Source organism: Anomaloglossus baeobatrachus, chromosome 12 (genome assembly GCF_048569485.1).
Source record: "Anomaloglossus baeobatrachus isolate aAnoBae1 chromosome 12, aAnoBae1.hap1, whole genome shotgun sequence".
Lineage (NCBI taxonomy): Eukaryota > Metazoa > Chordata > Amphibia > Anura > Aromobatidae > Anomaloglossus > Anomaloglossus baeobatrachus.
Window position 1 is genome coordinate 48,463,934 of NC_134364.1, and position 65,340 is coordinate 48,529,273.

The window sequence follows — 65,340 nt, forward strand, 5'->3', positions numbered from 1 at the left end:
GTAGCCATGCGCTACGCAATGAAACCACCTATAGCGCCACCTGGTGGAAAACAACGGAGTTAGCATTTTTATCTCGAAAACGGAACGAGATAGAGAAAAAGTGAATTACAAAGTTGTAGGGCATCATCAATTCAATACGAATCGACACCTTGCATACAGAAATGCTATGATATGAAACCCATGATCCCCCAAAATATTGAATGCTGGTCACGCATATGGCGCTCATTTAACTTTGATGCTCAAAGTGGCCACCGTCAACTGCAATGCACATCTGGGCTCTGGACAGCATACTGTATCTTGCTGCACGTTGTGGAATATGGTAGGTGACACATTTGCACAAGCATCTACATCATCGTAGGTCCTGCAATGTTGGTGGAGGGGTCGCATACTCCTGCTGTCTGATGTGACCTCACAGAAAAAAAGTCCAATGGGGTCAGGTCAGGTGAGCGTGGAGGCCACTCCACACAGCCACCATACCCAATAACTTGTAGGAAGGTCTCCATGAGATATCGCTTCACGTCCGCAGCCTTGTGAGTTTTACCAGTTCTAATCATAGCATTTCTGTATGCAAGGTGTCAATTCATATTGAATTGATGATGCCCTACAATATTGCCATTCACTTTTTTTCCTCTATCTCGTACCGTTTTCGAGATAAAAATGCTAACTCCGTTGTTTTCCACCAGGTGGCGCTATAGGTGCTTACATTGCGTAGCGCATGGCTACTTTACTATACCTAGACACCACTTCTATGCCTATAGCTGCTGTCGTTCTCAAGTTAATGGTGGTGGACAGGATATGGGTGGACACACTGTATGTCCACAGTACAAATGCACGCTTGCTGCTTCCTTAAAGGGATCCTGTCATTAGAGTCATGCTGCCCGACCTACGGGCTTCATTAATCAGATTGCAGACAGTTATGTTGTATGCTGACATACTGTGGTATTTTCAGAGAAAACAGTTTAAAAACTGTCCAGGAACTAAAGGGAGAAACTTGACTAGTCAGGTGCTTGGCGGCTGGCCTTTGCCAGGCCCACTACATTTGATTGATAAAACTTTGCCTATTTACATATTTGAGGTCCAGGAAAATAGTGTGTTGATAAATGCGCTGCTGGGAAGTATGGCTGTGTGCACACGCTGCGGTATTTTTGCATTTTTTTTCTTGCAGATTTTAGTTAATCTGCAATGGAAAACACATCCCAGCAAAGTGAATCCTGAAGTGCTGTTCACTCTTTGCAGATTTTGGTGCAGAAAAAACTGCACCAAACAATTACCATGTCAGTTGCTTTTTCCAGCGTTTTTCCTATCATAATGCATAAAAAAACTCATTAAGGCCTCTGCCACACTTGTGTGACAAAACGTAATGTTTTTGTCACGTACGTGTTAAAGGGGTGGTTTTGTCCCTGTGTGCCGTGTTTATGGACGTACGTGTTTTCCGTGTGTTATACGTAATATCACATGGAGAATGGAAAGCCCCGCCTTACCTGCATCATCCGGTGCTGTCTGTGGTGCTGAATGACAGCGTCCGGCCAAAGCCACGCGCCGCTGACGCTGCTTCCCGCCCCCAGCTGACGCTGCTTCCCACCCCCAGTGAAGGAGAAGCGTTGTTCAAATTCACTGGGGGACAGATGCAGGGGACAGCCGCGGCAGAGAATGCAGGTATGGTGGAGATGAGTATGTGTTTTTATTATTTTTACACTGACACGTGTCTTTCTCCGGCGCGTGTCACGTGAGCCCGCATCCACACTACATCCGTGTGGTACGGGTGCGGGCCGTGTGACAACCGTGCTGCCGGAGCAACACGGACATGTCAGCGTTTTTAAAAAACGGACACACGTAAGTACGGAACGGACACACGTTCCGTTCCTGAATACTTACGTGTGTCTAAAACAATAACAATACATAGGACCACGTGGGCCCGTGTCTCCGGTACGTGAAAAAAAAGGCACACACGTACCGGAGGCACGGATGTGTGTCGCAGGCCTAAAAATGCATAAAATAACCCATAAAAAACTGTGGCAAAAAAAGCGTTTTGTTTTTTTTCTGCCAAGAGATGCAGTTTTAGGTGCAGAAAATCTGAAATGTGGGAACATACCCTAACAAAGACCAGTGCACTTTGTCCAGAAGAACGGCTGTTTCGAAAGAAGTGGTCACACTTCTTCCCCAGGAGAAGCGCAATGGACATCATCTGACTAGTCAGGTTACTCCCTATAGTCCCTAGCTATGTTTTCTTTGTACATCGCAGTGAATCAGGGTAAAACATAAATGGCTGTAATCATACAAGCCAGTCACTGATTCATGCCGCCCGTGGGTCAGGCAGTATGAATCAGGTTATGGGTTCTATAGAACAAAAGATGATTTTCCCTATGACAAGGACGTCATCTATGTAATGTATCTGGCACTGTTCTCTTATGACCACCTTTGGTGTTTCCCATGCAAGGTGTCAATCATACCAACTAGGTAAAGCAGCCTTCCTCTATACTGTTCCTGTTCATGACAAGTATCCAGCTATATATTACAAAATGGAGACATGGAATAACAGAGGGTTTTTTTTACTTGTCCTTCTATTTTATATTGTTTCTGTGCCATATGCAGAACTTTCTTTTCACTTTTTGTCTTCCATCCAGTTATTGACCTGCTCAAGCATGAAGTGATTTTCAGCGTTGTAAGACTGGGGGCGACTATTATCATCTGCATTGGGTTTTTGCTTATGCTGCTTCCCGAAGAATGGGACGAGATTACCCTGCGATTCATCAACAGCTTAAAAGAGAAGAAGACGGAGGAGCATGCAGAAGATGTGGCAGATGCTGGCGTCCACCTGAGGAGCCGGAGCAGGGCTAATGGCACAGTGTCTATACCACTGTCTTAAAACTATCATCATTTGAATGCACGTGAATGTATATTCTGTGAATATAATTTAATTATTTCACTAATTGTAATGTAATATCACAGTATTTATCTGCAAATAATTCTAAGTTACAGACATAAAGTTTACATTTATACACCTACATGTAAATAACACAATAAAGTTCTTTTTTTATTGATGATCTTCTATGCCTATGAATTGCATTAACAAGTATTTTTTAAAGGGACTTGTCAGATGAATCATGATGCCTGTGATTCTGAATGCATGGAGTGTGCGAGAAACTGGAAATTAATCTAGTGCATTCCAGAGAACTGGTGCAGCACAAGAAAAGCTTTGGCAACAGGAGTGCCGAATGAGGTCTTCTTTATATTACACCTAAGGTTTTTTTTGTCTTATACAGAGCTCCAAATCATCAGAATAGATATGGAGTAAAAAAATTGGTTGCCTATCATCACTTACAACATACTGGTAATACAATGAATTAAACATGTTTTTTCAGGTTTGGCACAAAAGTCTACAGTCACTTTATGTAATCCTCACAGAGCGCCTGGCATGTGGCATCAGGATTCTCTGGTGTTGGTGTCAAGACCAGGTGGTCATTTGACCACAGGTATGATATATGCGTAGCTCTGGCCACATTCACACTCAACTAACTGGTATTGAGCAAAGGCGCGCACATCTAGATGGATTGTGACCATAATAATAAAGTATGCAGTAATATCCTAAATATTGGTTTAGGGAGGGACCAAGCCCTTCCTTGCATAATCATAGTGGACGGGAGGAAATATCGACACCCACCAACCAAGCCAGTCATGCCCACTAACCTGGATGCAGCCCATGCATTATAGGCTCAACCCTGCCCTAAGCAGGCCAGATCAAGGTGTGCCTGCACAGGGCCGCAATGCTGACCTGTGTGGATGACGTAGGACGCGTTATCTACACAGGGCTGAGAAGAAAAAGGATGACGATCGCAGCAGAGAGGAGGTGCCATACCGGAGAGCAGCGACACCCTTTGGACCAGACTTCAACCTAGGTGAGTATATTGAAGGTCTTTTTTATGTTATACAGAGCGGCCTGGGCTCTTATATAAAGTATACTGGAATGCTGTATATAAGGGCTCACTAGTGGTGGCTGCAGCCTATAAGGGAAAAACCTGGTGACAGGTTCTCTTTAAATGTAGGGGTGGCACAGTGGCTCAGTGGTTATCACTACAGTCTTGCAGTGCTGGGGTCCTGGGTTCAAATCCCATCAAGGACACCCTCTGCAAGGAGTTTGTAAGTTCTCCCCGTGTTTGCGTGGGTTTCCTCCGGGCTCTCTGGTTTCCTCCCACACTCCAAAGACATACAGATAGGGAATTTAGATTGTGAGCCCCAATAGGGACAGTGTTCCTGATGTATGTAAAGCGCTGAGGAATATGTTAGAGCTAAATAAAGATTTATTTTTATTTTATCTAAATGTAGCACATAGACTCAAATAGCTAACTTTCTATGTAAATTATATATTAAAAGACAGTAAAAAGACAAATGCAATAGGGTCTTATCTGGAGGACATGCAATGCTGAGAATTAGAAAAACGCTCACTTGGCTGAGGTTGTGCACCCACAACCACAGAGATTGCTAAGATAAGGCTGCTGCAGACTCATGATGTGAAAGGTAAAGTATTGGCGAGAGAATGGGTTATATTCTGCACTGCATCTATTTAGAACCATGGAAAGATGGAGGTTGATAAACGATGAATTTCAAAGTAGTTTATTAGTCAATGCGTTTCAAAGTCTTATCATAGCTTCTTCTTCAGGACAAAGCAGAAATAATAGGTAAAAGATAGATCAGGTTTAAATAGACAATATGTTCAAAAATGTACACAAACCACTGTGATATCATATGACAAACCAACTGTACAGTTACAAACAAAGCTGGTTATTAAAACAAGAAAAGAAAAACAGTTGGTAAAAAAGAAAACAAAAATGGTTCCTAAAATCATTTTCTTTTCTTTGTTTTAACCAGCTTTATTTATCTCTATATTAAATGTGTTTTATGACATCACAGTGGTTTGAGCCCATTTTTTAACATAATGTCCATTTAAACCTGCACGTCTTACCTGTTCCCTGTAGCTTGTCCTGAAGAAGTTATAGGACTTGAAACGCTTGGACTAAAACTACTTTGGAATTCATCGTTTGTCAAGCTTCATCTTTCCACAACTGTAAATATTGACAGCGCAGAATTTATCCCATTCCTTTTCCATCACTTGACATTGTATAGTTACAGTGAGATGCTTATCAGAGGAGGGAGTGTGGTCAGGCTAGATGGTTGTGAGCTGTAGACGAGGCAGTGCTAATCTCCTGTTGATATAACACTCATTGTATGAAAACAACAGCACATAGCCTAGTAAGTGACACATCACTGAAATTAGTGACTTAAGGTCCAGTCACACTAAGCAACTTACCAGCGATCCCAACAACGATAGGGATCGCTGGTAAGTTGCTAGGAGGTTGCTGGTGAGATGTCACACTGCGACGCTCCAGCGATCCCACCAGCAACCTGACCTGGCAGGGATCGCTGGAGCGTCGCTACACAAGTTGCTGGTGAGCTCACCAGCAACCAGTGACCAGCCCCCAGCGCCGCGTGGAAGATGCTGCGCTTGGTAACTAAGGTAAATATCTGGTAACCAACCCGATATTTACCTTGGTTACCACCGCACGGAGCTACACGTGCAGAGAGCAGGGAGCAGCGCACACTGAGCGCTGGCTCCTTGCTCTCCTAGTTACAGCACACATCGGGTTAATTACCCGATGTGTGCTGCAGCTAAATGTGCACAGAGCAGGGAGCAGCGCACAATGCTTAGCGCTGGCTCCTTGCTCTCCTAGCTACAGCACACATCGGGTTAATTAACCCGATGTGTGCTGCAGCTACATGTGCACACAGCAGGGAGCAGCGCACAATGCTTAGCGCTGGCTCCTTGCTCTCCTAGCTACAGCACACATCGGGTTAATTAACCCGATGTGTGCTGCAGCTACATGTGCACAGAGCAGGAGCCGGCACTGACAGTGAGAGCGGAGGAGGCTGGTAACAAAGGTAAATATCGGGTAACCAAGGACAGGGCTTCTTGGTTACCCGATGTTTACATTGGTTACCAGCGTCCACAGAAGCCGGCTCCTGCTGCCTGCACATTTAGTTGTTGCTGTCTCGCTGTCACACACAGCGATCTGTGCTTCACAGCGGGACAGCAACAACTAAAAAATGGCCCAGGACATTCAGCAACAACCAACGACCTCACAGCAGGGGCCAGGTTGTTGCTGGATGTCACACACAGCAACATCGCTAGCAACGTCACAAAAGTTGTTCGTTAGCAGCGATGTTGCTAGCGATGTTGCTTAGTGTGACGGGGCCTTAAGGGTACCGTGACACTTTAGCGACGCTCCAGCAATCCCACCAGCGATCTGACCTGATCAGGATCGCTGGTACATCTCTACATGGTCGCTGGGGAGCTGTCAATCAGGCAGATCTCACCAGTGACCAGCCCCCAGCCAGCAGCGAGGGGTAGAAGCGATGCTGCGTTTGCTAACTAAGGTAAATATCGGGTAACCAAGTGCTTGGTTACCCGATATTTACCTTGGTTACCAGCCACACCGCTTAGCGCTGGCTACCTGCACTCCTAGCCAGAGTACACATCGGGTTAAGAAGCAAACCGCTTTGCATATTAACCCGATGTGTACTCCGGCTACATGTGCAGGGAGCCGGCACTGGCAGCCTGAGAGCGACGGACGCTAGTAACCAAGGTAAATATCGGGTAACCAAGCAAAGGGCTTCGCTTGGTTACCCGATATTTACCTTGGTTACAGCTTACCGCAGGCTGCCAGAAGCCGGCTCCTGCTCCCTGCACATTCAGATCGTTGCTCTCTCGCTGTCAAACACAGCGATGTGTGATTCACAGCGGGAGAGCGACGACCAAAAAATGAACCAGCACTGTGTGTAACGAGCAGCGATTTCACAGCAGCAGCCAGATCGCTGCTCAGTGTCACACACAGCGAGATCGCTAATGAGGTCACTGGTGCGTCACAAAAACCGTGACTCAGCAGCGATCTCGCTATGTGAGAAGTACCCCTTAGCCTATATCTGCTATTGCTTCCAGATTACATAGCAAAAACTTGCTTACAGATTCCCTTAAAGACTCTCCCCCAATCCAACTTGGAAAATCCATGAGTAAAGATGAGCAGATTTATTCTGGTTGATTTAATTTTGCTATAAATTTAATTTAAATCTACATTTTTTTGGCATTTGATTTGATCGAATCTAGGAAAAATGGCGGCCAGCTGACCACTATTTTGTTGGATTCTGAGAACCAGTTAAAGAACCCAATAAACTACTGTACACACCTCTTCTTGGCCCTCTACATTTCTGTCCTCTATATGGTCACTTGGGGCATGACACATATCATTGATTTGCCTTGTATCCCATATGACCGTGAGATGCTTAGCAAGCAGCAGGACACATATGGGCAATGCTGAGGAGAGATGAGTTTTATTTATTGTTATCCTCCTACCCAGAAGATTAAATTTGCACATCATTTAATATGTGATACAAATTAACTATCACCCTCCTCCAGCCGGATTGCGCTAAACAGCCCAAATCAAATTTTCAGAGATTTTTTTGAGCTGTACTCAAGACCAACCTGGGCATACCTACTTTTGGGCAAAGTTTATACAAGCCCCATCACTTTTTCAGGTGATGGCAGAAACAAATTTCTCAGCATTGTATCTGAAGGTCCAAATTTGGGACTGTTAGCAGCTATGTCAGGGTATACCTACCAACAAATTAAACAAAGTAACAGTAGTTTGGTGCTCAATGCATGGCTACCTATGAATATCTTTGATCCTAAGGAGACTTGCACTATGCCGGTATGGAATATGGAGGGGGAACTTCATGAATATATTGGTTAGTTAGACCAATATTATTTTCAATGCTTTTCACTGAAGACAGATGTAATTTCATTGATAACTGTGCCCCACGTGCAAATACATCAAAGTGATCTATAATATCACTGGAAATACTTCAAAAGACGAAAGGTCTAAAGGGGGCTTTACACGCTACGATATCGCTAGCGATCACACCTGCCCCCGTTGTTTGTGCGTCATGGACAAATCGCTGCCCGTCGCGCACAATATCGCTAACACCCATCACACGTACTTACCTTCCTAGCGACGTCGCTGTGGGCGGCGAACAACCTCTTTGTTAAGGGGGAGGTTCGTGCGCCGTCACAGCGATGTCACACAGCGGCCAACCAATAGAAACGGAGGGGCGGAAAGCAGCCGCATTATCGACATGCCCACCTCGTTGCCGGAGGAAGCAGGTAAGCTACCGAACAACCTACGTCCACAACGACCAACGAGATTTTGAAAATGAACGACGTGTCAACGATCAACGATTAGGTGAGTATTTTTGATCGTTAACACTCGCTCCTAGCTGCTACACACAACGACGTCGCTAACGACGCCGGATGTGCGTCTGTGTCGCCCAGGGATAGGGGGTACTCAGATCCAGGCCAATGGGTCGCTTCTGAAGGTATCACGGTGGCGTGACCCGGTCTGTGATCCCAGGCACCACAACAAAAGGGGCATTATATACAGGGGAGATTTGGTAGTCTATGTTCCGTGATGCCACCCGCGGTGTGCGGTGAGGAAATGGAGCACCGCCGTTGCCGGTCACAGGATCCCAGGGATGGTAATGGGCAGCAAGGTGGTGATTTTCCCTCCACGGGTAGGGTGTTGATGTCCCGGGACCCCGGTGTGATGGATTGGGGAGTAACGGGTGCAGTCCACGGCTTGGACCGGGTGGTGCAGGAGTACTCGCAGTATAAGCAATAACTGACACGAGTCCAGAATTTAACCAAGTTGCTGGTAACTGGTGCCCACGGCCGGCTGCTGTGAGGACGGGTCCCACACCCGTGTGTGTAATCCAGGTGTTTTTCTCCCAGCTCCCCACGGGAGCTGCTCCCTGACTTCTCCCCTCCAGCAGACTGACTGAAATTCCACTCTGCTCTCCTCAAGCTCCTCTCTCCCCCTCCCCTTTTCCTGAGGAGGGGACGAGTGGGCCTGATTGTCTGGTATGTATTGGTGTGCGAAACTCCCCAAGTGAGAGTGAGATCTGCACCAAAAAGATGGATGCAAACCTCTGTGACACCCTGGTTTTGCCAGGGCGGCACACGTCACGAATTCTGTGACCCCATTGAGTGTAGCGGGGCCTCAAGAAGCGTAAAATTTGTGGTACAAGCATGGGAATATAAATGTCTATACACAACTTGATCCATTGTAGAGGTTTCACCATTTTTCTCAGGTAGCAGTTGGGCATAGTTTGGCATCAATAACACGGAGGAGAAAACATATATCATATACTGTATATTCTGCATGGTGAGGTTCTCTTCCATTCATCTCTATCCCCTTTTATTATAAAAATGGTATATAGCCTGAGTCACCTTCGTTATGAATGTAACGAGACAGGGCCAAATACAAAGGGTTGCTTGGCTGCTACAAGACAAGAAATCATGGCAGATTGACACCCAACAACTTGCTCCAGGCTCTGAAAGGACACAATTGTGTCACACTTAATATACCAACAGAAAACCATTCTATTAATACATTTCACACACATAAGTAATTTGTTTTCATGGCATCCAACAAGCCCCAGAGGTTTGTGTGTGTGTGCTGTATCAGCCACCGGATGCTCGGTCCAATCCCTTTGATTGGAGAGGATTTTAGCCGGGAGGATGAAATCCCAGCTGGTTTCCCATTTCAACATAAAATGCCTTTGGTGCTCTCAGACAATGCTGCCAGCCTCTGTGATTAAATAGAAAGACTACACGCTTGTATAAATGGTACGCGTTGATTTCTATAAATACAAGACGCTTTCGGTTGAGCAAGCTATTAATTGTGTAGTGCGAAAATAGCTTGGCCAAATAGGATTTTGGGTCTAGTAAAATGCTTACATCATACAACGCTAGGCTGGCAGCATAAACATAATGATCAAGAGTGAAAGAATTCCCTAGGAAAAAAAATATCAAAATATATAGAATTCTACTTTTAGTATCTGGTTTAGAGAACCCATTTTTTAACTACCCTGCTACATGGTCAGGAGGACACCTGCCACCAGAGCCGAGAGTGGCTACAAACATGGTCCGGAGGACCCCTGGCACCAGAGCAGGGAATAATTACAAAGATGTTTAGGAGGACACCTGACTCCAGAGTAGAAAATGGCTACAAAGATGCTGAGGAGGACACCTGGCAGCAGAGGAGAGTAGCTAAAAAGATGGTCAGGAGGACACCTGGCACCAGAGCAGAGAGTGGCTACAAAGATGGTCAGGAGGACACCTGGCATCAGAGCAGAGAGTGGCTAAAACATTGGTCAGGAGGACACCTGGCATCAGAGCAGAGAGTGGCTAAAACATTGGTCAGGAGGACACCTGGCACCAGAGCAGAGAGTGGCTAAAAAATTGGTCAGGAGGATACCTGGCACCAGAGCAGAGAGAGGCTACAAAAATGGTCAGGGGGTACCTGGCACAAAGCAAAGGCTTCAAAGATGGTCAGGAGGAAACCTAGCACCAGAGCAGAGAGTGGCTACAAAGATGGTCAGGAGAACACCTGACAGATCAAAGAGGTGCTATAAAGATGTTCAGGAGGACACTTGGCACAGAGTAGAGAGTGGCTACAAATATGGTCAGGAGGACACCTGACACCAGAACAGAGAGTGACTACAAATATGGTCAGGAGGACACCTGACACCAGAGCAGAGAGTGACTACAAATATGGTCAGGAGGACACCTGACAGATCAAAGAGGGGCTATAAAGATGTTCAGGAGGACACTTTGCACAGAGTAGTGAGTGGCTACAAATATAGTCAGGAGGACACCTGACACCAGAACAGAGAGTGACTACAAATATGGTCAGGAGGACACCTGGCACCAGAGCAGAGAGTGACTACAAATATGGTCAGGAGGACACCTGGCACCAGAGCAGAGAGTGGCTAAAAAATTGGTCAGGAGGATACCTGGCACCAGAGCAGAGAGAGGCTACAAAAATGGTCAGGGGGTACCTGGCACAAAGCAAAGGCTTCAAAGATGGTCAGGAGGAAACCTAGCACCAGAGCAGAGAGTGGCTACAAAGATGGTCAGGAGAACACCTGACAGATCAAAGAGGTGCTATAAAGATGTTCAGGAGGACACTTGGCACAGAGTAGAGAGTGGCTACAAATATGGTCAGGAGGACACCTGACACCAGAACAGAGAGTGACTACAAATATGGTCAGGAGGACACCTGACACCAGAGCAGAGAGTGACTACAAATATGGTCAGGAGGACACCTGACAGATCAAAGAGGGGCTATAAAGATGTTCAGGAGGACACTTTGCACAGAGTAGTGAGTGGCTACAAATATAGTCAGGAGGACACCTGACACCAGAACAGAGAGTGACTACAAATATGGTCAGGAGGACACCTGGCACCAGAGCAGAGAGTGACTACAAATATGGTCAGGAGGACACCTGGCACCAGAGCAGAGAGTGACTACAAATATGGTCAGGAGGACACCTGGCACCAGAGCAGAGAGTGACTACAAATATGGTCAGGAGGACACCTGACAGATCAAAGAGGGGCTATAAAGATGTTCAGGAGGACACTTTGCACAGAGTAGTGAGTGGCTACAAATATAGTCAGGAGGACACCTGACACCAGAACAGAGAGTGACTACAAATATGGTCAGGAGGACACCTGGCACCAGAGCAGAGAGTGACTACAAATATGGTCAGGAGGACACCTGGCACCAGAGCAGAGAGTGACTACAAATATGGTCAGGAGGACACCTGGCACCAGAGCAGAGAGTGACTACAAATATGGTCAGGAGGACACCTGGCACCAGAGCAGAGAGTGACTACAAATATGGTCAGGAGGACACCTGGCACCAGAGCAGAGAGTGGCTACAAAGATGGTCACTAGAACACCTGACATCAGAACATAGAGTGGCTACAAAGATGGTCAGGAGAACACCTGACATCAGAACAAAGAGTATTTACAAAGATGGTCAGGACGTTTGTTGATGGTTATAGGAAGTGATTGATTTCAGTTATTTATCCCAAAGGGTGTGCAACCAAATATTAGGTTGAGGGTGCCAACAATTTTGACCAGTCCATTTTTGGGGTGTTCTATGAAATTATGTCCAATTTGCCTTTTTTCCCCTCAATTTTTTGTGTTATTCCAATACACACGAAGGAAATAAACATGTGTATAACAAAATATATGTGTAATTGAAATAATTTTCTGAAAGAAAAATACTTTCTGGAACAATTCCAAGGGTTCCAATCTATTTACCTTTGGTGACGCCCGGACCATGACCACTCTAGATCTCTATTCAGGATTCCATTTACTTTCCACCTGCGGGTGTGATTGGAGATGCCAGACCAGTAGCCTTGTAACAATCCTTTGCACATCACAAAGTTGTGCCGTCACAACTCAATCAGGTGAGTGGTAACCAGCAACCATTAGTCCTTTGTTTATAATTCCTATAAACACACAAATTGAAAAACTATATTTAAAACAATAATTTTTATTTAATATTATTTGATAACCTCAATTTACAACATGATACATTTTATTAAAATGTAAATCGGGAATATTGCACATTACGAAAACTAGTCACATATGGTTGGTATATGTATAAGTAATATAATATAGTGAGAAAGAGAATATCTAGCTCCAAGCCAAATTGGTTCATACACTTCTGTCAGTACAGGGATTCCCGGTTGTAATAATTACATATACGGAACACCAAGTGGCAGTAGAACTGCAACATAGTTATAAGTTATAATATATAATAGTCATACCTTAAAAGATAATACTTATGGACACAAAGAAATAATAAATGGCAATTGTGATTCAGGATTACAATATAACAGAGTATTGGACTAATTGTACCCGTGTAAAAAATTAGCAGTTACAACATAGTAACAAGTGCATTGGATGTTTGAAATGTTCACACAGTGTCAAAAATTGGTAAGATAATATAAATAAAATACAATATCACAGGGAATTAAAAGGGGGGGGGAGTTAGCACTGCTTGAAAAATGGCATGCGAAAGATTAAAAGTGTAAATTCACAAATAATTCCAACAGTACTACAATGCAAAAATGAGATTTTTAGCAAAAAATTGATCAACCTTTTGAGCTACCCCTGCCACGTCATGGCAAATCTCAATAGCGGGGTCCTACTCTAGAATTTAATATTTCCATTGTGCCATGCGGCCTCAAAAATGAATTAAAAGTAGAACAATATTAAAGCAACACATTTACCTGTAACATTTCAGAAACAGCTTCCATGTTTACAAGGAGAGGCAACTGCAATTGGTAAGATAATGTATAGAATAGAATATAGAATGTATATTTATAAATGCATACAGCAATAATAAATTAGCCATATCCAAATAGTATAGAGATACTGTAATATACAGTGCCTACAAGTAGTATTCAACCCCCTGCAGATTTAGCAGGTTTACACATTCGGAATTAACTTGGCATTGTGACATTTGGACTGTAGATCAGCCTGGAAGTGTGAAATGCACTGCAGCAAAAAAGAATGTTATTTCTTTTTTTATTTTTTTTTTTAAATTGTGAAAAGCTTATTCAGAGGGTCATTTATTATTCAACCCCTCAAACCACAAGAATTCTGTTTGGTTCCCCTAAAGTATTAAGAAGTATTTCAGGCACAAAGAACAATGAGCTTCACATGTTTGGATTAATTATCTCTTTTTCCAGCCTTTTCTGACTAATTAAGACCCTCCCCAAACTTGTGAACAGCACTCATACTTAGTCAACATGGGAAAGACAAAGGAGCATTCCAAGGCCATCAGAGACAAGATCGTGGAGGGTCACAAGGCTGGCAAGGGGTACAAAACCCTTTCCAAGGAGTTGGGCCTACCTGTCTCCACTGTTGGGAGCATCATCCGGAAGTGGAAGGCTTATGGAACTACTGTTAGCCTTCCACGGCCTGGACAGCCTTTGAAAGTTTCCACCCGTGCCGAGGCCAGGCTTGTCCGAAGAGTCAAGGCTAATCCAAGGACAACAAGGAAGGAGCTCCGGGAAGATCTCATGGCAGTGGGGACATTGGTTTCAGTCAATACCATAAGTAACGTACTCCACCGCAATGGTCTCCATTCCAGATGAGCCCGTAAGATACCTTTACTTTCAAAGCGTCATGTCAAGGCTCATCTACAGTTTGCTCATGATCACTTGGAGGACTCTGAGACAGACTGGTTCAAGGTTCTCTGGTCTGATGAGACCAAGATCGAGATCTTTGGTGCCAACCACACACGTGACGTTTGGAGACTGGATGGCACTGCATACGACCCCAAGAATACCATCCCTACAGTCAAGCATGGTGGTGGCAGCATGATGCTGTGGGGCTGTTTCTCAGCCAAGGGGCCTGGCCATCTGGTCCGCATCCATGGGAAGATGGATAGCACGGCCTACCTGGAGATTTTGGCCAAGAACCTCCGCTCCTCCATCAAGGATCTTAAGATGGGTCGTCATTTCATCTTCCAACAAGACAACGACCCAAAGCACACAGCCAAGAAAACCAAGGCCTGGTTCAAGAGGGAAAAAAATCAAGGTGTTGCAGTGGCCTAGTCAGTCTCCTGACCTTAACCCAATTGAAAACTTGTGGAAGGAGCTCAAGATTAAAGTCCACATGAGACACCCAAAGAACCTAGATAACTTGGAGAAGATCTGCATGGAGGAGTGGGCCAAGATAACTCCAGAGACCTGTGCCGGCCTGATCAGGTCTTATAAAAGATGATTATTAGCTGTAATTGCAAACAAGTTTTATTCCACAAAATATTAAACCTAGGGGTTGAATAATAATTGACCCACACTTTTATGTTGAAAATTTATTAAAATTTAACTGCGCAACAACTTGTTGGTTTGTAAGATTTATGCATCTGTTAATAAATCCTGCTCTTGTTTGAAGTTTGCAGGCTCTAACTTATTTGCATCTTATCAAACCTGCTAAATCTGCAGGGGGTTGAATACTACTTGTAGGCACTGTATAAGATGATTTTAAAATTTTGCCTTCACAATATAGAGGGTAAACCAATATACATAAAATGAAGCAGTTAGCAGTTCAGATTGCATACCAATGAACTCATTCACCAGACCACATGTTGAAAACACCCCTGATGCGCAATCCGCTGAAAGGCCCCTTCCGAAGACACATTCAGCGAAACGTGCGTCAGGAAGCGTTTTCAATATGTGGTCTAGTGAATGGGTATTATTGTGTTAAAGATACTTTTTGAATCTGTGTGTTTATATGGATTATATTGAATGTATTCAGATTTGATTTATTGTCTTGAGCCTGTTTAGATTAGTTCTTTCTTTAGCGTGCGTTAATACACAGGGAGCAGTCTCCTCGCTTTTTGTTTTACCTGTAACTGTCACTGGTTTAATGTGAAGTACTTAAATCCATAGAAAGCGAGCATCACCACTATAAATATATAAAGGGTGCAGAGGTAACAGTCATAAATGTATCCTGGTGCTTAAGACAACCCAGAGGTCTTTGTCACATAAGAATACACTAGTAATATAAAGGGCATATGGTAGTTTTGGGGCCCCTGTTACAAATTTTACAAGTTACCTCCAGTCTTTGGCTTATTTGGCACATATAGCACCTATACACGGAAGCACACCGCACATCCAGGCTTGGTTGTCCATTTACTTTGTATCTTAACCTTTTAGGTAATTCAATAAAGTAACTGTGTTAGCTAAAATAGATCTGGTGAAATGTTAAATATTTTACATGTTACATACGCTATACACTACAGACCTTATATTAGAGGCAGTAATAATGGCAATTACATCAACTCAAAATCATTGTAGATAGAGAAGCTATTTTAAGATGACAATGAAGAAATCTACATGTCAAAAGATGAATGTAAGGTCCAATGATTACTTGAGATGATTTGTGATAATGTGAAAGCACCATACTGGAAATGCTCATCTCATTCATTAAAAATATATGGGAATATTGGCATACATAGGCGTGGGATCCCCATAGGAAAGATCAAGCTAGACCCCCAATATAATGCCAAGAAGACCTCTTACATGATCATTGGGCCATTTTCCCCCCACCTTAGTCAGTTTCTCTATGGTGAGGCTTCCAGGAAACAGATATTTTCTAGCAAATAGCAGAAATTAAGGCACTTATAAACACTAGCCCTTGCCTTCAAGGGTTCAGTTGCCCACAGGGGAAATTAAGCATTATGCATACCCATTCAAATCAATGAGCTCTTTGTGTAATACATGGACATGTTTGGTCCTTTAATGCAAGAAGCACTCTTTGCACCATTCCCAAGGCTGGCTTGTAGCTGAAGATCCTTAAAATTGGATTCCCTCTATTAACTAATTATATTGGGTCTATATAAAGTCTTTAATTCTTCGTAGCTGAACTCGGTAAGTTACTACTCCCATCATGCTCTATCATTAGAAAGTAAACAATGTCCTTCTAAACACACCACCCGTTGTGTCTGAGAACCCACTCCTAGGCTGCATAACATGTAGTTTAATATTAAATTTCTACTTCAGTTACTGTGCCATGTAAATGTTTAACTCCATGGGAGAGACGTTCCTGCAAGTTAATGGCTTACTCATGCATCAGGCAAATTTAGCTTGAAAACTCAGAGGAGTCAAAAAGACAACTTGTTTTACCATGGAAATATATGAATAATTGTGGATGACTGGATTATTCTCTGAAATGGGAGTGAGCCATTCAAAGATAAACCAAAAAGTGAGAAAGGTGGCGCCTCTGGAAAATAAGGATGTGTTTGTATCACCAAACATAACCATCTCGGGAGTTAATGGACTCAAGAACACGTCTTCTTTTGGGATAATGGGTCTTAAGGCTCCAACATCTGAACATCAGCTCCCACCATTGAGAGAGTCCCTTTATGGAAAAGGGTCAGTAGGTAATGTATGTATGATTTATTGGTTTATACTGTATGTTAAACAGGTGACTACTTGAACTATTGTTCCAATCAAAAGCATGAGCTAGATATAGTGATGGATTATGCTAGTGGTTCCCAACCTTATATCTCGAGACAGACTGTTTTATCAAGCATCTTGAAGCTAAAGTGTATCAGCTTGCTATCACTATTGTATAGGTGGCAGGTCTTAGGTTGGCCATCAATATTATGTAACTATCTGCCAAACTGGTTGACTTCAGAGGTCACCATGTTACCAGATGTGGGTGAAATCCATAGCCTGGTGAGGGACCAGAAGTGTTGAAAACAAAGTGGTAGGGGACTGCTATGGTAACTATAACATCTTTTTTTATTTTATAATATTCTAACCTGTTTAGGGATTTTTTAATGGCTAGTCAACTCCTTTAAAGAGGTACTCCCAAGTCACATCCTGAGGAAGCAATTTGCGAAACACGCTTTGGGGTGCATGGTGGGGATGCAGCAAGCTACTATGTAATATGACCACAGGTTCAGATCTATTACTTTGTTTATGTCATTATTGTTTTTTTTTGTAATAACTGGTTAAGAATGTGTCCTACAAATGTTTAAAGGGGTTGTCCACTATTTGGACAACCCCTTCTCAATCAGCATGTTTGTCTCCTATTAAAATAATAATGTTTATACTCCCCTACGGTGCCAGCGTCATTCCAGTGTTCACATGAGGATGTTAAGTCACGCGAGCCTTGCCCCAATCAGCACCAGCTGCATTGTCCCCACCTTTAGATGAATTGAACATCAAGAGGAAGTCAGAGCTGGGCGGCTGGCCACTCACTTCCTCTTGATGTTTCATATGTCCAAATACGAGGACTATAGGCGTTGGTTACCTTACCCTCACTTCTACGTTGTGTACATAATGTCTGATAAATGTTATACTGAATTTACTGTAATATAGTCGCGTTTTAAAGTGAATGTCTAAGTGTTGCTGCTACTGGAGAATATGGGCTGGCAATGTAGCAGAGGTAGACCAGTGCAGCGGTCAGTGCCACCTGGCGACCGAGCATTTAATGTGTTTTATTATATACTGCATTATACTGCTTAATGTGTATTTTATAGTAGGTTAATTGTATGATGAATATTAACCAAGTTTAGTTGTGTTGAGTGTTTCCTAAGTACTCAGAGCAAAGGTGGAAGGAGTGACAGATGGCCAGTAGAGACAGGCCATAGAGAGATCAGTTCTACAGTAGGGTTTCAGGTGTGTAGACTGTGCTTTATAACTTGGGCCCGTTGGGGAAACCGGAGGTATACTCCTAGTGTCTGGAGCCTATGGCTCACCTCGGTACAGGCGTAGAAGGGTACAGGGACTAGACAGACGTGCCCAGGAGAGAGAGTTCCTCTGGATGGGCCTATGGAAGTCGAAAGGCTAGAAGCTGTATGAAGGAGCGATTGGATATGGGTAGCCGCGGAGAGATGAACATGGGAAAGCTGAGGCTTACACCCAGCAACTGGAAGACTAGGTCCCAATGAGGAGATTAGGCCAGATGAAGTACCAAGAAACGGCTGCAGCAGAACCACATGTTATTGGCCATGTCTGTCATGAAGATTGAAGAGCAAATCATTTCATGTTGTGCTGTAAAGAGACTCTGTGTGATGTGTTGCTACGACAGTGACTGACTGCGGGGAGGTGGACACTCCCCTGAAGATTGAGGTGTCGCATCCCCTTCCTTCAGGTCTTTCCTGCAGAAAGAGTGCAGAGCCCCCTTGGCCTGGCGTTGCTTCCTCTCTTCAGAACAGTGGAACCAGCACTGATTGGAAGCGGGGCTTATGTCACGGATGTAGCAACCTCATGTGAGCCACAGGAGAGCAAGTGCCAACACTGCTGGAACAGCGTCTGCACCAGAGGTGAGTAAAAGCAGTGTTATTTTACTGGGGGCAAATATGGTGATTGAGAAGGGATTGTCTGAAAAGGGGACAACCTCTTAAATTAGCATACTGACCTTAGTAAAGATTATTTTCTCTAAATTCTGATACCATGACAAAGCTATTCCCAGGTGCTTTCATGCACATTAAATTTTGAAAATCAACAGCACACCATTATTTCCATTGTTTATATCAAAAGATATAAACATGTTGGGTCTGGTGTCTCTCATAGAATCTCTATTGGGTTTAGGTCAGGTGAGTTTGCTGGCTAATCAAGCACAGTGATACTGTGGTTATTAAATCGGGTATTGGTACTTTTGGCAGTGTGGACAGGTGCTAAGTCTTGCTGGAAAATTAAAATTCCATCTCCAAAAAGCTTGTTGGAAGAGGGAAGCATGAAGTGCTCTAAAATTTCCTGGTAGACTCCTGTGCTGACTTTGGTCTTGATAAAACACAGTGAACCTATACCAGCAGATGACAAAGTTCCTCAAACCATCACTAATTGTGGAAACTTCACACTAGACCTCAAGCAGCTTGGATTGTGGCCTCTTCACTCTTCCTCCAGACTCTGAGACCTTGATTTCCAAATGAAATGCAAAATTTACTTTCATCTGAAAACAACACCTTGGACGACTCAGCAACAGTCCAATTCTTTTTCTCCTTGGACCAGATAAGACGTCTGGCATTGTCTATTGGTCATGAGTGGCATGACACAAGGAATGTAACAGTTGTAGCCCATGTCCTGGATATGTCTGTGTGTGGTGGCTCATAAAAGCTCTGACTCCAGCAGCCATCCATTCCTTGTGAATCTCCCCCAAATTTTTGTGTAGCCTTTTCTTAACAATCCTATCAAGGCTGTGGCTATCCCAGTTGCTTGTGCACCTTTTTCTACCACACTTTTTCCTTTCACTCAACTTTCCATTAATATGCTTGGATACAGCACTCTGTAAACAGCCAGCTTCTTTAGCAATGAGCTTTTGTGGCTTACCCTCCTTGTGTAGTGTGTTAATGACTGACTGACTTCTGGACAAGTCAGCAGTCTTCTCAATGATTGTGTAGTCTACTGACTCAGAATAAGGGACCATTTTAAATGCTTAGGAAGCCTTTGCGGGTGTTTTGTGGTAATTATTCTATTTTTTTGAGATACTGACTTTTGGGTTTTCATTGGCTGTAAGCCATAATCATCAACATTAACAGAAATAAACACTTGAAATAGATCCCTCTGTGTGAAATGACTCTATATAATATATAGGAATAGATCACTGTGTACAATGACTCTATATAATATATGTGTTTCCCTTTCTGTAATTAATTACTGAAATAAATTAACTTTTTGATGATATTCTAATGTATTGAGATGCACTTGTATAAGCTCCTCCAGAAACACAGAGAAACTAATGGACTCAGAGGCAATTTACCTTGGCCTGTAATTCTCCTCACAATCCTTGATAAATCATTTACTTTGATTAATCAGTAGGTTAACTAATAGACATAAAGAGCACAGTGGTCAGGTCAAACAACGCAGCCCTACTAAGAACTCAAGAGCATGGTTAATACTTAACATTGACCTGTTAATAATTACATCTTGGAAGAATTACACATTTTATTTTATTTCACTGGGGAAAACACATCCAAAATAAAATATTTATTTAATACTCCTTCATGCCATAGTGGTATTTTGTTTTTTTACAAAAATACTCAGGGCATGCCAGATCAGTATCATAGACAGAAAAATTGGCAAGTATGTCAGAAGATATCATAACAGTGTGCCAACTGATGAAATATGTGAACATGACAGGCTATTTGGAGAAATGCCAAATGAGCAACGTTGGCAGGAAGCAAACATAGCTGAGACGTAGGTCAAATGGAAAATGTTAGAAAAAAATGGTGAGGTGCCAAGCTATGAAATGGTGGTAAAGTAAACATTGGCATAATGATGTTATCTAAAGGGATGCAAAAATAAACAGGCAAAGGATTTTTTTATATATACAGTTAGGTCCAGAAATATTTGGACAGTGACACAAGTTTTGTTATTTTAGCTGTTTACAAAAACATGTTCAGAAATACAATTATATATAATATGGGCTGAAAGTGCACACTCCCAGCTGCAATATGAGAGTTTTCACATCCAAATCGGAGAAAGGGTTTAGGAATCATAGCTCTGTAATGCATAGTCTCCTCTTTTTCAAGGGACCAAAAGTAATTGGACAAGGGACTCTAAGGGCTGCAATTAACTCTGACGGCGTCTCCCTCGTTAACCTGTAATCAATGAAGTAGTTAAAAGGTCTGGGGTTGATTACAGGTGTGTGGTTTTGCATTTGGAAGCTGTTGCTGTGACCAGACAACATGCGGTCTAAGGAACTCTCAATTGAGGTGAAGCAGAACATCCTGAGGCTGAAAAAAAAGAAAAAATCCATCAGAGAGATAGCAGACATGCTTGGAGTAGCAAAATCAACAGTCGGGTACATTCTGAGAAAAAAGGAATTGACTGGTGAGCTTGGGAACTCAAAAAGGCCTGGGCGTCCACGGATGACAACAGTGGTGGATGATCGCCGCATACTTTCTTTGGTGAAGAAGAACCCGTTCACAACATCAACTGAAGTCCTGAACACTCTCAGTGAAGTAGGTGTATCTGTCTCTAAGTCAACAGTAAAGAGAAGACTCCTTGAAAGTAAATACAAAGGGTTCACATCTAGATGCAAACCATTCATCAATTCCAAAAATAGACAGGCCAGAGTTAAATTTGCTGAAAAACACCTCATGAAGCCAGCTCAGTTCTGGAAAAGTATTCTATGGACAGATGAGACAAAGATCAACCTGTACCAGAATGATGGGAAGAAAAATGTTTGGAGAAGAAAGGGAACGGCACATGATCCAAGGCACACCACATCCTCTGTAAAACATGGTGGAGGCAACGTGATGGCATGGGCATGCATGGCTTTCAATGGCACTGGGTCACTTGTGTTTATTGATGACATAACAGCAGACAAGAGTAGCCGGATGAATTCTGAAGTGTACAGGGATATACTTTCAGCCCAGATTCAGCCAAATGCCGCAAAGTTGATCGGACGGCGCTTCATAGTACAGATGGACAATGACCCCAAGCATACAGCCAAAGCTACCCAGGAGTTCATGAGTGCAAAAAAGTGGAACATTCTGCAATGGCCAAGTCAATCACCAGATCTTAACCCAATTGAGCATGCATTTCACTTGCTCAAATCCAGACTTAAGACGGAAAGACCCACAAACAAGCAAGACCTGAAGGCTGCGGCTGTAAAGGCCTGGCAAAGCATTAAGAAGGAGGAAACCCAGCGTTTGGTGATGTCCATGGGTTCCAGACTTAAGGCAGTGATTGCCTCCAAAGGATTCGCAACAAAATATTGAAAATAAAAATATTTTGTTTGGGTTTGGTTTATTTGTCCAATTACTTTTGACCTCCTAAAATGTGGAGTGTTTGTAAAGAAATGTGTACAATTCCTACAATTTCTATCAGATATTTTTGTTCAAACCTTCAAATTAAACGTTACAATCTGCACTTGAATTCTGTTGTAGAGGTTTCATTTCAAATCCAATGTGGTGGCAGGCAGAGCCCAACTCGCGAAAATTGTGTCACTGTCCAAATATTTCTGGACCTAACTGTATATATATATATATATATATATATATGTAAATAGGGGCACTTTGACGTTCTAGTTTCCCAGTGCAAAACATGCAACACCGGCACCAATGCCTATGGGATAGTTATAGTAACCTCCCTAGATCCCATTGCCCAAATGTGAATGCAGCCTCTGCACCCCATATAGTCACAGCCGTGATCATACAGAATGTTTGGTGACTGCTATTGTGGCAATATGAGGTGGTTGAGGAGGAGCTCTGGATGGCACCTACCCAGATATTCCCTACCTACTCTATTTTGGTAAAGAAAGGAGGAGGGAAAAGACTATTACCTTACAATGGCTTCTATCTTATATAGGAGGGGGGATAAATACAGTACCCTGAACCTCATAATGGGATACAGTCATGGATGAAAGTGTTGGTACCCTTGAAATTGTTCCAGAAAATGAAATATTTCTCCCAGAAAATTAATGAAATATTTCTCTCAGAAAATTATTGCAATCACACATGTTTTGTTATACACATTTTTATTTCCTTTGTGTGTATTGAAACAACATAAAAAAACACAGAGAAGAAATGGTACATTAAACATCATTTCACACAAAACCCCAAAGTTGGCCGGACAAAATGTTAGCAGCTTTCTAAAATTCTGGGTAAACAACTTTGTTTCAAGTATGTAGAGCTATTTCAAACTCATCTGTGGCAAGTAACAAGTGTGAGCAATATTAAAATCACACCTGAAACTGGGTAAAAAGAGGAGAAGTTGACTCAGTCTTTGCATTGTGTGTCTGTGTGGGCCACACTAAGCATGAAAAACAGAATGAGAAGAGAACTGTCTGAGGATTTGAGAACCAAAATTGTCTAAAATATCAACAATCTCAAGATTACAAGTCCATCTCCAGAGATCTTGATGTTCCTTTGTCCATGTTACAACTTAAAGGGAACCTGTCACCAATTTTTTGCCCTATAAGTTGCGGCCACCACCAGTGGGCTCTTATATACAGCATTCCAACATGCTGTATATAAGAGCCCAGACCGATGTGTAGAGCATAAAAAAACACTTTATAATACTCACCTAAATCGGTCGCTGTGGTTGATGTGGCTCAAATGGGCGTCTTCGTCCTCCGGTGTCGACGCCTCCTCTTTCAACCATTTTCGTCCTCCTTCTGAAGCCTGTGTGCATGACGCATTTACATCATACACACTCGCAGGTCCCGTGCATGCGTACTACAATACTTTGATCTGCCCTGCTAAGGGCAGATCAAAGTGCACCTGCTCAGGACCTGAATGCCAGCAAGTGTGTATGACGTCGGACGCGTCATGCACCACGGCTTCAGAAGGACAACAGAGGCGGCGACAAAGATGGCCGAAAGAGGAGGCATCAGCACCGGAGGACGAAGACGCCCATTTGACCCACATCCATCACAGCGACCGGTTTAGGTAAGTATTATAAAGTGTTTTTTATGTTCTACATAGTGGCCTGGGCTCTTATATACAACATGTTAGAATGCTGTATATAAGAGCCCACTGGTGGTGGCCGCAGCTTATAGGGCAAAAAAAACTGGTGACAGGTTCCCTTTAATCAAGAAGTTTACAACCCATGGTACTAAGGTTACAACATAGGATAGGCTGTATGGTGGATAAGCCGCCCTAAATCAAGTTCCAAAGAAATTGAAGCCGTCCTGCAAGTTCATGGTGCATCAGTGTCAGTGTGAACTATCTGTAAACATTTGAATGAAATGAAACGCTATGGCAGGAGACCCAGAAGGACCCCACTGCTGACACAAAGACATAAAAAAGCTAGACTGCATTTTGCCAAAATGTATATGAGTAACCAAAATGATTGATGCAGTTATTTATTTAAAGGGTGTGCACAAATAATAAATTGAGGGTGCGAACAATTTTGTGCTGCACACTTTTGGCAATGACTGTAAATGAAGATGTGAACCAATTTCAGAAAGGGGGCCTAGTAATCTTTGGCATGAAATCTAAATAATTGGTATAGAAAGGTTGAACTTGATGCACTATTTCTTTTTCAACCTATGTAGTTATGTAAATTCCCCTCTGAATCACACCACATCTACTTTTAAATTTCTTTCAGAATTCTTATTGTCCTGGGAAATATAAGTGCAAAGAAAGGATTAATGAGTAGAAAATGGGAGAATTCTCAGTGATTGACTTTTCTTTTTTTCCCCCAGTACCGAGGCCTCTTTCTTTTGATGTTTCTCTGCACAATGGAGACACATCTAGCATTATCAAGAAGCACCCTCCAAGAAGGCTCCAAGTAAGATGACTTTAGCAAACATCCTATTGAGCACATTGAACCCACTTTATCATTAAATTTGTTGCGTTTTGCCCATTTTTTTGGTGTTTTTACCTTATTTATGATTTGGGCCAAATTCTTTTCATTTTCACCTCTTTATTTTATCTATTTTTTATGGACTCACCTGTTTTTTTATGGTCACCTTTGGGGGCAAGATTTATGGTTTCCAGATATTTTCAGTTGAATCATCAATTTTGACTTTTAAAAAAGTCTCCATTTTTTGGTGCAAATGTACTCCAGTAACCCCAGCCTGGAGTGATTATACATACATCTGATTTTTTTTGTGTGGAAATTTTGCAACATTTAAAGTGAAACTTCTTGCTCTAAAAAGAGCATTTTTACTTTTGAGCAGAATTTATGAACCAAATATGCCATTTTCAAAAATTTGGCACAAGAACGTCCACGGATACCACAAGACAAAAAAGGAAAAATGACAAAAAAACCCCAACAACCTGGAAATGATAAATCAGGCCCTCCCACCTGTAAAAATGCTATTAACCTGCAGATAAGGTTAATCTGCAGGATAATAATGTTTGGAACCTGCCCGCTGCTGACACATTGAACTCTGCTGCTGGGAGGATATTAACTTTATTCCTCCGGGCAGCATTCCGATTTCAGTCACTGGGGTGGTGCCAACGTGGGTTCAGTCACCGCTGTTTGTATGGAGAATGGCGGCTGTAACCACCCTCCAAACTGACTGAAAGTCTACTCTAGTGCTGAGTATTAATCAGTCAATGAGGGTATCAGAGTTACAGCTTTCGCTCTCCATACACAGGGCAGTTACTGAACCCGCATTGGCGCTGCCCCCGTGGCTGAAAGTTAATTTCCTCCCATCCACGTGGTTGGATGTAAAGGCGCTGGGCAGGTTCCAAGTGCTATTAGCCTGCAGGTTAACCCAATATCTGCAGGGTAATAGCATTTTTAAAAGTGACAGGTTCCCTTTAAAGCACCACTACAGCTTTTTTTTTTGAGTGGTGATTTAATAAGTCCCCTGCCTTGGTCTTATACTCACCTTGAGGCGGCTTCTTCTTTTTTTGATGCCTCTCCAGTCCCACGGCACCATCTTGTGACAGTAACTTCTGATTGGCCATAAATCAGAACTTACATCACAAGTACTCAATGCAACTCTCTGAGAGCCAGAACAAGGCTCTCATAGACTTGTATTGAGTTATAACCTCTGGTATGCTCAATGAAACACTGGAGGTCACCAGCAGGTCACAAATCACAGTAGAGTGACAGGAGCAATGCTGAGAAAAGATGAAGAAGGCAGCAGGTGAAAATAATACAAGGAGCAGGGGATTTACATTTAATGCTCCATTCCAGCGGTGAAATTAAAAAAACAAAAAAACCCTGCTGGAGTGGTGATTTAATGTTTTTCTTCCAGCTTAGTGCAATTATTTGAGTATTTGGAGTTTTTGGCAATATTAGACATTTTATGAGATAACATCTACTGCCATCTAGTGGTCACATCCACATTATGCATTGATGCAATCCTTGGTAACTAAAATCTAGAGAGTTGCTGGAAAAATCAGATTAACCATCACTGATTTAATTGCCCAGTTGGGATCTGTTTGTAGCGCTGTGATGTGATGTCTTAGGTTTTACATTGTAATGATAAGCAAATTGGAGGCATTAATGTCTCTCTAGAAGCGCAGACCTATGACATAAAACGTATCACTGGCTGCTTTACAGCTCTGCCAGGGTAGATAGTGTTACAGATCACTGACGATGGATCCATGCTCGGAGCTGGTTGTAATAAAGCCGAAAGCGGAGAATATTTGTAGTCAATTAAATGAAACATTTTAGTTGGCGCTGATACAAAGAATCACGAATCGACCTACGTTCTTTGGGAATTATATAAAAGGATCAGAAGATACAAGGGTCCATTCTGAGAGAACATCACTTACAAACAGATGGCATCTTTCCACTTCAAAGTAAGACGTGCCTATTATGTTACCGAGCCATGTGCGGCTTTGACATTCGCAATTGAGTGAGAAATAAATAGGAATTGTTTGTTACATTCACGTAAACCATCAAATTGCACTAATGTTATATGATAGACACATAGGGGCCAACTCCACCTTAAAAGGGATGTCTTGGATTAGATAACTTCAGACACGGCACCACTTTTTTCTGTACTATTGGCTGTGTCTGGTATTGCAGCTCACTCACATTTACTTGACCCTGGAATTGTTGACTCCGCTCTTTCCATGTTCCACCCCTCCTTTCCCATTTCTTATCTAAAATGACTGCACAGACACCAATTTTTCTGTGGATAATTTTGGCCATAACAGCCATTTATTAAACAAAATACATAACAAATAAAACATTGAAATATGGTAAGGTCCTTGAAGCTACAAACCCTGGTGATTCCTACCAACCGAACCATAAACACCAACTTGCCTCCAGCCGTTACCCACACTGGCTCAGGAGCACCAAACGGTAAGGGTTAATCCTCCGTTAACCCCAACCACCCACAGGGGCCCCGACATACCCCGTCGGGAATCCCTACAAAATCACCAGGTGACCAGCCATTCTGCCAATGAGGGGATCCATACCCAGATGGATTCCCCGAACCAATTTTCAACCAACTTCAAGGACCCACCAATAAAACCGCCAACCAGCCACTACGACCCGTAAACAACCCCGCACCCCACCCCCTGAACATCCCAAACATACCCCAAAATATGAGGGAGGGCGGGTGGGACTCTCACTTCTGTCCTCAAGAGCGGGAAATGTGCCGCTCCTCCCCCTTGGTCATTACTTTATTTCAAAATCGGGCTCGCTCTCCCCCTCCCCCCCATGACGCCTTGACCTCCCCACCAATCAAGTGTCATGAGGGCCTCCGCAAATGCCCCGGGGGGAGGGGGGGCAATGCTCTGTCCCTCCTTGAATAAGGTAAGACACTCTTTCTGGAAGGAAAACAAAACTGATTTTTCCTAATTCTTGCTGCCCCAATTACATGGCAACATGAATCAGAGCCTGGTGCACAATTGCAGACAGTTATATTTTTCTCTGAAAAACTTGGTTGTTTCAGAAACAAAATAGTTAACAAATTTGGCCAGGGACCATAGCCAGAGACAGACTAGTCCAGGGCCGCCCCCGGCTTCAGATGATTGCCAGGTCTCTCCTTATGTCCTGACAATGAATAGACCTGTCAATCGCCTCTACCAGCGCAGGGAGCAGTGAGCCTCGTTGGACTAGTCTCATCTCTCATTCCGGTACTCGTCCTCTATCTAGATTTTCTCTGAAACACAGTGGTGTTTCAGAGAACAATATACCTGCACTTTAGTCAGGAGGAAAGAGGAGGCAGGTTCACTTTAAAGAGTATATATCCGCTCTTCAGATATGTCAGTTTTTATAAATACTTGCATTCTCCATAAAATATATGAAGTATGGTATTAAACCATTCCTCTGTTACTTCTCCTGGATATGTCTCAATTAGTGATGAGCAAGCACTACCATGCTTGGAACTCGTAATAAGTAGTCGGATGCTCGGATGGGGGCGACTCATCTACCAAGTATAATGGAAGTCAATGGGGAACTCGAATATGTTTCTGGAAGATCTTGCGGAAAAATGCTCTACTTGCCCATTGACTTCTATGAGTTGAGTCCATCTGAGCAGATCATGAGTACCGAGCACCCGAGCATGCTAGTGTTCACTCATCACTAGTTACGAGAAAAGTGCATCCATTGTAGTGCCTGCTCATCACTAGTCATGCGTACCAAGCATCCGAGCATGGTAGTGCCCGCTCATCACTAGTTACGAGTACCAAGCATCCAAGCATGGTAGTGCCCGCTCATTACTAGTTACGCGTACTGAGCACCCGAGCATGGTAGTGCCTGCTCATCACTAGTTACGAGTACCGGGCATCTGAGCATGGTAGTGCCCGCTCATCACTGGCTACGAGTACCAAGCACCCGAGCATGGTAGTGCCCGCTCATCACTGGTTACGAGTACCGAGTACCTGAGCATGGTAGTGCCCGCTCCTCACTAGTTACAAGTACCCAGCACCTGAGCACGGTAGTGCTCGCTCATCACTAGTTACGAGTACTGAGCACCTGAGTATGGTAGTGCCCGCTCATCACTAGTTACGAGTACTGAGCACCTGAGCATGGTAGTGCCCGCTCATCACTAGTTACAAGTACCCAGCACCTGAGTATGGTAGTGCCCGCTCATCACTAGTTACAAGTACTCAGCACCTGAGTATGGTAGTGCCTGCTCATCACTAGTTACGAGTACTCAGCACCTGAGTATGGTACTGCCCGCTCATCACTAGTTACGAGTACCCAGCACCTGAGTATGGTAGTGCCCGCTCATCACTAGTTACGAGTACTCAGCACCTGAGTATGGTACTGCCCGCTCATCACTAGTTACGAGTACCCAGCACCTGAGCATGGTAGTGCTCGCTCATCACTAGTTACGAGTACTCAGCACCTGAGTATGGTACTGCCCGCTCATCACTAGTTACGAGTACCCAGCACCTGAGTATGGTAGTGCCCGCTCATCACTAGTTACAAGTACTCAGCACCTGAGTATGGTAGTGCCCGCTCATCACTAGTTACCAGTACTGAGCACCCGAGCATGGTAGTGCCTGCTCATCACTAGTTACGAGTACCCAGCACCTGAGTATGGTAGTGCCCGCTCATCACTAGTTACAAGTACCCAGCACCTGAGTATGGTAGTGCTCACTCATCACTAGTTACGAGTACCCAGCACCTGAGTATGGTAGTGCCCGCTCATCACTAGTTACAAGTACTCAGCACCTGAGTATGGTAGTGCCCGCTCATCACTAGTTACCAGTACTGAGCACCCGAGCATGGTAGTGCCCGCTCATCACTAGTTACGAGTACCCAGCACCTGAGTATGGTAGTGCCCGCTCATCACTAGTTACCAGTACCCAGCACCTTAGTATGGTAGTGCCCGCTCATCACTAGTCTCACTAAATAGAGAGCTGGATGTTACAAATCCCATTGTCAATAGGATGTGTCTGAGATTGTGAGTTTTGATTGGATAGAGTGTTTAAGGACACACCCCATTAATAAGGAAAGGGTAAATCTCAATTATTAAAGGGAACCTGTCACCTGAGTCATACTGATGGGACCGTAGATAGTCTGGTGCCGCCCTCAGCTGAGTTTTCCCAGCACCAGTACAGGTGATTGTCAGATCTCTCGCTATGAAAGAGACCTGTCAATCAATAAGAAGCCCTTAAAGAGAACCTGATAGCTGATACATGCTGTCCTATCCACGGACGCCATATATCAGACCATGTACCATATATGTTTAAAGGGGTATTCCCTTCTCCAAGCTCCTATCGTAATATGTAGTAGGTGTAATAATAATATTTGCAAATACCTCCAATTAGAAATATAGTATAGTTCTCCTGATTAGCTCTGTTTCTAACCTCATGTTCAGGGCATTGCAGGACCTTAGGCATACGTGCTTCCTATGCCACAGATCAGCAGGGACCGGAGTAGGATTTTTGGCAAGGTGCACACAGATCCAGCATTCCTCATTCATGAATCATCTGTAAAACTCTTCATGAATCAGGAGCCTCTAACTCGAGCACATTTCTTCACAATGACCAACATTCACAATACCCATCTTTATATTAGTACCAGGCTTAATATTTTTGAGGAGTTGAGGAGGTTTTGGAGAGTTTCCGCTCAGTTTCTGCTCACGCCGTGGCGGTATGTTAACACAGAGTTTTTTAACATAATTTTTCCAGCTGAAAAATCCACATGTATAAACTGTGCTTCTAAAAAGTCCTGTGTATTTTGGCACCGTATTTTGGCACGGTTTTGTTTTCTTACAAAGCTGTTTTTAATGCATTTTTTCGGTGAGGATTTTATTGTGTAATTACTTCTAATATGGGGTGTGTCAAAATGGCGTGTTTTTTTATGTGAGCATTTCTGCTGCAAAAATCTCACCAAAAAGGTGCGAAAAGACAGCGATTTTCACTCAAAAAATAAGCCAAGAAATTCACACAACAAATAAACTATGGATGTGTTTTCTTATTTTACACGGTGAATAAAAAGTTTGTTCCAAGCAGATTTTTTTTTATGTGGATTTTGGTGCAGAATCCTTCCCAAAAACCAAGAATGTGGTGTTTGTGGGACACCTTTTTATTGGGATCAGGGGGTATTCGCAATGATTTCTTGACTTATCTGCCTTTTTCTTATCTAGAAACTAGAGCCGGAAGTTCTGCCTTCGATATTAGCCGCTGAGGGGATTATGAGGAGGCAAGGAGCCGCTGCCGCCAGAAAGGAGCAAGTGCGTATATATATATTCTCAGAGATATATATAGTAACTGTCTCTCTCTGCCAGTCTCTGTCTGTGTGTCGCTATCTGTCTCTCTGTCTGTCTCTTTCTTTGTCTGTCTGTCTGTCTCTCTGTCTGTCTCTTTCTTTGTCTGTCTGTCTGTCTCTCTGTCTGTGTCTTTCTTTGTCTGTCTGTGTCTATGCCTCTGTCTGTCTGTTTCTATCTCTCTGTGTGTATTTGTATCAGTCTGTCTATCTCCATCTCTGTGTCTATCTCTCTCTGCCTCTGTCTCTGTCTGTGTCTGTCTGTCTCTTTGCCCGTCTGTCTCTTTGCAGGTCTGTCTCTTTGCAGGTCTGTCTCTTTCCCCGGCTGTCTCTTTCCCCGGCTGTCTCTTTCCAGGGCTGTCTCTTTCCAGGGCTGTCTCTTTCCAGGGCTGTCTCTTTCCAGGACTGTCTTTTTGCCCGTCTGTCTGTCTCTTTCCACGTCTGTCTCTCTCTGTTTGTCTCTATCCGTCTCCCCATCGACATCTTATTACCTCACACATAAGCTTCTTATACTAACAGTTTATTTTGTTCCTATAGCAACCACTGACAGTTGCTATTAATAGCTTGTAGCTCCCACTTCTATTCAGTTTAATGGAGGCAGGATTTTGGAGATTAACTGTAAAGCGCGGGGTTCAATTTTCCCATCAAAACATAGTCTATGATGTTCCCTGAGTCACATGGGGCGTCTGTGCAAAATTTACGATTGTAAATGCGACGGTGAAAATTCCTTTAGCGGACATACATACACACGCACACACACACACACACACACACACACATACATACACACACTCTCACACACACACACACACACACACACACACACACACACACACTCACACACACACACTCACACACACTGTATATATACTCTATGTATCTATGTATATTTATATATAACCTTACCTACCAAATTGGGACTGAAAACAGAGCCATCCCCTTATGTTATTTGTACACAATAGAGAAAAAAATGGTGCACTGACCTGTTAAAATGGCCACTGGTAACATTGGCTATACATCCCACACTTCGGTTTGCCCCTTATATTAAGTCTTCACCGGTGACACTCGGTAGCTTCAGGTGACGCGATTTCAGTCAATATTGTGGTGCTGACATACGTCAATTTCCTAAGACTTCTTCTAATCCTTTCATAGATGTCTGCATCCATTTCTGTATCCGAACAAATGGTGTCTATTTTTATTTTTTTGGGGTGGGTGTTAGGTCATTTTCGCACCAAACCGTTACACAAAATACTACCGTCCACCACAGAGAGCCCCCTGACTAGGGGAAGGCGATGCCATTTCTTACACCGCTGAGGTAAAATGAAACCTAAGCTCTGACTGGTTGCTATGGGCAACATAGGCTGCAAGTGAGCTTTGATGAATAAGGCCCGATATGCCATGGCACACAGGGGGCTCTGTTTTTGTGGAACACCCTGTGTAATCACCCATACCCAAATAACAATGTCATGCATTCGTTACATTAACAATTCAATTCCTGCCTAAATAACAATGTTATACGTAAAATGGACGGTTCACTTCCCTATTAATTAATCCTAGATTAGGCTCCTTAACGACCTACGAGGTAGACTTTACTCCTGGGTTGCTAAGGAAAGTTTGAAGTAAATGTAAAAAAATGCCAAAAGTTGTGTTTTTCAGTCATAATCCCTTACACAAAAAAGTGCAATAAAAAACACTCAAAAAGTCATATACACCCCAAAATGGTGCTAAGAAAAGCGTCACCTCACCATGTAAAATAATATGCCGGACTTTGTAACGACCCGAAAAATCGAAAAATCATGATGCCAGGACATTTTTTAACGCACAATACACACTGTAAAAATAAAGCAAAAGAAACGACAGAATTGCGTGGTTTTTTTTCACCATTTTACTATTTTTGCCCTCTTTTCAGTATTTTATATGATAAATGTGACTATTGTCATTCAATACTACAATTCACCTCGCATAAAAAAAAACAAAACACAAACCCTCATCAGGCTATGTTATAGCAAAAATAATAAATAAAACTATGGAGAGGAGAAAATGACCCCTCCTCACCCCCCCCCCTCCCCAAAAAAAGTAAAAATTAGCCGTGCTCTAGGAGTTCTTCAGACTTTCTTTTTTTTGGGGGGAGGAGCTAAAGGGACGTTCTCATCTACAAGATCCTATCCAAATAAATGTTGTATAGTTCTCCTGATATAGCCATGTCTCTTACCTCATGTGCAGGGCATTGCAGCTTAGGTATCAATGGCCACAGAGGCAACTTAGGCCAGTTTCACACATCCTTCTTTTTGCCGGTTTGGCGGATCCAGCGCGCTCCCGTACAGTGAATACAGTACAATGACAGCGCTGTAACCTCCGGGTCACATGCGCCGGTCACATGACAGCATGTGACCGGCGCTTGTTGCGCTGTCATTGTACTGTATTCACTGTAAGGGATCCGCCAAACCGGCAAAAAGAAGGATGTGTGAAACTGGCCTAACTCACTATATGACTGGTCGTACCCATGGATACCTAAGTGCAATGCCCTGCACATGAGGTAAGAAACATTGCTAATCAGGACAACTATACTACATTTCTAATTATACATATTTGGTTATAGTATTATTATTATTATTATTATTCCTACTACATATTGGAATTTTGGAGATGGGAATACCCCTTTAATGGGATTGCTTTTTTAAGACACCCACCTAAAAAGTAAGGTGCAGAGAACCACTATAATGTCAGCTATATACACTGCAAAAACAATATACGTCAGATTGACTTGTCCCAGGTGTTATAATATTCACAGACAATATATATCACTGCACTGCATTAATAATGTAATATTTACCGATGAGTTTTGTCTGAAACAGTGGGCGTTGGGCGAGACATTGGACGTCATTAGATGTGAACATCTGGTGAATAATGGCTTTTAGCTTCGAATCAAGGTTGTGTTTATTCAGATATATTTCTAAAGCGTCACCAACCTACACACTGTACAGAGAGTACGATGATATAAAAAGTACATTGAGCGCAGTGAAGTGTATAGACACAAGCCACGAGATTGTTGTCGGAGTGATTGGGAAAATTACAATGATTTGCGTTTGCTCGGTGTAAGCTCCAGACGAGATGTAGGTGCAAATTGATATCTTTGTAACACTAAAAGTATTAAAGGAATTCTCATAAAAAAAAAAGTCAAAACACATTAAATCTAAAACATCAACCGATGCCCAACACCTTAAAGAGAACCTGACTGTCCGATCCACCGGCGCCATGTATCAAACCGTAGCTGAATGATTTCCCCCATATATGTTTAAAGGGGTATTCCCATCTGCAAGATCCTATCCCTATATGTAGTAGGTGTAATAATATTAATATTAGCAAATACCTCCAATTAGAAATGTAGTATACTTCTTCTCATTCACTATGTGGCTCACCTCATGTGCAGTGCATTGTAGGACCTTTAGGTATCCATAGTTAGAACCATGAGCAACTAATTAACTAAGGGCTCGGTTCTACTTGCGCACAGCTTCCGATGCGAGAGCTAATGCTAACAATCTTCTGCTGCGAGCGTCAGCCGTGGGTCATGCAACTGTGATCTGATCTTAGAATCAGATCATTGCTGCGGAGAAGAAGGAGGGAGCACTTTCCCCCCCATCTCCTCCGCTGCCTGTCTCTGCGTACATTGCACTGCGGTCATATGACATGCGAGTGCAGTGCAATGTTGCAAATGCTCCCATAGACTTGTATGGGGGTGCGTGAGCAGAGACTCGTTGCAAAACGCAGCATGCTGCGATTCATTTCTCAGGCCGATATAGCATGAGAAATCAATCGCAGATGGACACTGCCCCATAGCTTTGCACAGGTGCGAGAGCAATCCGATGTTTTATTAGATTGCACTCATCCGTGCAAAACACAAGTGGAACTGAGGCCTAACTGTGACTATATGCGTGGTCGTAGCCATGGATATCTAAGATCCTGCAATGCCCTGCACATGAGGTAAGTTACATAGTAAATCAGAAGAACGATACTAAATTTTTAATTGAAGGTATTTGCTATTATTATTACTCCTACTACATATTGGGATAGGATCTTGGAGATATGAATAAGCCTTTAACTCTGAAAAGCTGCCGCATTTTAGGGAAAAACAATTTAATAGCCGCTGGTAACCGAGGTGCAAGAGAGACTAGTCACATAGGCGAGTTCTCGGTGGCTTCTCCCCACCCGCTGTCCTGGATTGACAGGTATGCGTGCACACAGGTAGACACCTATCACTCCAGGGAAATGCTATAGCAGCGAACAGCTATTAAACTATGTTTTTCTCTGAAATGCCACAGCCATAGTTAAACATATGTGGCTGAAATCATGCAGCCAGCGTTTGATACATTATGCCTGTGGATCGGGCAGCATACTGTATATCAGCTGTCAGGTTCCCTTTAAATAAAGCTGTACTTTGCACAAGCTTTGCATAAATTAATAATACAGTCAAATAAAATAAACTTTGTAATATATTTTATAAGAGAAATAAGCTCCTTTCTCCATTTATGAGCCACTTGTTTTTCCCACCCTTTCCTTCAGAATATACCATTCACTTTAAAAAAAAACAACAGCTCAGATAAGAGGCACAACCGGCTCACTAATATGTCAGATTAAACTGCTGATAATACTCTATGGAAAGGGGAAGAGGAGTGAGGAGCAGAGTGCGAAAATGCCCTCCATGCCTTTCCTGCTTCTATCAATGTGGTAATAAAAGATAAATAAAAAAATATAAAAGATAAAAAAAAAAAAGAAGGTAATAAAAGCAGGAATCCCTCTCTGTGTGCTGTGCTGTGTATAGAAGACATAATAGTGGCTATATCTCCTCCTACCAGCTCAGAGTCAATTGCAAATTAAAGATAGAGCCTGTCGAGGGGGGACATGTTGAAAATGAATGATCCCCTCTGATAAAATAGTATTATTACCTATCTACACACACACACACACACACGCACACACGCACACACGCACGCACGCGCGCACACACACACACACACACACAATGGTTTATGCTAAACAGTTACTTGAAGATACAATAACCCTTTAGGCTATGTGTGCACTAGAAAATGGACTTTTCTTAAGAAAAATCCGCACCCTCTGGCAGAATACCACACCTGCAGTGAAACCGCACCTGCGTTTTTGCCGCGGTGTGCTGCGGTTTTGCTGCGGTATTTCCACAGGTTGTTCCCTGCGGTTTTTTACCATTATCTATGGCAAAAACCGCAGGCACCTGCGGAAAAGAAGTGACATGCTCATTCTTTTTGCTGCAGAAATTCTGCAGCAAAACCTGTAGGGGAAAAAACACAATGTGCGCAGAGCAATTTTTTTTTACCATAGGTTTTGCTGGGGAAGGACTGCACACAACCGCCACAAATCCGGGGCAAAAACCGCAGCGCGCGCACAGGGCCTTAAGGGCTATTTTCTACTTCACCACCAAAGAAAACAGGCAGACATTTGATGTATTACAGTAATCAGGCTATCGGATAGGATTCACCAATGGGGTAGGTATAAAAGTAAATGCCATTTTTTCTTCTCCCTTTAAATCAGGAGCTAGAGAAAAAGGTTTTCACAGCCCAAAACACTTCAGCAAGAAGGCAGCATATTCACAAGATGCAAATGCAAGAAATAAATCGCAAGAGAGAACAAGTAAGGCAGCCCTTGCATGGGTTCTTTGATAGATTGCCTTTAAGGCTGGACTCACACGAACGTATTAAAAAACGGTCCCATTCTCGTTTGCGAGAGTCGGACGAATTTTTCTCACTTGTCATCAGTGTGCACTCAGTGTGCTGTCAGTGTGCTGTCAGTATGCAATCCGTTTTTTTGCACAGCAGCTGTTACTCATTTACAGTCATGTACAGGAGAATTTACAGTGTTCTGTGCTACATGATAGGATTGTATTTAGAAAAACGGATGTCACTAGGATGGTCCGTGTGCCGTCCGTGTGACATCCGATTTTTCCTCGCACCCATTGACTTGTATTGGCGAGCCTCGGACGTATTCTGGATCAAATCGCAGCATGCTGCCGCTTTTCTCGCATCCAGAATCTGGATGCAAGAAAAGCTGACCAACAGCTCTCCCTCATTGACTAGTATTGGTCCGAGTGCAATGCGAGAATTTCTCGCATTGCTCTCGTCCGTTTTTGTCGCTCGTGTGAGCGTACCCTTACTTCCAGGAAATCTCTACTGCTTTTTTGATCCTTTATTGGTCCCAGATTGGATAAAACATGACCCTGGAATTGTTGACTCCGCTCTTTCCATACTCGACCCTCCCTTTCCCAATTCGTATCTAAAATGACTGCACAGACACCAATTTTTCTTTGGATAATTTTGGCCATAGCAGCCATTTATTAAACAAAATACATAACAAATAAAAACATTGCAATATGGTAAGGTCCTTGAAGCTACAAACCCTGGTGATTCCTACCAACCGAACCATAAACACCAACTTGCCCCCAGCCGTTACCCACACTGGCTCAGGAGCACCAAACGGTAAGGGTTAATCCTCCGTTATCCCCAACCACACACAGGGACCCCGACATACCCCGTCGGGAATCCCCACAAAATCACCAGGTGACCAGCCATTCTGCCAATGAGGGGATCCATACCCAGATGGATTCCCAGAACCAATTTTTAACCAACTTCAAGGACCCACCAATAAAACCGCCACAACGGGGGCACCTTGATCACCTTCAAGTGCCTGAGACCCCCCACAACCGCAGAGCCCTCTCAATACCTCCTTGCAGGCCGAGGGCCCATAAATCAATCCCCACCGCATTTAAGTGCACCCCGTCTGCCAACCAGAATTCCTCATCCGGCTTTTCCAACTCAATGTGCCTTATCGCAACTCCCCCATTACGAATAACAAACTTCGAAATCGCCCTATTCACTTTTGCCCGCGCCTTGTTCAACCTATCGACCGACCGCGCTTTTTGCCAACACCTTCTCGCCACCATCTCGGACCAAACTATAGTTAGCCGTGGAAATGACACCCATAACCGCAATAAATCGTGCTTGATGTCTTTTATCAAAATTCGAAAAGGACGCACCCCCAGATCATTTCCCCCGACATGTAAAACCAAAACGTCGGGAGGCCTGTCTAAACGGGCATACCTATTCACCTCTTGCAATACCCTGTTCCACCCCAAACCCCTAACCCCCAACCAACGTACAAGAGCCATATCCCTTTCAAAACCTAGTTGTCTCCCGTTTCTTCTCGCATCCGCTTGCTGGGCTCCCCAGTACACATAAGAATGGCCCAGGATCCAAAGCAGATATGGGGGGAGGGTGTTTCTGTAATACAAAATGTACAAACAAACAACCATTCAGTTTCATTATTACCCAACTTGAAAAACACCCAGTCCACCCCATCCCCCTCGCAGCCGCAGCACCCCCTGCTCAGTTGCCGACGACCGCCTGTGGACGGACTTCAAACATGCCCTAAAAACACTTACAAACTGGTATCTAGATAAAAAAGATCCGTCCTCATGACACAACAAGGGGCCATCGACCTGCGGGCGAATCCTTCCAAAGTTCCCGAAACACTTGAGCGGGCACATCTCAGATGCCATAACCACACCCAAGCGAACTCGCCAGAATTCGATCCCGCCTTCCACGGCGATAATATCACCATGACCCAGGCCCCCGGGAGAAGTCTTACTGGGCGATAACAATTCCCCAATCCGCAATGCCCCAAAAAACGCCAAGGAAAACGCTAACCGGAACAAACTCACCTCAAACTGCGATATACAAACCCCCCACAATGCCCTACCCAACTGCTCCAATAAGCTAAATGACACAGGCCGTCTACCATCCCGCGGCTTGCATCGTTTCCGAAATCCCTTCAAAGCCTGAACCACCCAAAAACTCTTAGTCAAATCCTGTAAACCCCGCAACCGAAAACCAAATGCTAATCCCGCCATAAAGCGATTCACCTTCGCAAATGACCATCCTGTAACCGCTGCCTCCCCCAACCTTTCCAACAGTACTCCCAACTGATCTCCCTCAGCAGACCCACAACCCTGCAACCACTGCTCCCAAAGACTCCACGCTGCCTGATACGCCGTCCATGTGGTACCCGACAGGGACGCCCGAATCAGTGGTCCTACTGCCTGAAGATCACGTTCCAAAGCTGTACCGGACACTCCAAGCCGCTGGCCTCTGCCTCTGGCGCGCAAACCCGGAACCGATCCCACTGAAAACGGGAGAGGGAATCGGCTATTAGGTTCTGAACACCTGGCACATGAGCTGCCGTAACGTATGCATTGATTTGCAAGCAAACCAGCACCAGCTCCCGTAACACCCGAACAACTGGAGTAGAGGACGCCGAAAACTTGTTAATGACCAGCACCACCCCCATATTGTCACAATTAAAGCGAATCTTCTTGTTCGCCAACTGTTCCCTCCACAGATGAAGCGCCACCAATATCGGAAAAATTTACAATAGCGCCACATTCCTCGTCAAGCCTTCATCAACCCACCTATCAGGCCACCGTTCCGCACACCACTGACCCTGAAAGAAAGCCCCAAAACCTGAGCTGCCCGCCGCATCAGTAAACAGCTCCAAATCAAAATTGTCCTTTACGTCCTCCATCAGCAGCGAACGACCGTTGTAATGCTCCAAAAACTGTCCCCAAACTGCTAAGTCCGCTCTGTGTTCCGCCGATAAACGAACGTAATGGTGCGAAGCAAGCACCCCCGCCGTGGCACCAGCAAGTCGGCGCGAAAAAATTCGCCCCATTGGCATTACCCGACACGCAAAGTTAAGCTTTCCCAATAAAGACTGAACCTCCCTTAATTGCAATTTCTTCACACGCCGTGCCCTTGCCACTTCGTCTTTCAGCCCGTTGACCTTTTCCTCAGGAAGCCGAACTTCCCAAGCCACGGAATCGATCACAATACCAAGAAAACTTATGCAGGTCGTCGGCCCCGTTGTTTTCTCAGGTGCTAAAGGCACCCCAAAATAAGCCGAGACCCACTCCATTGCCGCTAAGATCCCGGCACACTGCGCCGAGTCAGCAGGACCTACACACAAAAAATCATCTAGGTAATGTACCACTGATGACAAACCCGAAACGTCCCGAACAACCCATTCCAAAAACGAACTAAAAGTCTCGAAAAATGCGCACGAAATCGAACACCCCATGGGCAAACAACGATCTACAAAATAGCCACCCTCCCAACAACAACCCAGCAGCCTAACACAATCCGGATGCACCGGCAAGAGCTGAAAAGCTGATTCAATATCCGTCTTAGCCATCAGCGCCCCCCTCCCACATCTCTTTACCCACTTTGTAGCCTCACCGAATGACGTGTATACCACTGAGCACAGCTCAGCAGGTATTCCATCATTCACCGATCTGCCTCTTGGATAAGACAAATGGTGAATCAGCCGGAATTTCCCTGGTTCCTTTTTCGGCACCACCCCCAGCGGCGACACTACCAAGTCGGGAAAAGGAAGGGCCCGGAACGGGCCCGCCATTCTCCCCAACGCCACCTCCTTCCTTAATTTTTCCGCCACCACCGCCGCATACTGGTATGCAGAAACGAGATTCCTGGTTGCCCCCGGAACCTCAAAACGGGGGCAGGAATCCTGAAACCCTCCCCAAAACCCAACCGCAACACTTCCGCCTTTTCCCGATCCGGGTACTTATTTAGGTACGGAAGCATCGCGACTAACTTCACTGGCGTCAGACCCTTGGGTATTAGAGCCGTCGGGCTTGGGTTTCCCCTTCCTGAAGCATTTAGACGCTCCGTGGGATGTCCCGTTACAATGGGTGCATAGGTGCTTAAAACGGCACGTGGCCCCAAACTTACACTGCCCGTCGTTGAATTGCCAGCATATACCTGGCTTCTGCGATCCCGCCTGACCCTGCTGACCACTGGTCCCTTGATTTCCCGACTGGCCGGAAGTCCCGTCCCCGCCTTGAAAGGGCTGGCCATACCTAGCCGGTGCCATGACCCGCAACCATAACCCTATATCTTTTTGATCCCATCGTATAGATGGGCGTACGGCCTTCCTCTGACGAAATTGTTCGTCATACCGAAGCCACGTCTGCCCCCGTACACCCTGTAGGCCTCACCTATCGAATCCATATAACAAAATAGATGAGAACAATTCTGCGGCGCCTTTTCGCCTATCACACTTGCCAAAATAGCGAAGGCTTGCAACCAATTAGTAAATGTCTGAGGGATCAAGCGCCACCGCCGCTTTTCCTCATCCTCTTTCTTACTATCCTCCTTTTTCCCTTTATCCAAATTAAATTTTGCCAAAGGAAGGAGGGAAAGGATCTCGACATATTCGTCCTTCCAGATCTTTTCCCTCACCTCCTTCTTAAGGTGCAAACCTAAGGGGTCCTCAAAGCATACATAAACCTCCCCACGCGCCCTATCATCTAAATGAATCCTGTCCTCCTTATTCTTTTCCGTCTGGACCAACACCGAAACCGGGGAAGAAATACCTGCAACCAAGGACTCACTAACCCCCAGAATGGGCGGATTAACCCACGCCCCCACAGGCGCCGGGGGTTCCCTTGGCCCCCCAATTCGCTCCAGCAACAAACGCACGCAACCTAACAGCTCTCCCAGCTCCCCACCCCCCGACGCATACCCTCCAACACCGAACGGTACCCCTGGACTTAACCCCGTCTGATTTACCCCTCCCCTTTCGTTCCGATCCCGGTTAAGCTGAGGAGACAGACACGACACAGAAGCATACTCACCGGGCTGCACTAGGGAAGAGGCCCCGCCAGCCGGACCGCCTGATTCCTGACGTCCATCCACACGATCCGCAACTTCTTGGCTCCTCCCACCGGATTCCCCGCTGTTAGCCCTTGCCGCCGCAAGGCCGGAAGACACCTCCGACCCTGTAATATGGGCCTGCCGTTCCTCCTGCCAGCTGTCCGCCCCAGAGAGCTGCCTGTGTTCCACCACACCCTGCCAGTGCAGCTCCCCAGTGCTCCTCCAGGGGGCCCCGTCTTCAATCCGGGCCTCTGCTGCTGTAGGCCCTGCACTCCAGGCCCGGAGCACCACAGATCCCAGCATCCGCGCTCCGCCCCCTCCGCTGGGGCCCGCCCGCTCCTCCAGTCTGTCCTGTTGACAAGGCTCAGGGCGCAGGGCAGGCACATCGCCCACACGCCCCGCCGCAGCGCCGACATCCACCGCTGACCGGGTGGTAGCAGACCCCGCCTCCAGCTCCAGCAGAGGCCTGCTGACCGCCGCTGGGCCCAGCCGCACAGTAGAATTCCTCCCAGGCCGGGGCGCACTGGACTTCTTTGCTCGCGGCGCCCGGCCTGGAGGGTCCCTGGAGGGGCTTCTGCAGCGACGCCGGGCCCGGGGAGGCAGGTCAGGAGAAAACCGCTGCGGCGGTTTAGACGTACGGGAGCGCTGCTCCTGCAGGGGGGAAGACCCTGCCGCCTCCAGCCTCCCGCCGATGATCCCTGCCACAGTATCCTGCAGCCACCCAGGGGGATGATCGCCGGCCGCCGCTCTAAGCCGCTCCAGGAGCTGATCCACTGATTCCATAGCAGGTAGGGTACAGGGACTGTCACTTCTGTCCCCAAGAGCGGGAAATGTGCCGCTCCTCCCCCATGGTCATTGTTTTATTTAAAAAACGGGCTCGCTCTCCCCCTCCCCTCATGACACCTTGACCTCCCCACCAATCAAGTGTCATGAGGGCCTCCGCAAATGCCCCGGGGGGAGTGGGGGGGGGGCAATGCTCCGTCCCTTCTTTTGGTTTTGTCTCTTGGCTTGGTTTGGGTTCAACGTTGTTCCCCATGGAGGTTGACCTCTGGCAGGGACTGACACATTTATATCTGGGGCACCCTAAAGGGTACTTTACACACTGCGATCTCGCTAGCGAGATCACAAGCGAGCGTACCAACCCCCCGTCGGTTGTGCGACACGGGCAAATCGCTGCCCGTGGTGCACAACCTCGTTAGTCCCCGTCACACGGACTTACCTGCCCTGCGACGTCGCTCTGGCCGGCGATCCGCCTCCTTTCTGAGGGGGAGGTTCATACGGCATCACAGCGACGTCACACGGCAGGCATCCAATAGAAACGGAGGGGCAGAGATGAGCGGGACGTAACATCCCGCCCACCTCCTTCCTTCCGCATTTCCGGTGGAGGCAGGTAAGGAGATGTTCGTCGCTCCTGCGGTGTCACACACAGCGATGTTGGTGCCGCAGGAGTGAGGAACAGCATCGCTAATAAGCAGAGAACGATTTTTGGTTTCAGGACGACCTCTCTGCGGCAAACGATTTTGACCTCTTTTGCAATCGTTTAACGTCGCCCGTACGTGTCACACACTGCGATATCGTTAATGACGCAGGATGTGCGTCACCAACACCGTGACCCCGACGATAATTCACTAACGATATCGCAGCGTGTAAAGTACCCTTAAGAGTATATAACTATACAGACGACCCATTACAAGATCCTGTAATAAAAATCTTCATGACAGAACTAAAGAAGATGGTTGATTGCATACATGTAAAGTGTAATAATGAGAAATGACACAGGAAAAAAGTTTTGGACACACTTACAGAACTTTATTTAAAGCACCACTTCAGCATATTTTTATTGCACTGCTGGAGTGGTGCTTTAAATCTAAGTCCCCTGCCCCCTGTCTTATACTCACCTGCCACCATCTTCATCTGTTTGCAGCATTTCTTCAGTCAGTCTTCTCCAGTTTGTGACCTGCCAGCAGCTCTAGTCTTTTATGGTGTGCGCTGGAGGTCACAACTCATTACATCTCTATGAGAGCCTCGTTCTGGTCTCATTATGGCTCTCATAGACTTGGAATTGAGAGCTTGTGATGTAATTTCTGACTTCCATCCATTCAGAAGCTACTGTAACGAAATGTTGATTTGGGACCAGATCAGCATTGAAAATGTAAGAAAATGCCAGAGGGTGAGTATAACATTAGGAGCAGAAGACTTACATTGAAAGCGCCACTCCAGTGCTGAAAGAAGAAAAAACAAAATGCTGGAATGGTGCTTTAGTACTTCGTACAAAAGCTTTTGTTAGTTATGGCAGCTTCAAGACGCCTCCTGTATGGAGAAACTAGTCACATGCATTGCTCAGATGTGATTTTGGTCCATTCTTCTACACAAACACTCTTCAAATCCTGACAGGCCCACGGGCTCCTTAAATGAACCCTGAGCTTTAGTTCTTTCTATTTATTTTCTATTGGATTCAGCTCCGGTGATCGGCTCGGCCAGTCTAGCAGCTTTTTTTCCTTCTTCTGAAACCAATTGAGAGTTTCCTTGTCTGTGTATTTGGGATCATTGTCTTGCTGAAATGTCCACCCTCGTTTCATCTTTATCATCGTTTGATGGCAACAGATTTTTTATAAGGAATGTCTCAGTACATTTGTCCATTCATCCTTCCTTCAATTATATGAAGTCTGTCAGTGCAGTATGCTGGAAAACGGTCTTAGGGGTACTTTGCACACTACAACATCGCAAGCCGATGGTAGCAATGCCGAGCGCGATAGTCCCCGCCCCCATCGCAGCTGTGATATCTTGTGATAGCTGCCGTAGCGAACATTATCGCTACGGCAGCTTCACACGCACTTACCTGGCCGGCGAACCGCCTCCTTCCTAAGGGGGCGGGTCGTGCGGCGTCACAGCGACGTCACACGGCAGGCGGCCAATAGAAGCGAAGGGGCGGAGATGAGCGGGACGTAAACATCCCGCCCACCTCCTTCCTTCCTCATTGCAGCCGGGACGCAGGTAAGGCGATGTTCCTCGCTCCTGCGGCTTCACACACAACGATGTGTGCTGCCGCAGTAACGAGGAACAACATCGTAACATCGGTCCTTCCAAAATTATGGAAATGACCGACACTACATCGATCATACGATTTCGACGTTTTTGCGCTCGTTAATCGTAGTAAAAACGATTCACATACTCCGATGTCAACAGCGACGCCAGATGTGCGTCACTTTCGATTTGACCCCACCGACATCGCACCTGCGATGTCGTAGTGTGCAAAGTACCCCTTACACTATGATATTCCTTCCTCCTAACTTCAATGCTGCATGGTGTTTTTGGTATAATATGCAGTGCCTCTTGGCTTCCAAACATGGTGTGTATTATGTCATCCAAAGAGTTCAATTGTGGTCAGATCTGACCAGACTATATTCTTCCAGTATTTCACAGACTTGTCTAAATGTTGTTGAGCAAACTTTAAACACACTTAGACATGCTTTTTGTTCAGCAATGGAGTCTTACATGGTGAGCGTGCACACAGGCCATGGAGGTTTAGTGCATTTCTTATAGTTTTCTTTGAAATAATTGTACTAGCAAACTCCTGGCTTTTCTGTATCTGTACACAAGTGGTCCTTGTCTTTTGGACAACTCTTCTGATAGCTCTTTTCACTCCTGTGTTTGAAATCTTGTGGGGAGCACCTGTTGTGGTGGGTTTATGGTGAAATTATGTTCTTTCCCCTTCCGGTTTATGGCCCTAACAGCTCTCACTGGAACTTTCAGTAGTTCAGAAATTCTTCTGTATCTAATCTAATAAGTATGTTTTTAAACAATAATGTCGCAAAGGTTTTGGGACAGCTCACTGGTTTTACCCATCATGAGATGTTTCTTGTGTGGCACCTTGGTAATGAGACACCTTTTTATAGACAATCAATTGAACCAGCTGATATTATTTTTCACTAAGTGGCAGGATTGCTTTCTAACTACTGATAGACTTCAGCTGTTGTCCTGACTTTCCATGGTTTTTTGTGCCTCTCTTTCTTCATGTGTTCAATACTTTCTCCCTGTGTAATTACTCATTATTACATTTGACTAAATTTATGGATGTCTATGGTTTTATTTTTTTGACTGTGTGGATTGGATGAGTTATTACCGACATCTGGTGAGAATGTCATGTCAATAGTACCTTTACAAATATATTTATTTAGAAAACTGGTAACAAGATCAACACTTATTTCACCAGCATATACATATACACATTTAAAGCCTTTGAGTCCTCTTTAATTCCAGGCAAAAACATGGTCCTGACATTGGCCAACATACGGACCTTGTGTGTTTGGTTCAACTGATAGTTTGCACCCGATGCAGACCTTCTACAATCATAGATGTATTGGAGTATAAACGGCCCTCCTCCAGTGCATCCATCACAGTAGTTATGTGGTGTCAGGACAGCTGGTATCCCAGGTCTTTTCTTTGGAGATTTAGCAGTTGAGGACTGGTTTTCTAGAAGATGTTTTGGTACACACATCCATTATTCATGACTTAACTATATTGTCCAACTCCTTGTTTGCTTACTTTGCAATGCCTGTGAGTATCACATCTCAACGTAGGTTCCCATCACTGACCAATCTGTAGCTATTTTATTTGCTCCAGGGACTCCAGCCATATCGGATATCTATGAGACAGTTCACTACATTTTTCTTCTCTCATGCTCTTTAATTACGTGTCTTGCCTCACCCCCTCCGGTCCTGCCCTGATGACCCCAACTGTTAAACTGGGTGAACAAAGGAGATTTTCTCACCAACCATAAGTGTTAGGGAGACATCTCACTGTGTACTTTTGGCTTTTCATTTCACTTACTCTGTTCACCCAATGCTCACACATATTGGACTCAAGGGATTATATTGCCAGCTCTCACTATTCCCCATGTCAGATCTCCTCCTTAATCATATCCATTGTTTTCTATTGCCTGCACAGATGAATCATTTGCAGTCGCAGGCAGAAATGAAAAGAAATATCCACAGGGAAACCAAGATCAATAAACACAAAATGAAGGAAATCAAGGCTAAGAAAGTGAGAGAAAATGCAATGAAATGTCGCGAAGATGAAGATTTCCTTCCCGTGGAACATGATGAAACTTTTAATGTGGATCACAGTGAGATTTACAACAAATATAATTCTAACTTAACGCTCTGTGCTCCTCCAAAGAGAAGAACATAACATTTTGTGTTTGTGCTTTTATTTCAGGCAACACATGGCACTGGCTAAAACAAGAACCCAATTCTACTGCAGATTGTCAACGGGGAAAAGGTAAATTAGAGATGTGGTTCCAGCCTCACTATGATGGAAGCGAGTCGAATTCTGAAAGCTCAAGCACGGATTCACTAGATAGTTGGTTACGAGGTGATGCTAAGGGTCGGCGAAGGCCAGCCACTTTATTTCGGACAAAGGCGGAAAAAATCCCCACATTTGATGAGTTCTTTGATCGTGAATTTAATAACTCTTGATGTGATCACCACCAACCATCACTCAGATGACGTTTAGAAACCTCTGTATCCCCTTCTTAATAGTTCTGGATATGAAAAGTTTAAAGAAAAAAATGTGGATTTTTAATATATTAATAACTTATGTTTCATTGACTAAGGAAAGTATCTTCCTACATTTTTCTTTAGTATATGGCACAGTCAGTGCTACAATAGCCCTATTGAGTTGATTGGTTTATGACCTGTGTGGAAACCTGTTTCCTGAATCTTTTCTGGAGAGTTTCCAATACGTCAAAAATTAGGCTGTAGCAGGTAGCATTGGTTAGAGAAAATCCAGAGTGATTGTAAAGTGGAAGACTTTTTTCAGGGTGAAGGGCACTGCAATAAAAAACAATGCCACCAATATGCAAATCCACCCAGTTACATCATACATGTGTCTACTATGACTTCATATTAAAGGGATTGTGTCATGGTCTGGACGACTGCAACCTCCTGCTCTGTGGCCTCCCCTCTAAGGGGTACTTTGCATATTGCGACATCGCAGGTGCAATGTCGGTGGGGTCATGTCGAAAGTGACGCACTTCCGTGCGTCGCTCCCGACATCGTAGTGTGTAAATCCTAGATGATACGATTAACGAGCGCAAAAGCGTTGTAATCTTATCATCGGTGCAGGGTCGGGGAAAACGTTAATTAAGCTGCAGCGACGGTACGATGTTGTTCCTCGCTCCTGCGGCAGCACACATCGCTGTGTGTAAAGCCGCAGGAGCGAGGAACATCACCTTACCTGCCTCCAGCAGCTCACGCCGACTATGCGGAAGGAAGGAGGTGGGCGGGTTGTTTACGTCCCGCTCAGCTCCACCCCTCCGCTTCTATTGGTCGCCTGCCATGTGATGTCACTGTGAGGAGGCGGATCGCCGGCCAGAGCGACGTCGCAGGGGAGGTGAGTGCGTGTGAAGCTGCCGTAGCGATAATGTTCGCTACGGCAGCTATCACTAGATATCGCACCTGCGATGGGGGCGGGGACTATCGCGCTCGGCATCGCAAGCATCGGCTTGCGATGTCGCAGCGTGCAAAGCCCGCCTAATACTCTTGTTATGAAAGGACATCTTTATGAGAAAATTCTTGTATTGTCTACCACATATTAACATGTTCTTGAAATTCTTAGACACAACATTGGTGTTCATGGTCAACCATGACCAATTAATATCATCTTAAAGAAACATCAAAGTCTAAGCTGCATAAATATCACCGTTAGTATCTCCTTTGCAGTACTATAATCTTAAGTGATTGATTGCCTGTCCATTACTGAACAACCCCGTATCTACAGTCATGGCGGAAAGTGTTGGCACCCTTGAAATTGTTCCAGAAAATGAAGTATTTCTACCAGAACATTATTGCAATTACACATTTTGTCATTCACATGTTTATTTCCTTTGTGTGCATTGGAACAACACAAAAAAAACAGAGAAAGAGACGCAGTCTCTGACAGTGTGAGTGCTGTGCTTAGAAAGAAGCCAGTTTCCATAGCTGTGGAGTGACCGGAGTCAGCGTGAGGAGCATCGCTCCTGGAAGGTAACCTCACTTGAAAAGGGGTTGTGTACTGACTGAGGTCAGTGAGTGACTGTTTCAATACTTTTACCGGGATATTCTGCGGGATTGTATCCAAAGCTATTCGGGCGTACCTGCGGATGAAATGGACTGGGCATCGTATACCCTATTTGTGTTGCTTTGAAGCCGCAAGAAGGCCTATGCTATGTTGCTGGAGTGCCGGTTTATGTGTATTAATAAACCAACTAAACTGTTTGAATAGAAACCGCTCCTGTGTGTGCCTCTGTCTAGCAGCCAAGCAACTATCCCCCAGTACATTTGTGACGCCCCTGACTCTATCAGGGTGTCACAGGGAACTGCACCCCTGTCTCTCATCGTGCAGAACCCATCCTCCATGGTTCTGGGTTCCTACACACTGGTATTGCTTCCATCAGCACTCAAATCCTAACCACACCTCACACCACACCCTGTCAGACACACCAGTGGGTGGTCTAGCTGGAAAAGGGCCACCCGCCTAGGGGTCAGGCAGACTGGTAGGAGGGAGGAAGTGAGATCAGTAGTAGCCCTCAGAGAGTGAGGAGCTGAGGGAGTTGTAGCTCCCTGTGTGACCTTGCTTGGGTCGCAGACGATAGTCTGGGACCAGAGGAGTCGGAGACCCGGTCGCAGGGTATTGGAGGAGGTGTAGCAGACTTAGTTTTGGAGAACGGTTGGCACCAGAAGTTCAGTAACCGGACCGGTACCGAGTACGGCGGAGTACATGACCCTAGATCAGGGAGTAGCTTCACGCAACCTGATAATCCACCTGTGGAGGATAGTCTCTTTATGAACGTTCCCCAAGACCTCAGAGATCAAAGGTATCAACACAACAAGGGGGATAGGGCTTTCCAGCTTATGCAGCCCACTGAAACCCCAAGTGTCAGCCATCGAGAGCACAGCTCCACTATATCACTATAGCGAGCGGGACCCTGACAGCTTCAGGCCGAAGGGTCACTCAGGAACATCTACACAATTGTGCATGGAGGCAGGCTCCGGACCACTAAGCAATACCAGTGGGGACGGACACCCGGACGAGCTCCCCAGAGTGGCAGTGACATCCAGAGACTTGGATTACTTCTGTGTCAGAGTCTGCTTATTGGCCGTACTAACAACTGCACCGCTTAAGTGAGTACACTTGCCTCCCAGGTCCTGACCTGCCCAAATTACCTCCACCATCCCATTCACCATCCCAATGGAGCCCAGGGGCCTTCCCTACCCGTGGAGGGACCACTATCTCGCTGCCCCGCTCCATCCACCCCAGGTACTCCCATCATCAGCGGCGGTACTCCCTTACCGCACACCACGGGTGGCGTCACAAACTGTCCCCTTTGTAAATATTCCCCCCTTTTATTTGAGTGGCCGCTGAGCCCCGCCTCCGGGGACCCACAGCAAAACCCCCGGATCTGAGTAGTGCCGACTGCTGCAGGGGCGGCACACATTCAGTGAGCGCAGCCTCACAAACCTTTGACATGGAAACATTATTTTTACAAATGTTAAGAGTAACAAATAATAAAGTTAAACAAAATTTTTGTCTGCAATCTCTATTCCTTCATTCATTTTCACATACCTGATATGCAATTTAGAGCCTGATGCAAGATTCACATTTTTCAGTAATATAGGTTGGATGTGAGCTCAGTGTGTGTTCTGGATGTTGTCTTCATTAGCTAATACACCACCACAGCTTCTGTCCTGCACTTATATTCTCTTCATATGCTTTCCTCCTTTTCTAGAGGCTATTTTCTCTTTCTCCGCCCTCCCTGAGTCTGTACATGCTTTCCACTCTGTTCAGGAGATCTGAGCTGGAGCTCTCATGAATTTGTACATGTTATGCAGAGACCTCCGCTAGATAAATGTCTTCATCCTTTACTCTTCAGCTATAACTTTTAGGCAGCTCATAGAAACTTTGGAAGTGTTTCTGAAAAATGGTATATGCATTTGCTAAATAAATGTACAAAATTTGACCAAAGAGACAAGAATGTACTTTAAAAGCAATCTCAAAATATTTAGAACACAATCTAAAACTTGAAATCAGCATTAAATCTTGAATATATTTGATAAAGGTAATCTGTCAGCAAGGTTTTGAATGTAATCTCAGAGCAGCATAATATCGAAGCAGCAATTTGTCACTTACTGGGCTGTGCATTATTGTTTCAATAAAATCAGTGTTTTATCAGCAGGAGATTATGACTAGAGCACTAGATGCCTCTTGCCATCTAGCCTTCTTGTTCTATGTAACCCCACCCCCACTACCGATTCACAGCTTTCTATGTATACTTTGCAAAGGCAGAAAGCTGCCAATTAGTGATGTGGACAGGGTTGTACAGGGCTTAGCATTCAGAGCACTGCTAAATCTGTAGCAGAGAAAACATTGATTTTTATCAAACCTAACCACCATTTATTGACAGCTTTCTGTGTATACTTTGCATAGGCAGAAAGCTGCCAATCAGTTGTGTAAGCAGGGTTGTACAGGGCTTAGCATTCAGAGCATTTCTAGATCTGTAGCAGAAAAAACAATGATTTTTATTTATCAAAGCTACACCACCATTGATTGACAGCATTCTGTGTACACTTTGCATAGTCAGAAAGCTGCCAATCAGTTGTGTGGGTTGGGTTGCACAGGGCTTAGCATTCAGAGCACTGCTAGATCGGTAACAGAGAAAACATTGATTTTTATTTATCAAACCTACACCACCACTGACAGCGTTCTGTGTACACTTTGCATAGGCAGAAAGCTGCCAATCAGTGGTGTAGGCAGGGTTGTACAGGGCTTAGCATTCAGAGCATTGCTAGATCTGTAATAGAGAAAACAATGATTTTTATTTATCAAAGCTACCACACCATTGATTGACAGCGTTCTGTGTACACTTTGCATAGGCAGAAAGCTGCCAATCAGTGGTGTGGGTTGGGTTGCACAGGGCTTAGCATTCAGAGCACTACTAGATCTGTAACAGAGAAAACAATGATTTTATCAAACCTACATAAGGCAGACTAGTAAGTGACACATTGCTGGACTCAGGCTCTCTGCCCCTACATCATGCTGCTCTCAGATAACATGGCAAAAACCTGCTGACAAATTTGTTATATCTCTGATGAACACATGGGTGCAGTATATGTATCATAGCTGTGTTTTCATGTGATTGTCATCCTACCAGGAACGATTTGTATGCACTAGAAGGGTACAACAAAGCGTCATAAGAACTGAAAGTAAGCAGAGATCTTGAAAACCATAAGGAATTGGATACGGAAGGTTTGTTGGAAAATAGTCCTGAAAATATTGCAGTGTGAATGTGAATCCCGGATGACAGTATTATATTTCTCGGCAGGGAGGAATGAGATGTACAAACAAGAAATCCATTAACATCCTTGTCTCCTCCACATTAATCTTTATGTGTACAGCGGTGTATTAAGACTCAGAAGTAGCGCCCCGAGCTGTGCGAAATGTAAAAGTAAATAAATGCACTTATTGTGTTCCCATCTCCTGAATATAATACCCATCAGGATGTGCAGGGAGGGAAGATGAATACATCTCCACCGGTCCCATCCACGTGTACATACGAGTAGAACAAATGCCTAGAGCGCAGATAATGTAATCAGAAAATCCTTTATATTCAGGGACAAAAAATCTATTTTCAGGAAACGGGTTTCAATTATTATTGGTTAGACTTTGTGCTGATTACTTTTGTTCAACAAGTGAAAGAGGAAATTTTTTGCTGCAAGTGATTTGCAAATTTATTGGATCTAAAACGAATGTACGCCCATCTAATAAGATATCCTTGCAGCTCAATTGGCTGTTCCCTTCCCAAATGACCAAAGGGATCCTTCTAACACGAATTACTGCATAAGAAAGAAGACAGCTCGATGGATCACAACACTGTGACGTACAACCACTAGGTGTCACTAGATGCAACTAGTGGCGGGAAAGTCAAACAAGCCGGAGGTCAGGAGCCAGGACGTCACATATGGAACACCGGGAGAAAGCGGAGCCAAGGTGAGGTTACAAGCCAGAGGTAAGAAGCCAGGAAGTCACATAAGGTACACAGGGAGGAAGTGGAGCCGAGGTCAGGGTACGAGCCGGAGGTAAAAAGCCAGGAAGTCACGTAAGTTACACAGGAAGGAAGTGGAGCTGAGGTCAGGGTACGAGCCGGAGGTAAGAAGCCAGGAAGTCACGTAAGGCACACAGCGAGGAAGCGGAGCCGAGGTCAGGGTAAAGCCGTAGGTAAGAAGCCAGGAAGTCACGTAAGGTACACAGGGAGGAAGTAGAGCGGAGGTCAGAGTACGAGCTGGAGGTAAGAAGCCATGAAGTCACGTAAGGTTCACAAGGTGGAAGCGGAGCCGAGGTCAGGGTAAAGCCGTAGGTAAGAAGCCAGGAAGTCACGTAAGGTACACAGGGAGGAAGTAGAGCTGAGGTCAGGGTACGAGCCGGAGGTAAGAAGCCAGGAAGTCACGTAAGGCACACAGCGAGGAAGCAGAGCCGAGGTCAGGGTAAAGCCGTAGGTAAGAAGCCAGGAAGTCACGTAAGGTACACAGGGAGGAAGTAGAGCGGAGGTCAGAGTACGAGCTGGAGGTAAGAAGCCAGGAAGTCACATAAGGTTTACAAGGAGGAAGCGGAGCCGAGGTCAGGGTACGAGCCGGAGGTAAGAAGCCAAGAAGTCACGTAAGGCACCCAGCGAGGAAGCAGAGCTGAGGTCAGGGTACGAGCCATAGGTAAGAAGCCAGGAAGTCACGTAAGGTACACAGGGAGGAAGTGGAGCGGAGGTCAGGGTACGAGACGGAGGTAAGAAGCCAGGAAGTCACGTAAGGTACACAAGGAGAAAGTGGAGCCGAGGTCAGGGTACGAGCCGGAGGTAAGAAGCCAGGAAGTCACGTAAGGTACACAGGGAGGAAGCGGAGCCGAGGTCAGGGTACGAGCCGGAGGTAAGAAGCCAGGAAGTCACGTAAGGTACACAGGGAGGAAGCAGAGCCGAGGTCAGGGTACGAGCCGGAGGTCAATAGCCAGGGCGGTAACGTCAGAGTCAGGGGCACAGGCGGAGAAGGGTAACAGAGGTCTGGGGTAGGGAGACAAGATCAGAGCAGAGCACATATGGAAGCAAGAACACTCACTGCAGAACAGGAACTATGACTGGCGGTGTTCCGGGTGAGATTGCTCCCTAATGAAGCAGAGCAATCACCCAGAACGAGGCGCTTGAAACAGGCCCCTCCCAACACCAGCACAGGACCCGAGGTCGGGGAACAACCTGTCCACTAGAGAACAATACAAAACAGAGAATCATCTCTGCTGGAGAACAGGGCACCGCAGATCAGAACCATGACACAGAAATTAATTTCATTATATACCTTTACTGGGATTGCAGTTGTGTTTGTCTGATTAAGTTTTCCAAATTGCTGGCATACAGAATGAGAAGATACCAGCCATGGGAAGCTTAGTCCATACAGTTTACCCATTGATCTCAATAATAACACAGTATGCAATAAGCTCCTGAGTTCCCACTATTGGTGGCAACAGATGTTACACTCCTGTCTTGCCTCCATCGACCAACACTGCTTTTTGTCCTACGCTTGCTTTAGTCCACTCTGAGTTTCTCAAGTATTCGGGCATACTCCTGTGACATCACCCAAGGCCTTTTGAAGGGAAACTGTCACCAATTTTTTAGTGTATAAACAAATGCCACCACCTTTTACAGCTCCTGTACCATAGTACACAAAGTTGTCTATTGTCTCTCGACTCCTCCTCTATACCACGAAAAATGCATTTTGGATTGCTCCAGCGCTGCATGTAAATTAAATGAACCAGTCTGATGGGCATCATTGCTGTGTGACTCCATGATGAAGGTGATGCTGAAACGCACGTCGGGGTGGGAGTTACAAGTGGTTACAGGCTCCATCTTGGTCCAGGTAATACCAACATCACTTTGAAGATAGTTCTCATTTTTTCATCTCTTTACCTAAACACAATTATCTCTCAGGGCTACAGGACACACCTTTACCCTATATCTATATACTTTGGTGCAACACTGCATTATATTTACATAGTTGTTTGATTACTACACTATTATAACTGAATTGTAATAAACTAGGGAGAAAGTTGGACTTCCTAGTTTCAATTTTGCGACTGTATATATCGTGACTACATATGTCATTTGTTATGCCCATCACATATTTTAATGTTCCTCAGTTACTAGGCAAACACAACTGTTTGATATATATGCTAGTCTTGCCAATTTCAGTAACTGATACACAGTACCCCTTTCCGGACCCAAGACAAATTTAATGTTCATCAACTTCTCAGTGTTTTTTTTTGTATTGTCTTGTTCAAACTTTAGTGCCTGATAATTTGTTCTGTAGGGCCATCATATATTCACATCCCATGCACTATTTCTATACATATATATATATTGTTTTACACACTGAACTCTTTTATAGTGACATGTATGGTTGGCTTTTTGATCTAACTTGATATTTATCATTGCTGTCCCCTTTGCTCTTAATGGTCATCTTCCGGGTTTGCTTGATGTGGATGATGCGTCCTACGTAATCTACATAGCCCAAAGAAATTACCTGCCTGTTCAGTAGCGTAGCCGGTTCACGCAGGCACGCTTTAGGCTAGTTTCACACTTGTGTTGTGCGGCATCCGTCACTTTGCGTTGCGTGATGGATATAAGGGAAGCGTTGCATATAGTGGCACAACTGATGCGACGGATCCTGCAAAACAACGGAATCCATTGTAGCTGTTTTTTCAACAATTACTCAACTGAGCATGCACAGTTGTGTAAAAACGGATGTGTCACAGGAATCCGTCAAATGACGGATTCCGCCGGATTCCGCCACCATAGGCTTCCATTATAAAAATGAATGGACGCCGACGGAATCCAGCACATTGCATTTTTTTGACGCTCAGAGAAGTGCAGAAAAACACTACATGCTGCGTTCTTTCCGCCCGGCGGATGCAACGCAGGGCCATCAGTCGCAATGCATCGTCCATACAAGTCTATGGGAAGCAGCGGAATCTGTTAACGGATTCCGCTGTTTTTCAAAACGGCGGATTGTGATTGAAGGAAAAAAACGCAAGTGTGAAACTAGCCTTACTCTGCCATACTTATTCCTGTTCATATGAGCCAGAATGTCACATCTCGGCGCATGCACAGTTGTGTTTTATACTCTGTCTGCAGTAAGCCAGAGCAAAGTGCGCCTGCATGAGCCAGCAATGCTACTGCACTGGCGCATTATTTTGTTGGGCTATGTGGATGACACATGGTACATCATTCACGTCAATGAAACTCTGAGGACGGCCATTAGGAGCAGAGGGGAGGCACAAACATCACAGCAATGATGCCCGTCCGATTTACATACAGTGGTGGACCAATCCAATAGGAATTTTTGGGATTATACAAGAGGGGGGGGGTGTCAGGAGACAGTAGAGCAGTAAAAGGTGGAGGAATGTGTTCACATTCTAAAAGGCTGGTGACAGGTTCCCTTTCAGACTGATTCAGACAGCTATGTGAGTCTAAGTATTCAATAAACTTTGTTTTCAGTTACTGTATGTTCTGGAGTTTCCCACACCATGCATTTCTCCAAATATTCTGTGTACGTAACCCTTGTTTTTTTTTCAACTATCAGCATTTACTTCCAGGCTCAGACCTACAGTTAACCCTTTGTCTGCTGTAAGCATAATAAACTTTTCTCTGGTACTTTTCACAATACAAACACTGCAAGGAAGAATTCAGTTTACCTCTTCTTACTACTACTGCCTACATCCCATCCAAGGACCATGTGTCTGATGATAGCATGCCCATGTTTGCTGTTAGCCCTGAACTGACTATACATCTACAGCGTTTTTGTATGTCAACACTCCTGGCTCTGTCCCTTCTGGCACTGCCGGGCACATACAGAACAGTCAAAACAATATATGGGCCCTTTTCAGTCTAATAACTCCTAAAAATGCATAATTACACCCACTTTGGAGATAGAAATTGTCCCCTTATGTTACGTCACCACCGGAGTCCGCTCCATCGATTTCTGCTCCGATCGCCAGGCGACGCTGTGTTCTTGCTGTGGATAGTGCTGGTGATGGGAGAGGAGTTGATGCCAGTGGCGCCGGTGGGCGCAGGCTCTGCTCATCCACTGGTCTGGGTTTCCTGGGGATCTGCAGTACCGCTGGCTGACTGTAGGTGGTGGGTGTCTCCCAGCTGAAGTACCATCTTCAGCTACAGCCTATGGGAAGACACCACACCCTTTTTAATGCCCCTCCTGTCTGCTGACCTCTGCCAGAGATAGTTCTGAAAATTCTGGCTCCTGCTCCATCCTGTGATTTTGTGTGCTGATTACTGCTTGTTTCCTGACCACCCGCCTACCTGCTGTTTATGTATCTCGCTGCCCGATCCGGATTTGACCTCTGCTACGTTTTCTGATTACGTCCTTGCCTGCTGATTCTGTCCCTGTTACGCAATTCCTGGTTTGACCCTGCCTGACGACTACTCTCAGACTTCAGCCTTCCACAGGTAGTGATCTCCAGGGCCCTGTGTAATTCCAAATCCCTGTATAGGGGTTAAAGGGTTTCAGGGTTCTGGGGGTTCTGCTTGGTGAGTGTCTTCCCTCTATCCTGTCCATTACAGCCCGTCTGAGTCTGTGGATCCAGGCAGGCATTACACCTAACCTTTTGGGCCCTTATGAGGCTACACAGGTTGCACCCATGACATGTTCACCCTTGTCTTCTGATGTTTCCTGCAGCACTTGTCTGCCTGCCAACCAACATACACTGGTCTTCTCTGAGCCATGTGCTAAACTGGACGTCCTGCCAGTGTGCTATCCCCTATGGGCCATGTTGCTCATGCTAACCTCCGGCTTAGAGAGTGCACCTCACCAGGTGAGCCAACAGGTCAGACAGTCCAGTATCTTTTCCCTCTTGTCCTCTAATGAAGAGATACACTAATGAGAAATGAAAAAGTACAAAATTGTGGAGCTTTAAAAATAAAAAATGCAAACTGATGGTAAATAGTGGATATTTACTTTAAGGTTTGGGAAGTATAAGTGTGAAAAAGAAATGGACTAGAAGAAGACATTGCTCAGCTTTGATACAAAACCACAACCAGGTCTCCACTTTGACTTGTAGTATTGAGCTTCCTTGCCATATGTCATCACTTTATGAGATATGAAAACTCATATAAGTGCCCAGCATGTTTGCATAGATTACCATGGGCTCCCTAATTTGTGTAGGTTAAGTTTGTGCTGACCCCTGGAGCCTCCATAGCATGAAATACTGGCCAAAGCACAAGAGGCTCCTACTGTCATGACTATAGCTTGACTCTGATGGGGTTGTCAGGTGGGAGGGGGTCTGTTCTGTTGTGCCTCGTTCCGGGACTCATGCCGCTTTATTATGGTGTGGAGACCTCTGGAACACCACCAGTAATAGTTCCTGCTCTGCAGCGTGTGCAACTGGTTCTTGTGAGTTAGCCCTGATCCGTCTCACTACCCAGCTTACCTCTCCCTGACATCCATTTCTCTTGTACTGTTTGTCTACCCTGTCTCCCAGTCCCTGGTCCCATTCTGTGTCTCGGTCCCCTCCCCCTCTTTTGTACTTACTTGCTTTCCCGGCCTCTGACCTCGGAAACATTTCCTGATCACGGCGCTGCTTCCCCTTTTTGGCTTCTGACGTGACCTCTTGGCTCCTGACTCTAGTGCTTCCACCTGTTTACGGCTTGCTCACTCCCTTGTTCAGACGTGACTTCCTGGTTAAGACTTAGGCTGGCTGACTACCCTTTCACTGGTGCGTGCGCCCTCTTGTGGGCTTTAGTCTAACTGCTCTTTGGAGTTCTATCTCCATTCTGCTTCTGCACCCCCTGGCACAAGCCTAACATCTACTTAGTGGGTTTATGATCTTATTCTTATGGTGGGGCACCCATCTATGACATCCATGTTCCCTAATAGGATAACATAAGATGCTTAATAATATGTAGGACCCCCTTATTGTGCCAAAATAGATCTGACCCACCGAGAAATGGACTCTAAATATGTCTTGTAGAGTCTGTCACCAAGATGTTCGTTGAAGACCCTGTAGGTTGTTCTGCGTGGCCTCAACAGATAGAACTAGTTTTTCAAGTACATCTCACAGAAGATCATCCAGATTGAGATCTGGAGAATTTGGAGACAAGTATCACCTTGTACTTCTTGTCCTGGTCCTCAAGCCATTATGGAACAATTTTTGTGGTGTGACAGGCACATTCCCTAGTATTGTCACGATTGATATGTGCAGAGCATCTTGCCCATTAGGAGATACTCTGCTGTGTTTTCCTTGGCTACTGGCTGGCAGGTTGATTGACATTGCTGGCTTCAATGCTGGTTCTGGGGGGTGCTGTCTGCTCAGGTATTCCATCCGGTTCTTTAGTGAGCATGCCCTCCCAGAACCTTGCAGTCGTACATTCTGGTTCTGTAGTTGTGCTGTTGGCTTGTGTTCCCGCCTGTGCTCTGATCTTGGTTTCCTGACCCTGGACTGTTGCTGGACTCCTTTCTGTCCGCTCCCTGTTCCTGTTGTAACCTTCTGGCTTTTAACCTCGGACCATTACCTGATCACGTCTGTTTACTCCCTGAATCCATTACATGCCTTCCCGAAATTCTGACCCTTGGATTGTGACCTGACTACGCCTCATTGTACTCCCTGTGTCCATACATGCCCTCCTGTTACCAGAACCTGTCTTTCCTGACTACTCTACCATTTGTACTACCTGTAAGTAGTGACTCGCATCACAAATATGATCTAAATATCATCAGCCCAGGCGATCTTCTCTCGTTGCTCCACGGTCCATAAATTTTATGACCATAGTTGTCATGAATACAAGCTCTGACCTTCTTATTTCTATAGACCACCTCTGTGATTTCCTCAATCTTCATAATTTACAGCAAAGATACGTTATATACATAAGATATTAATAAGATGATTTATTTTGTGCATAATATTTCCGTGTTCAATACCCCTGACAGAGTGATGGTCACATTTTATTAGCCCAAAGGCTATCCATTAGTGGTAAAAATACATGTCCTCTAGATAAACCCTTGAAAGAAGGTAAAAAAAAACTAATTAGTGCTCAGAATTGTTTTCAGAGACCTTGGATTTAACTTGCCACTTTTACTCCGAGCAATTACCAAGGGTGCCGTACAGAAAATTGATTATCTCACTTTACAGCAGCAAATAATTATAACAAATGAGTCCCAGCGTCTCACTTCAGGCATAATTTAGCTGGGATCTATGAGCAGTCCTCGAAATGGAAAAGTAAACTATTGCATACACAGATATACGGGATTTATTGCATTGTAGGGAATGTTTAATATCAGTTTATTATCTGTGAAGAACATAAAGGAAATGAAGATTTACCATTCTGGCCTCTATATATATACTGTAATATATATATATATATATATATATATATATATATAAAATGTAATTATAAGAACCATAATGTAGAGGCTGAGAACCTGATTCCATTGATGTGTCACTGGGTTGTGTTTTGCTGTTTCAATAAAATCAGTGTTTTATCAGCAGGAGATTATCATTACAAGACATACCGTATTTTTCGTTTATAAGATGCACCCCAAATTTAGAGATAAAAAAGGTAAAAAAAAAAAATGGGGTCCGTCTTATACTTCGGTGGTGTCTTACCGGAGGGGGGGTGGCAGCGGTTGTGGAGCGGGGTCACAGGAGGCGGGGGGTGCTGGAATATGGCAATGCTGGCTGCTGTACTAGCTAAGGTGGGGGCGGCTGTGCTGGCTGCGGTGGGGGAGGCTGTGCTGGCAGCAGTGGTTGCTGTGCTGGCTGTGTGAAGCAGGGTGGTGCGAGAGGTGTCCCACAGATGCCCTGTTGGTGGTGCAGGCTTCAAAGAAATGGCGCCCAAAATCGGTATGTGCACAGATTGAGCTCTCAGCTCAATGACAAGCTGAACTCTCATCTGAGCACTCGTCACCTCCGGGCGACATTTTCCTTAAGTCCATTGCTGGGAGATCAATGGGCCGGAGGCAGCGCATGCGCAGATGAGATCTTGAGCTGAGAGCTCCATCTGCACCCGCGCCAACTCTGGGTGCCATTGTTTCAAGCCCTCACCACCTGCAGCCCGTGCACAGCCGCCGAAGCCCGTGCACAGCCGCCGAAGCCCGTGCACAGCCGCGGAAGACCCTGCACAGCCGCCCCAGCATTGCCCCTGCCTCCTTCTACCCCTAACCACAACCCCCCAGTAATCTACATGCAGATTATAAATCGCACCCTTCACTTTTCTCCCAAATGTTTGGGAAGAAAAGTGAGTCTTATACGGTAATCTGAACAATATGGTACTTACATAGTACTCAGTATTCGGTAAGCATTATCTGAACACGAATAGTTACTATTAGACCATTACTAATTATAATGCAATATCCAGATGTTATACTGGTCATTAGAAAGCATAACAATAAGCTGATATTTCCTATTTGCTGCAGCTCATTTGTAAGCTTTGTTGGACAGTTTGGGACAGGATAAGCAGAGTCATCTTATTGTCACTAGAAGGTGGGTTGTTTGGTTTTTGATATCCCATTTTTAAATACCATATTAAGGAATTCTGAGTTAATATTAAGGGGTTTTCTTCTCAGTTTTCTCATCCTTTGGTTAGAGTAGAGAATGCATACAATAAGCTTGTCTAATTCTATACAACCTGTCCTGCATTATACCCACTTTTGCCTGATATGCGCTATTGTGGTGCTGCAGGGAAACTGAACATTTATTGATAGGTTTCTTCAAGCCTACAAATCTATTCCCATGTTCTTAAAAAACTCTATTCTGGCTGATGGGCCCCCAAAACTCTAAAAAAAAAGGTTTTATCCACAAACATGATGGCTCTTACCCTAGATTCTAAAATTCGGACCATGATCTCAGCAGCAGGGCACAGTGAAGAAACCTGGGAGGAAAATAGTTTGAGGGATATATCCATCAACCATACCTTTACAACCAATGATGACAAGTAAAGGGAATATTACTGATCAGCATGTGACAGTGGAACCTATCAATTAGTGGTATATATTATATAGAAAGGAAAAAGAACGATTTTTGAAGTTGATGTGAAAAAAGTGGGCAAAATGAGGAAGCAGGAGGATCTAGGTGACTTGCCAAAGGCTGATTTGTGATGGCAAAGCATATCCAAAATGAGAGCTCTTGTAGGGTGTTTCCCCTAACTTTAGGCTTTTAAATTGACATGTGGCACCCACCTATAATAATAATAATCTTTATTTCTTTAGCGCCAACGTATTCCGCAGTGCTTTACAATTGAGGAGGATCATATACAAACAAGTAACAGTTATAGAAAATACAATATTTAGAGGGAAAAAAGACAACCCTGCTCATGAGAGCTCACAATCTACAATGAGATGGGGGGGGAGGTACAAGTGCTTATTTACAATGACAATCCAGCCATCTCAAGGAAATGGGGGATAGATAATGGCTTCCTGGACCAGTTGGCCAGAGCCTTGAGATGCATTTGGGGGCCATAGAGTTTGACGTGGAGTTATGTTGTGAGAAGTTGTGGAGGGGCTATGTGAATTTAGTTTGGCTAGGGAGTGTGATAGGCTGCTCTAAAAAGATGTGTTTTTAGGGTGTGTCTGAAGCTGACTAAGTTGTGATTCGTCCTAACTTCTTGGGGTAGAGTGTTCCAGGGGATTGGTGCAGCTCGGAAGAAGTCTTGGATCCGGGAGTGGGAGGTTCGGATTAGTGTGAATGTTAGTCGAAAGTCATTGGCAGAGCGTAGAGAATGGGTGGGGTGATAGACAGAGAGGAGGGCGGAGATGTAGGGGGTGCCGCACTGTGGAGAGCTTTGTGGGTGAGAACAAGCAGTTTAAATTGGATCCTGTGATATATGGGCAGCCAGTGTAATGCCCAGGGCCGTATTTACCATTAGGCACCCGTGGTCCGGTGCCTAGGGCGGCAGATTGTGAGGGGCGGCACCTTCTGGCAGCAAAAAAAAAAAAAAAAATTTTTTTTTTTTTTTTTTACATTTTTTTTGTGGCCGCCGAGCACAGGGAGCTGGTTGACCCCGGAACTGCCGGCGCCTGCACTTCCGGGGTCACAGGCGCGCGCCAATCAGCTCCTTCCTCTGTGCTGCGTCCACTGCTGTGTGGACGTCACATGCAGAGCTCACAGCAGGACGCCGCGGAGGACGTGATGGAAGCCGGTGTCAGAAGAGGATACTCACGTGAGCCAGGAAGATGGCGGCGGGCACTGGAGCAGGTAAGTGGATTCATAAGGAGCGTGGGAGTGTCTCTAATGCAGACCGGAGATCTGCGCATGCGGGGGGGGGGAGGCGGCAAAGGCAGATACTGGAGGGAGGCAGAGGCTGAGACTGGGGGGAGGCTGGAGGGAGGCAGAGGCTGAGACTGGGGGGAGGCTGGAGGGAGGCAGAGGCTGAGACTGGGGGGAGGCTGGAGGGAGGCAGAGGCTGAGACTGGGGGGAGGCTGGAGGGAGGCAGAGGCTGAGACTGGAGGGAGGCAGTGGCTGAGACTGGGGGGAGGCTGGAGGGAGGCAGAGGCTGAGACTGGAGAGAGGCAGAGGCTGAGACTGGGGGGAGGCTGGAGGGAGGCAGAGGCTGAGACTGGAGGGAGGCAGAGGCTGAGACTGTGGGGAGGCTGGAGGGAGGCAGAGGCTAAGACTGGGGGAGGCTGGATGGAGGCAGAGGCAGAGACTGGGGGGAGGCTGGAGGGAGGCAGAGACTGGGGGGAGGCTGGAGGGAGGCAGAGGCTGAAACTGGGGGGAGGCTGGAGAGAGGCAGAGGCTGAGACTGGAGGGAGGCTGGAGGGAGGCAGAGGCTGAGACTGGAGGGAGGCAGAGGCTGAGACTGTGGGGAGGCTGGAGGGAGGCAGAGGCTAAGACTGGGGGAGGCTGGATGGAGGCAGAGGCAGAGACTGGGGGGAGGCTGGAGGGAGGCAGAGACTGGGGGGAGGCTGGAGGGAGGCAGAGGCTGAAACTGGGGGGAGGCTGGAGAGAGGCAGAGGCTGAGACTGGGGGGAGGCTGGAGGGAGGCAGAGGCAGACACTGGGGGGAGGCTGGAGGGAGGCAGAGGCTGAGACTGGGGGGAGACTGGAGGGAGGCAGAGGCTGAGACTGTGGGGAGGCTGGAGGGAGGCAGAGACTGGGGGGAGGCTGGAGGGAGGCAGAGACTGGCGGGAGGCTGGAGGGAGGCAGAGACTGAGACTGGGGGGGAGGCTGGAGGGAGGCAGAGGCAGAGACTGGGGGGGAGGCTAGAGGGAGGCAGAGGCAGAGACTGGAGGGAGGCAGAGGCTGAGACTGGAGGGAGGCAGAGGCTGAGACTTGGGGGAGACTGGAGGGAGGCAGAGGCTGAGACTGTGGGGAGGCTGGAGGGAGGCAGAGGCTGAGACTGGGGGAGGCTGGAGGGAGGCAGAGGCAGAGACTGGGGGGAGGTTGGAGGGAGGCAGAGGCAGAGACTGGGGGGAGGCTGGAGGGAGGCAGAGGCTGAGACTGGGGGGAGGCTGGAGAGAGGCAGAGGCTGAGACTGGGGGGAGGCTGGAGGGAGGCAGAGGCAGAGACTGGGGGGAGGCTGGAGGGAGGCAGAAGCTGAGACTGGGGGGAGGCTGGAGGGAGGCAAAGGCAGAGACTGGGGGGAGGCTGGAGGGAGGCAGAGGCAGAGACTGGAGGGAGGCAGAGGCTGAGACTGGAGGGAGGCAGAGGCTGAGACTGGGGGGAGACTGGAGGGAGGCAGAGGCAGAGACTGGGGGGAGGCTGGAGGGAGGCAGAGGCTGAGACTGGGGGGAGGTTGGAGGGAGGCAGAGGCTGAGACTGGAGGGAGGCAGAGGCTTAGACTGTGGGGAGGCTGGAGGGAGGCAGAGGCTGAGACTGGGGGAGGCTGGAGGGAGGCTGAGGCTGAGACTGGGGGGAGGTTGGAGGGAGGCAGAGGCTGAGACTGGAGGGAGGCAGAGGCTTAGACTGTGGGGAGGCTGGAGGGAGGCAGAGGCTGAGACTGGGGGAGGCTGGAGGGAGGCTGAGGCTGAGACTGGAGGGAGGCTGAGGCTGAGACTGGGGGGAGGCTGGAGGGAGGCAGAGGCAGAGACTGGGGTGAGGCTGGAGGGAGGCAGAGGCAGATACTGGGGGGAGGCTGGAGGGAGGCTGAGGCTGAGACTGGAGGGAGGCTGAGGCTGAGACTGGAGGGAGGCTGAGGCTGAGACTGGAGGGAGGCAGAGGCTGAGACTGGGGGGAGACTGGAGGGAGGCAGAGGCTGAGACTGTGGGGAGACTGGAGGGAGGCAGAGGCTGAGACTGGGGGAGGCTGGAGGGAGGCAGAGGCAGAGACTGGGGGGAGGCTGGAGGGAGGCAGAGGCAGAGACTGGGGGGAGGCTGGAGGGAGGCAGAGGCTGAGACTGGGGGGAGGCTGGAGAGAGGCAGAGGCTGAGACTGGGGGGAGGCTGGAGGGAGGCAGAGGCAGAGACTGGGGGGAGGCTGGAGGGAGGCAGAGGCTGAGACTGGGGGGAGGCTGGAGGGAGGCAAAGGCAGAGACTGGGGGGAGGCTGGAGGGAGGCAGAGGCAGA

The 65,340-nt window shown here is 45.6% G+C and overlaps 2 protein-coding genes across 6 annotated transcripts in view; both read left to right on the forward strand.

Moving 5' to 3' along the window:
- SLC35F4 (solute carrier family 35 member F4) overlaps positions 1-3,042 on the forward strand; it is a 304,748-nt gene extending 301,706 nt beyond the window's left edge. For all 4 annotated transcript variants that reach the window (XM_075330919.1, XM_075330921.1, XM_075330920.1 and 1 more), the window contains one exon: positions 2,625-3,042. In XM_075330919.1, coding sequence (XP_075187034.1) covers positions 2,625-2,866 — 242 coding nt within the window. In that variant the 3' untranslated portion in view covers positions 2,867-3,042. The remainder of the gene's footprint in view (positions 1-2,624) is intronic.
- A 13,547-nt stretch (positions 3,043-16,589) lies between these two features.
- On the forward strand, positions 16,590-50,262 carry CCDC198 (coiled-coil domain containing 198). 2 transcript variants are annotated; one of them, XM_075331211.1, is made up of 6 exons: positions 16,590-16,853; positions 24,578-24,663; positions 30,890-30,976; positions 36,574-36,672; positions 46,710-46,887; positions 46,980-50,262. In XM_075331211.1, exons 1-6 carry the CDS (start codon positions 16,622-16,624, stop codon positions 47,237-47,239), a joined length of 942 nt encoding a protein of 313 aa, XP_075187326.1. In that variant the 5' UTR covers positions 16,590-16,621; the 3' UTR covers positions 47,240-50,262. The 2 variants fall into 2 exon arrangements, with proteins under 2 accessions (XP_075187326.1, XP_075187327.1); XM_075331212.1 differs by lacking the exon at positions 36,574-36,672.
- Positions 50,263-65,340: the final 15,078 nt, after the last annotated feature.

What these genes read in the sequence shown, in the direction of transcription:
- CCDC198 (XM_075331211.1), top strand. Translation starts at nt 16,622, where the DNA reads ATGACTGGATTATTCTCTGAAATGGGAGTGAGCCATTCAAAGATAAAC. An exon ending in ACCCTCCAAGAAGGCTCCAA is followed by an intron (nt 24,664 to 30,889) that starts GTAAGATGACTT and finishes TTTCTTATCTAG; the next exon opens with AAACTAGAGCCGGAAGTTCT. An exon ending in AACTTTTAATGTGGATCACA is followed by an intron (nt 46,888 to 46,979) that starts GTGAGATTTACA and finishes CTTTTATTTCAG; the next exon opens with GCAACACATGGCACTGGCTA.